The sequence below is a fragment of the Akebia trifoliata genome, chromosome 1 (assembly GCF_017979445.1).
Source record: "Akebia trifoliata isolate Shusen 1 chromosome 1, ASM1797944v1, whole genome shotgun sequence".
Lineage (NCBI taxonomy): Eukaryota > Viridiplantae > Streptophyta > Magnoliopsida > Ranunculales > Lardizabalaceae > Akebia > Akebia trifoliata.
In genome coordinates this window covers 22327782-22386556 of record NC_141375.1, presented here as the reverse complement: position 1 = coordinate 22386556, position 58775 = coordinate 22327782, and the positions used below count along the sequence as shown (strand labels likewise).

At 35.3% G+C, this 58775-nt stretch overlaps 2 protein-coding genes and 2 pseudogenes across 14 annotated transcripts in view; all 4 read right to left on the bottom strand.

Moving 5' to 3' along the window:
• Positions 1-2872: 2872 nt before the first annotated feature.
• LOC147410967 (GTP-binding protein ERG-like) lies at positions 2873-19272 on the bottom strand (annotated as a pseudogene). The gene is made up of 8 exons (XR_015178382.1): positions 19015-19272; positions 16744-16812; positions 13002-13131; positions 12236-12394; positions 6399-6465; positions 4070-4176; positions 3849-3987; positions 2873-3317 (listed from the first exon to the last, which is right to left on the bottom strand). The product of XR_015178382.1 is annotated as a GTP-binding protein ERG-like (transcript).
• A 12027-nt stretch (positions 19273-31299) lies between these two features.
• Positions 31300-34237, bottom strand: LOC147410966 (receptor-like protein EIX2; annotated as a pseudogene).
• Positions 34238-39248: 5011 nt separating this feature from the next.
• On the bottom strand, positions 39249-52827 carry LOC147410965 (GTP-binding family protein). 8 transcript variants are annotated; one of them, XR_015178367.1, is made up of 9 exons: positions 52155-52825; positions 47922-48011; positions 43857-44005; positions 43071-43229; positions 42912-42978; positions 40407-40514; positions 40182-40321; positions 39807-39917; positions 39249-39657 (listed from the first exon to the last, which is right to left on the bottom strand). XR_015178367.1 is itself a non-coding variant. In XM_086442408.1 (8 exons), exons 1-8 carry the CDS (start codon positions 52665-52667, stop codon positions 39573-39575), a joined length of 1311 nt encoding a protein of 436 aa, XP_086298534.1. In that variant the 5' UTR covers positions 52668-52825; the 3' UTR covers positions 39249-39572. The 8 variants fall into 8 exon arrangements, 6 of the variants coding, with proteins under 6 accessions (XP_086298534.1, XP_086298548.1, XP_086298556.1 ...); XR_015178365.1 differs by having other exon boundaries at positions 39816-39917; XM_086442408.1 differs by lacking the exon at positions 39807-39917.
• Positions 52828-58140: 5313 nt separating this feature from the next.
• SUF4 (zinc finger (C2H2 type) family protein) overlaps positions 58141-58775 on the bottom strand; it is a 14750-nt gene continuing 14115 nt past the window's right edge. Inside the window, exons 6-7 of one of the 5 annotated variants that reach the window (XR_015178351.1) lie at positions 58688-58775; positions 58141-58567 (exon numbers count right to left, since the gene is read on the bottom strand). The exon at positions 58688-58775 is cut by the window's right edge and continues 607 nt beyond it. Coding sequence is in view for 1 of the 5 variants with exons in the window: in XM_086442374.1 (XP_086298500.1) it covers positions 58496-58567 (72 nt within the window). In the remaining 4 variants the exon portion in view is untranslated. The other 4 variants (XR_015178354.1, XR_015178349.1, XM_086442357.1 and 1 more) reach the window with 4 other exon arrangements.

The window sequence follows — 58775 nt, the reverse complement described above, 5'->3', positions numbered from 1 at the left end:
CAATATCATTAACACAAAATTGAAGAGGTGAGGGAGTGGGGACAAATGGGGCATGTTATTTATATTTTCAAATAAATGTTTAACCTCACGTTAAGGCTTTCTGTCAAACAAACGGTTGAGATGATATAGGTTTTCAAGAAAAATGTACCCCTAGAAAAAAAAATTGTATTGTTCCTAGGCGATCAATATTGATTTTTGGGAAATATTTATTACTCCTCTTATCTCAATTGTTTGTTTGATGGAGGAGTTGGAATCTAGCGTTTTCAAAAATAATAAAATGAAAAATGAAAGTGATGTTATTGTCCATAGGCAGATTTGTGACTCATAATCCAAGACATTGAATGCATTTTTGAATGTGTGGTTTGATTCGAATTATCCAACTAATTCAAAAAGTATTCTGGTGAAGCTTATAAAACATCAATAGGATAGAGACAGGATTTTCTTATTGTGGGGCACACTATGGTTAATTGTATAGTGAAGATGAATGGGTTTAAAGAGAAATTAAGAGGTTTTTAGTTAGAAGTTGAAGAAAATGATATTTAGGTCATTTCCAATTAATATTTGAGAAGTCCCCATCAAGAGGCAATGTCATCAACAAAAAATTGAAGAGGTGAGGGAGTGGGGACAAATGGGGCATGTTTAATTGAAAATATAGGGGTGTCTCGAAATTCTGTGGTGGCAAAAATTGGAGAGAGCTGAGGGTGTAAGGGCAAATGGGGAGAGAGGAGAGGGAATGGGGACAAATGGGGAATGTAATTAGTTGAAAATATAGGGGTGTCTCAAAGTTTTGTGGGGGCAAAAATTGGAGGTGAGGGTGTGGGGGCAAATGGGGAGAGAGGTGAGGGAGTGGGGACAAATGGGGAATGTAATTAGTTGAAAATATAGGGGTGTCTCAAAATTCTGTGGGGGGAAATTGCCCCCACCAACTCCTTACTAGCTCCGCCACTGTTGTCTTATGTAGCTTAAAAGTTTCGAATTAAATTGCTTTTTGGTGAGGATGATCTTTATGGTAAGGAGATCATCTTTACCAAAACTTAGCCAAATTTGAAACTTGTAAGTCCATCAAAAGTGGTTTAAAATCGTGAATTGTCGATTTTTTATCGAAAGTTTGTCAACCACTTCTGATGGATTTAGAAATTTCATATTCAACTGATTTTTGGTGAGGATGATCTCCTCACCATAAAGATCATCATCACTATAAAAAAAAAACAGTTGAATCCGAAACTTTTAAGCCACATAGGACAAACGTGTGGCTCCCTAACGTTAGCTATTGAACGCCACACTATATATATAGAAAAGTTCTCAAAAAATGAGTGTTTCTGATTTTTCACATTGACTCTTAACTTTTTCTTCTCCTATTACTAATATGAGTTCAATTGATTTAACGTAACCATCGCGTGTTGAAGAAGATGGTAACCGTATTGTTTTATACTCCTTTTTTACATAGGGATGGGCCCATGAACAATTAGATAATTAAAATTGATGTAAGGCATTTGGGATCCAATGGGGTCCATCATTTGGAAGAACAACTAGGGTAATCCTAGGGTGGCAATCTCAACATGACCCACGAACACAACACAAAGTTAGAGGATTTGGATCATAATAGTGTCAAACCGTCTAACACGATGTCATCAATGCCACATGTCATAACGGTGTTGGTCTGTGAGCAAATTTGCTCATAGTGCAGTGAGCTAATAATCACTACTGAGGTAATTCAAAGTCTAAACTCTAGGGTCAAAATACTAATAAAAGACTAAAGCCCTCTTTGACCTCTTCATAGGGTTTAAAATGGGTCGGATATAGTCTAGATATGAGTATGTCCATATCCATATCCCATTTTTTTTTAAACCCCTTCAATGTTGAAAATGGGAGTTTTTGTGTTTTTTTTTTTTTTTTTTTTAAAGAAAGAAAATTAACTAAAATATAGGAATAAGATCTCTTAGATTTTCTTTCTTTTATTTATTATTAAACCCCTTAGGAAATGGGATTTAAGAGTTTTTTTTTTTAATAAGTAAAAAAACTAATTAAAAAGTAGAAATAATATCCGAAGATCTCTAGATTCCCACAAATTTGTTTGTTTTCCAAAAAAAAAAAAAAATCATATTCTTTTATCTTTCCCTCCTTTTTAACCTCTTCCACATTAAAATTAAAATTAAATAATAATAATAATTACTCAAAGCCACCTAATATCAATACAGATTTCAATGGATCCATTCCAAATCTATCCTTAACGTACTTAAAAGTTGGAACTATAAGTATCATATTTCGATTCCAATTTTAAAATAAGTGGAATTGAAACCAAAACTGCCAAGATAATTACTTGGATTAGAGTTTTACAAAAAATTAGGTCATAATAATTTTTTACTGGGAATCTTGTTTATGAAAACTTGAATATAAAAGCTTAGTTAATAATTTTGCATCTCAAAAAATAAGTAAAAAAACATAAATAATTATTTATATCAATGTATTACATATAAAAAAATAACCTCTTTTTAAGATTTCGCATTAGGCCTCAACTTGTATTGAGGCGGCCCTTTTAAAACGGGAAAATTACTTAATAGTCTTTGGCGCTAACTTTTCTTTCAATGTAGTCCTTGACTGCAGCCCTCTTTGGAAAGTAGAAACTAGAAAGCACGTTTGATTTGACCACCAAACAAATCATCTCAATTGATTTTCCCTTAGTTCATCAAACCATTTGAGTTATTCCTACATTTTGACAATTCTATCGATGCATCTTCTTGTAAGTCAGTCTACTTGTCTAAAAAGATATAACTCAATATATTAACTCTTCTATCTTCTTTTAATTTGGTAAAGTAAAGGTATTGATGATCAGTTTATTAGCACCACCATGATAATTTGCACATGACCAAAGTAGGCATTGAAAACATCAAAGATACATTTAACACAGAAAGAACCTGATCTAGATTTTTCAAAAATATGCTACATGGATACATGGAAATATAAAAGAGAAAACTCAACCAAAAGAGAACCCATCTCATATTCTAGGAGTACAAGGGGAAGGAAGGATAGGGCCATGGTGTTGTGGTGGTTCTGGATGAAGTATAGTCATCATCTAAATAAACTATCGATGGTGGTGGCCACTCATTTTTTTGGGATCAGTCACAAAGCCAATGAATCCACTTAATTCAAAATTCCCTTTGAACGGTCAACAGAGCACGATAGGAACAGTGGACTCACCAAGACCGATTTTATTCATTCAAAAGCTTGCGCTTTAAACAACTCTGACTTGGAGGATAAGATGCACATCCCTCTTGAAGATTGACCTCAGCTCTTCATTGGCTTCCACTCTTATTCTCCTGTGGTTACCACAAGAAATGTACCCTTTGTGAGCATGAAAACCCTAGATTGATTTTTATAGGTGTAAGCATGAAACCCTAGATCAAATCACCAAGGCAATATATATTAAAATAAAAGGAAGAACACAAAACATAACAAGATTTAATGTGGTTCACAAATGCCAACGTCCACTGATGAGATGAGAGCAACTCTCTCCCACTACCTCTCAGACCTCCCAACCTTGAAACCCTAGTTTCCCACAGCTTGATTTTACTCTCCAGTAACACTAAACAGAGTATGATAACATACATATAAGCCCTGAAACCGGTTTGCAGTGCAGAAGCATATTATAGATCACTAGGAATCTGACCACAACTCATATACTAAGAATGAAACCGAAGTCCTATATTGTCAAACAAATGTGGGATTTTCATTTTTATGATAATGAATCGATAAAAGAGTCATCTTAAAAATAAATGAAGTACTTTGGATGATAATAAACAGTAGCCACAAGAAGACAATATCAAAAACATGATGGTAAGCTATGTTACCCTATTTTAGAGCCATTCTTCCCCAAAGAATTTTGCGCTGGCTTTGTTTATGAGTGATAAAATGTTGCTCGATCCTGAGAGACCCATCTCTTAATTCTTTCCAATCAATTAAGTGATTCTCCAAAGTGTAAGGCATTTCCTGAAACAGGGAACAATGATGATAAATTTGGCAAACAGAAGACACATTTACAATATAAAGATAGAAAAATAAAACACCAGACCTGATGAATATGGTGTAACATCTTTCTCGGACAACTTCCAACGACATGCTTTTCATAATATCTTCATTCATAACTGTAGGATCCTCATCCCAGGGTCTCTTAACTGCCTAAAGGCGAATAAACATTGAAGTGCGAGAGTAAGTTGTATTATATGGACAGCAAAGACCATCATCATCATCATCTACACCTTATCCCAACTAATGACATCAACAATATTAATCTTATTTCGCCAACTCTTATCATGAATCATGTCTTCAGTCAAGGCATGTTCATATCTTTTCTTACTACCTCAACTAAGACATAGACAACAAAGATGATGGAGAAAAAGATATAGAAAGTCATTTTAATAGGAAATTTTAAGATCTTTCTAAGCAGTTGAAAGTCTAGAAAACATACATATCCACAAATGATTGCAAATATTTCCATTTGTATAGGGGAGATGGAAAGGAAACATTACCTGTATTTTTCATTTCCACAAAATTTTGGAGTTCAAAATATCAACTAGTAATTATGAATGGTGCCTAAAAATTAATAAATTAGTACTCAATTTAAGACATTATGAAGAAACTATGTCAAAAAATTAGTTATTGCATTCCAATTTAATTGGGTAAATAAAAACCATATTTTTATAATAAAAAAATATTATTTTGATCAAAATAAAATTTTAGAACTTGTACAGAATAAGAGGCGGGTCAGAGGGATCTATGTAAGCATGGTTCAAAGTTTATTTCTGTTTCAGTGGAACATTCCAATTTGTTGACATTTCAGAATGAAACATTGTGACATTTCAGAATGTTTCGCAAAGCATATCCATTTGCAAAAATCAAAATAAATAAATAAAAGAAATTGTTTGCTAATATTTAAACAAATTTGTGGCTTCAAAGATTCATTTTGAGGTTCCTAAGTTTGTTTCAAAACATTTTGATGCATTTCTAATGCAATTTGATGTCAAAGAATGTGATTTGCAATTCTAACTTCTATTTAAACACTAAAAGATAGTTACCTATATTTACCTATGACTAAAAAATCAACTTAATGATTTAAAGTGAATGTTTCGGAACATTTGAAATGGTTTCAGTACCATTTCAATTTTTAAAAAATACGAGATTTAAACCTTGGTTATGAGTACCTATGACCTCCACGGGTCTTACGACAAATGCTTTCACTGTTACATACTTTTGAACATGTAACAAAAAAAATTAGAAGCACTTTTTTAATCTAATCGAGGTTTTGAATTTCAGTTTTGATATTTACATGAAAATGAGACTAATAATGTTGCATTAATTATATACACTTAAATGAACAAATTAATAAGTACTAATACATTATTATATTTAACTAATTAGAACATGGATAATTGTATGTACATGGTTAATGAACGTACCAATATGCTTAGAATGCATAAAAATAAGATGATATATAGATACCTAACTAATCATAATATATTTCCACCAATGAATGAGTGTTATAGTAATTTACAAGTACTTGCAACAAGCAATTTTAGTTTTACGATATTTTTATAAGTTCTATTAATATTTGAAATATTTTGATCAAATTACCGTTTATCGAGATATCTCCAACAAAATCTTGCACTTTTATATAGGATGATTATTTCAGTCAAAACTTACACTTCAACGAAATACTTTGAAAATGAATCGTGATTTCCACTGACATATATACAAAAGAAATTGTCAATTAAATTATGTGTCGAGCCTTATGGAAATAGAAATATTTTAGTATATTTCATGGAACCATGTGAAATCTAATTCTATGACTCTAAAACTTCTTTTGATCCCCAAAGTTCAATGTACGTGTTCAAAGTACATTATTCCACAAGAACACTTTCCAACCAAAATAGCTATCAACTTCTAGCACCCCCACCCCATCCCATCCCTATCACCCCGACTACCCCCACTACTACACCTATCCCTACCCCCAAGAATGGTTTCCCCGGATCATATCTCAACATGCTTGTCTTTCATGCATCTGCATGATTTGGATGATGAGACAAGAGCCAACTCCTTCCCAAGCATGGAGCCAACTGGCAAAATTCACACTCTCTCTATAAGCACAGTCTAGAAGAAAAATGGAATTAAGGATTGTCTGTTATTGAGTTAAGAAAAATAAACAAATCTACCAGAGAATGATATCTATCTCCTGTAGGCAAACAATGCAATGTTGAGACAAATAAGATGGAAATTTTCCACGTTCCAAAAATCAAACTGATGTCATTAATCGGATTAACAAAAAGTAGACAAATATACTAAAACAAAACTCTATTGCCCGTGGGAAATGAATGTAGTGCTAAGATTATAAGATGGTTACAGACCTGCTCCATCAAATATTGAGAAAGATCTTTCACTCTTGAACCTTTGAGACCCGATATCATGAAATATCTACAAAATATGAAGAAGGTATTGGAAATAATTTAGTTTGTTTCTATAGTTGCTTTCTAGTCTTAATTACTTAGTAGTGATAGCCGTTTACGTAGTTCTTATTTTATAAGGACTTTTCTGTAATTTGACTTTGGTAATTAATATAAATTCTTGCCAAGCTCTCACAAAGAGACTTGACACGATATATTTTCAAATTCTTCTTGGTATCAGAGCCAAGGAATTTTCTTCTTCCTTTATTTCTTCTCTCTACTCGCTAAACCCTAACCTAGAGTCAATCTCATTTGACCTTCTCCCCTTCGGGGGTCTTTCAATTTTTTTTTATTTTTCGTTTTATCACATGCTGCAGTAATGCGTTGTGTTTCTACCCTATGTTAGGGTTTGTCTTTTCGTAGTAGGAATTTTTTCTTTGGTGTGCAATAGCAACTGAGCTACATTAGTGGCTGTATTTGGTGTTATAGTCATCGTCATCAAATCCTGCGGTAACCTGGAACAAGCCGACATAAGTTTTTTTTTGTTTTTTGGTCATGGTAACTCTGCGACAGCTCAAGGAGCTTCGTGGTTGATCCTATGATAGCCTAGCACCTTCGTTTTTGGTTCTACGACAGCCTAGCACCTTCGTTTTGGTTCTACGACAGCTTTACAGCCCTAATATCTTGGTTTTTGGCTTTGCGATAGTTGTTGCTGCGTCGTTTCTGTTCTACGATGGTTGCTGCTACGTTGTTTTTGTTCTACGAGAGTCATAGCTTCCTCTGATTAAGTCTGCGACAGCCCTAAGAGCTTCGTTTTGGCTCTACGACGTCCCTAACAATCTTCGATTTGACTCTGCGACAGTTACAACTACTTCATCTTGGTCCTTCGACAGCCCTACAACCCTAATCACTCTATTTTGGTTCTGCAATACAGGTCTGTTGGACCTTGTGGAGGAGTACGACAGTGGTGATTGCTTTGGTTTGGTCTTGTGACAGCATAAGAGCATCTAGATCAATAGGAGATAGCAGTGGGTGCTTCATTTTTGGTCCTAGAGTAAATCTATTGGACCTTGTGATCACAGAGCAGGTTGTAATAAAGTTCGACAACAGGTTGTACTAGTATTCAAGAGCAATTTGGACTTTGCCTTGCTATTTGGGCTGCTCCGATTTATTGTGTGAGTTGCCGACAGCAGTAGGACTGTTATCTGTGCTTTGCGATTGCACCTAGGGTATTAATTTCTTCTTCAGATCTCCCTTCAAACCAAATCATGTCTTTAGAACAAGGAATTACACCTTCCACTTCAGTACTTGGGTCGACTTCCTCCGCTCAACGGATTACCAATGCTCTTCTTGATAGTCAGAACTTTCAGTCATGGTCTCGATCTGTGCGACTCTTTCTTGGTAGCAGGGGGAAATCTGGCTGGCTCTTTGGAACTGTTACTAAACCACTTCTTATTAACCCTAAATTTGAATCATGGGAGATCGACAATTGCACTATCCTTGGGTGGTTGTTTAACTACATGGAGCAACAAATTTATACCATGTTCATGTACCATGAGATGGTTCCATCTTTATGGTCAGCGCTTACTTGGACATACGCACATTCTAGGAATGACTCGAGAATTTATAAACTTTATCGCGACATTGCCCAGGCTACCCAAGGGAATCAGAGTGTAATTGATTACTATGATACCTTCAGTCACGTTGGGAAAGACTTTCTCACTGAGTCTATGGCTGAATTGTCTTCAGAGACAGCCGATTATGTTGTCAAGCAGATTGCTCGACATCAAACCTACCAGTTTCTTATGGGTCTACATCCAAAATTTGAAGCACTTCGCACACAGATCCTCAACACTACTCCTTTACATTCTTTATTTGAGATATTCACGACCATTGACAGTGATGAATGTCGTCGTCGTATTCCTCCTCCTCAGACTCAGGTCCTTGACATTTTTTCTGCTCCAGCTAAAGATCAGATGGTCCTAACTGTCAACTCGAGTTTCTCCGACCACCGTACCCTTGGATCAGGGAATCATGGCCGTGGCAGTCGTGGTCGTGGTAAAGGGAGTGGCCTTATTTGCAGTCATTGTGGGAAGCCTGGTCATAAGAAGACTAGCTGCTTTCAGCTCTATCCTCATCTGATACCATGATCTTCCTCCACTTCATCTTTGGGACAGACTGCTCCTCGTACGGCTACAGTAGTCCTCATCTACTAATCCTTCTTCACTTGGCAAGAATGACTTGCAGCAATTACAAACTCAGATGGCCACCATTGTTCGGGATCAGCTTCAAGCTCACACTAAACCCTCTTCAACTGTGGCCTCAGGTATTATGCCTCCAGGTACATCCTCTGCATTCAATGTCACTCAGTCTATCTCTACTCCTCTGACATGGGTTATTGATTTTGATGCCTCTGATCACATGATCGGTGAGTCTAGTCACTTTATTTCTACTTTTTCCACCACCCATAGGGAGGTTTGCCTTGCTGATGGATCTCATACACCTATCCACAGCAAGGGTATCGTCCCTTTATCCTCTGGGATTTCTCTAGATTCTGTGCTTCATGTCCCTCATCTATCTCTTAATCTTTTGTCTGTTAGCAGTATTACTAAATCTCATAATTGCTCAGTTACTTTATTTCCTACTCATTGCATTTTTCAGGACCTAACTTCGAAGAGGATTTTTGGCAAGGGGTATGAGAGGGATGGATTGTACGTGTTTGGATCTCCGCCTACTGCTGCTCTGACTTCTTCCGTGCTTCCATCATCTGGTAGCCACATTTTTACATCACATACTCTAGATTTATGGCATGCTCGCTTAGGACATGCAAATTTTCACATTTGTGTTCTTTATTTCTTGCTTTAAAGACTGCTTGTAGTGGACATAAATTTCAATACTCTGTGTGTGAACTTTCTAAACACATGTACTTCTTATATTCCTCGTATGCATCGATTTAATGCAATATTTGATTTAGTTCATTCTGATGTGTGGGAGCCTTCCCTTGTTACTGCTTTTAATGGTCATCATTATTATGTTACATTTATAGATGACTACTCTCGTTGCACTTGGGTTTATCTGATGCGTTCATGTTCTGAGGTACTCCCAATTTTTGTTAATTTTCTTAAAATGATTCAGACTCAGTACAACATCACTGTTAAATCACTTAGGTCTGATAATGGGGGAGAATATATATCTGATGGTATTCGCTCCCATCTTCATGAGAATAGTATGCTTCACCAGTTAACTTGTCCTTATACTCCTGAACAGAATGGGGTAGCGAAACACAAGAACCGCCACCTCATGAACAATGTCCGCTGCTTTCTTCGCGGAATGAATGTTCCAAAGTTTTTTTGGAATATGACAGTCTTAACTGCGGCCTTTCTTCTTAATCGCGTCCCAAGTCACACTTTAGAAGGGCAGGTACCCCTTCATGTCCTTCAACCTGATAGCATTCTCTTCCCTATTACATCTCGTGTATTTGGGTGCACATGTTTCGTTCAGAACAAGACCCCTAATCGTACGAAATTGGATGACAAAGCCATTCGATGCGTTTTTTTGGATTACTCCTCTATGTCCAAGGGGTATCGGTGTTATGATCCAATTTCTCACCGTGTCATCCACTCTTGATGTGACCTTTGAAAATGTTCCATACTATCATGCTCCATTTACTTTGCAAGATTCTCCCACTTTGCAGGACTCGTCTCCTATTGTGCTACCTTCTTCAGTTTTTCCTCCGTCTCCCCCTCCTCCTCAGGTCTACACTTGTCGCACTCACCCCTCTCCACCCTTGCCAACCTCCTCTTTTGATTCAGGTATACCCTCTTCTACCTCTACACATACATATTCTTATTCTGTCTATTTCTGATTCTCATTTACCTATTGCCCTTCGTAAAGGTAAGCGGGGGTGTGTTACTGATCATCCTATTGCCCAGTTTGTTTCCTATCAGGGTCTTTCTTCATCTTATCAGGCCTAACTTGCGACAACTGGTTCTATTCATGTCCCTCGGTCTGTCTCAGAGGCCTTAAGAGACCCTCAGTGGAAAAAAGCTATGACTGCTGAAATGGATGCTTTGTAAACCAATAATACCTTGGAACTTGTTTCTCTTCCGTCTGGGGCGCAGACTGTTGGTTGTAAATAGGTCTTCACAGTGAAATATCTCGCAGATGGTACTGTTGATCGGTATAAGGCACGACTAGTTGCTAAAGGATTTACTCAGACCTCAGGAAAAGATTTTGGTGCCACGTTCGCTCCCGTAGCCAAACTCTCCACTGTTCGCCTTCTTATCTCCCTTGCTGCATGTAACTCCTGGCCACTTCACCAACTTGATGTGAAGAATGCCTTTCTGAATGATGATTTGACTGAGGTTATTTATATGGACCCTCCTCCAGGGTTTCGTCTTCAGGGGGAGTATTCTGGGAAAGTATGTCGTCTTCTTAAGTCTTTATGACTTAAAACAATCCCCACGAGCCTGGTTTCAACGTTTTTTTGAGGTTATTCTTTCTATGGAGTTTTCTCAATGTCACTTAGATCATACTTGCTTTGTTCGTCGAGGAGTGGATGGTCATTGCACCATTGTTTTGGTGTATGTGGATGATATCATTGTGACTGGAGATGATGCACAGTGAATTGACAGGGTTAAAACACTATTAGGTCGTGTGATTGAAGATAAAGACTTAGGTCCACTCAAGTACTTCTTGGGGATAGAAGTGGCTCGCTCTCGCCGTGGTATATCACTATCTCAGCGTAAATACACATTGGACCTTCTTCAGGACACCGGGATGCTTGGTTGTCGTCCTGCTTCCTCTCCTATGGATCAAAATCATCATCTTCAAGTTGATTCTGGTGATCTTTTATCAAACCCCTCTTCTTATCAGAGACTTGTAGGCCGTCTGATTTATTTAACTAACACTAGATCGGACTTGTCCTTTGCGGTCAGTGTGGTTAGTCAGTTCATGCATACTCCGCGTACATCTCATCTTGATACAGTTTACCGTATTTTTCGCTACTTGAAGTCACGTCCTGGTCTTGGACTTTTCTACTCTTCCACTACTCAGCCTCATTTGTCTTGTATTACAGATGCTGATTATGCTAGCTCTCTTACAGATAGGAGATCTACTTCTGGTTTTTGTACCTTTTATGGTAATAATCTTATCTCGTGGAAAAGTAAGAAACAGAATGTGGTATCTCGTTCTTCTGCTGAAGCTGAGTATCGTGCTATGGCCCTCGGTACATGTGAAATAATTTGGCTCCGATCGTTGTTGACAGAGTTGGGTTTTCCTGTTTCTGGCTCTTCTACTCTGCTCTGTGATAACAAGTCTGCTATTATGCTTGCTTCTGACTCCGTTCTTCACGAAAGATCTAAGCATATTGAGGTTGATATTCACTTTCTCAGGGAGAAAGTTCGATCTAGTGACCTTTAAACAGTCTTCATTCCTTCCTCAGATCAGCTTGTCGATATGCTTACAAAATCTGTGGGTCCGTCAATCACTAATTTTCACCTTATCAAGCTGGGTTTAGTTAATATATTCTCCCCAGTTTGAGGGGGACTATTGGAAATAATTTAGTTTGTTTCTATAGTTGCTTTCTAGTCTTAGTTACTTAGTATTGATAGTCGTTTACGTAGTTCTTATTTTATAAGGACTTTTCTGTAATTTGACTTTGGTAATTAATATAAATTCTTCCCAAGCTCTCACAAAGAGACTTGACACAATATATTCTCAAATTCTTCTGAAGGAATAAAAAACTAACACATGTAGAAGATAACTGGCTAATTATCCAAAGGAAAATAAATAAATTTGACCTTTCATATCCAGGAAGATCTCCAAATTCGTTGGCAACCTTCAACAAGTCTTTCTTCTCTTCAACTAGATCAACCTTATTCATGCACAACACCCTCTTCTGTTTTGGGTTTTCTTGGACTCCCAAATTTTTAATCAATTGTATCACCCTTTTGTCTGGCCTACATAAATGTAAGAAGTAATTGGTCAAGAGATCCTTGATACAAATAATACCATTGCAAACAATAGATACGAAAAGTGACAAACAGGGAAAAGTGCAAATAAAGTCAAATGACACGAATGCATGCCTCAGTTTGCAAATAAAATCAAAGAGTTGAAAAGTGCAATTAAAGCTTTAACAAACAGGGAAGATAAATTAAGAGAGACTATATTGCCACACCAACTTTTGCTAATGCCACCCTAAGAAGTGTACTAATTCTTTGGTGATTTAAATACGAATTGGGGTGGCGTTAGCAAAAGTTGGTGAGACAATAGAATCTCTCAATTTAAGCACACGAACAGGTGATATGATAGGAACCTCTGTATATCAAACCTAAGCTACCATGCAACATGGATAGTTATCAATGAACCCAAGCAAACAATTATCGTGTCATCAAGAATTCTAAAATATTTGGAAAGTAGCCCAAAAAAGAATCAGAAGCTTTTAAAATAACTTAATGAGTCAGCTGCAAAACCATAGAGGAACTGTGTTAAAAAAAGCATAATAAGCAAGCAAATAAACAATCATCCAGAAAATGGAAAGGTTCAATAGAATAAATAATCTCTTACTCGGTAAGATGCCAATGGACATAAAAAATAACTATAAGCACATCGTATAGATCGACTGAGCTCCAAGCGCTTTCCACTTGAACCCTCATATCAGTTTTGCAAGCGTATCCACTACTCTTTAACATGAGTCCTGGGGTGTCAAAGAAACATTGTGCAAGTAATCAGTTCAATGTGCAGAAGGAAACACTAAAGTCGCAAGCACAAAACACTGAAGATGGTTTACTCCTAACTCACATCAGTAGTAATATGGATCTGTAGACACCCCATTTTTGCACTCGCCTGATTAATCAACTCATCAATCCGATTGCAATAATTTCCAATGATGGATGTGTATTCCGTTGCTTTATTTTGTTACCAGATGTGTTTCAGAAATCCAGATGAGGTATCTCGAACTGACAAAAACTTAGAAACCACGATACGCTAGGAAAATACGACCCCAGAAACATAGAAATCATCATCTTGCAAATCAAAAAGAAGCTTCACGATAAAAATCACTAAAATTGACCAAATTACTAAAATACCCCTAATCTTAAAACAACCCTAGAGCCTACGTTACGCTTAGGAAAACTCTCTCGAACACACAAGATAACAAATCGGAACCAAATAAATCATTTCACCAATTTTAACAGAATTTGACAAAATTACGAAAATGCCCCTCACAAAGTTCACGACCATTTCACACAAAAAGTTTTCATAAATAACAAAAACTAATATTTCCATTGAATTCCTTACGAAAAATCGATTCTAAAACATCCTAGAACATTAAAAACCGACTTAAAACGTGAAAAATCCTCTCCGGGGGCAAAACGGTAATTTCACAATTTTCATAATTAAAAAATTCGAAATTAATAAATAAAATATTAAATAATTAAAGTGAAACATTAATGAAATTAATTTAAAATTTTGAACCTAAAAAATCGATTAATCGGACTCTCAGGCAAAATTGTTGAGGGTTCGTGGGATATTTCTTTAAGGACCCCTCCATTTGGGGGTCCAAAGAATTAAAGAAATAATGGAGGGGCCTTCTCCAAAAATTTAAAGTAAATCAAGCAAGACTGAAGTCAAGGTATTAAAGTCAATCAAGTGAAACTGAAGTCAAAATTAAAGTCAATTAAGCAAGACTAAAGTCAAGATATTGAAAGTCGATCAATTAAGACTAAAGTCAAAACATTAAAAGTCAATCAAATAAGACTAAAAGTCATAATAGAGATCTAATTAAATAATAACTCTATCTAATAGAGTTCTAACTTAAAAACAATTCTACCTAAAACAATTTGAATTAAAACACAATTCTACCTAAAACAATTCTAATTAAAACACAATTCTACCTAAAACAAGTCAAACTAAAACACAACTCTAATTAAAAGATCTCTAATTAAACACTAACTCTATCCAAATCAACCCCTAAAAACATCTATAAATAGAGGTGCTCACACCCTATTTTCGTATCAAATCATAAACCCAAAGAGAAGTAGGTCTAGAAGCTCCCCTAGCCCCCCATAAACCTTGGTTTTGGAGCCCCAACTCCTTACCTAACATCCCCCCTTCAATTTTAGTCTAGAAAACACCTAAAATCTCTCCAAAAACACCCCCAAATCCGCAACAAACTTGAAGAGTTCAGATTCAGAAACAAGAAGATACCTTGATCTAGGAGATCCGAAGTCAAATCCGGAGACAGAACGAAGCAAGGGAGTACAGTACAAGGAGCTCTTTTTGTTAGATCTGAGGGAACAAAGTCCTTGCAATCGGAAAGGTAAATTTTTATTTTTATTTATTTTTATCTAGGTTTTAGCAATGTAATTTACTTGGGAAGTTAGTAGAGACCGGCTTTGGCCGGGTGGGGTTGGTGCCTAACACCTTCCAACCCCGTAACTTGATCCCTGAATTCAGATTTTTTATGGTAGATTAGTTCCTTTTATCCATGTTAGAGTCGGTTTGGTACCTCAAGGGTCAAAAGCAGATCCGCGCACCCCGCGGATCGAGGGCGCTTTCAATGGATAGGAAACGTAACAGAATAATATTGTAAAGAGGATGTTCATGTGCAAGAAGAGGAGAATCAACTACGAAAGTGTACTTTTCCCTTTTTGTTATGTAATAATTTCAGTAAAAAGATTGAGGAAAACATTACTAGGAAAAACAAAGCAATAATGGAGCCTCCATAAAAACATAAACAAAGGCATGCCAGCCCCTTCTCACAAATGCCCAATGTATATGCCGTGGATGTGCTTCAACATGGATATGTTACATTTTCAGTAATTTTGCAAGAAAACCAAAATAATGAGGACAACATAGCCTCATAAGGGTACAAATGAGGCCGAGAGAAAGGGTAAAGTTGAGTTTTGAGAAGATGTGTGATGTAAGGATAGAAATTTATGTGGACTGTTTTTTGTACGTTGCTTCCTTTAAAAGTGATAGAAGCTAGTGGGAGGTCTAGTTGTAAAGGACGACTTAAAGCATTTTTTAATAAGTATGAATTTATAAATTTAATGACCAAAAAAGTGTACAAAGAGGCCAAGGAAATTGAGAGGACTTACTGTGAATCAACAAAGAAAATAGAATACAACTGTACTACCCATTTACAATGATATCCCAACTAAAAACAAAATCCTCAAAAAATAAACCCTTGCAATCCATAGAAAGCTTGGACCATTGACACAATAAAGGTTTAACATCAATGATGATGTCATGAAGCTCCTTTTCGTTAACTTAGAAGCCCTTCAACTCGTTTCCTTCCAAAGACCCAAAGAATTGCAAAAGGAAATAATCACCAAACCAACCGCCCTTTGGGAGAAGAAGCACCAAGCATACCAACTACTAAAGAGATTTAAAACCGACCTTTGGGAAATCCATATATACTAGAGAGAAAGAATAAAGCCATGCAATTCTTTAGCAAGATCACAAAGAAGCAGAAGTTTGTTATTAGGTTATCTGTTAACCTTGCACATGGAGCAAAAAAATCTACAATGATTCTCTTTTGATTGATCAAGTAGTTGACTGTCAAAATAATCTGACAAGGCATTTAGGCAAGGAGGGAAACTTTCAAAGAGATCTTGGAATCCCAAACAAAAGTAGCTATGAATTTGAATCTTGGAGAAAAATCCAAGTGGGATAAATTGTGAGCAATTAGAGCTTCCTTAGGTACTTGCTTCATCACATGCGTTTTGGGTACAGATGGATCCATTGGGTGATGTTGTGCGTTTCCTTGGCGTCGTTTTTTATTTTGGTGAATGTTACTTTTGAAGGTTTCTTTAGGAGCTTGAGGGGTCTTAGGCTAGAGGACCCTCTTTTGCCTTTCTTGTTTTTAGTTGTGGCAGATACTTTAGGTAGGATGCTAGGCAAGGTAGGTGAGAATGGTGATCTTGTTAGTTTTTCATCAGGGCAAGGCGGGCCAGTGATTTCTCATCTACAATTTGCATATGATCTTTTGGTGTTTGTGGATGCGTCTAAGAAGTAAATTGGTTGTCTAGAAAACATACATATCCACAAATGGAACCTGCATTTCGGTATATGTTCAAGTCAACTTTACCACAGGCAACCGAAACTTGAACCAGATGGATTTGTGGGCACACTTTCTTGGCCTCGTCTCCTCACATAGCACTAAAAGCATGCACTAGCTTTCAGTGGTCTGTGCAGTCTAGCCATCCAACAAAAATCAAATACATTACATAATTATGAGAACAGTTTACTGACCGCTTCACACCATATTTGCAAGCTTCATAACCGACAGCAATCAAACACCCACCTTTCCAAGAGTTGTATTGGACCACATCAATTGGTAGCTCTCTTAATTCTGGATGTTTTCTTTGCTCCACTATAAAAGATAAAAAAAACATAGAACTTATTAATTTAGGCCAATAACATGGGAAATAATGCGTACAGGTGCAGATAAGGCTAAGCTAACGTGAAAGTTGTCCTCATCTAGATCACCCAAAATGAGGTAGCCCCAACTTCCACTGAGACCAAGTCGATGGCTGTTTCATTGTCATAGCACCAGTAGATCTAGAGTTGATGTGGCACCAGCAAGGCATGTTTCATGGTGGACATGTGGAGTGGGCATCTGCACCGTCTACACCACCAATACCACATGAAATGCAACATGGGTGCTCCTAAAGCTCATTATGATTTACATGCTTATAAGTTTATAAGGTTCTCTAATGATGATAATTGATCTGATGTATCCCGACAAAAGGATCCATCCATCACCTTCATCTCCTATCCATAGTTGAGTCCTAATATTTGAGGTCGTATAACACCTCCTAACCATCAACATTTCACAATGGGTTTCCCCCTTTGTAGCACGCATAAAATTTGCAGATCAAAATTCCAATCATCTATTCTAACTCTAAATGTATAAATTAAAGTACTAATTCTCTAAAATCCATGATCTTAAGCATGACTCCATCCAGTAAATATTATATTTCTAAATTCTCTAAGATCCAAGATATCATATTTCTAATTCTCTAAGACCCAGGACCCCATAACCATGTCCGGCCTCAATAAAAGCCATTTCAACTTGAGAATTGGATATTTAGATGCTCAAGCGTTCCAAGCTCCTCAGTCATCTCGTTGTTCATTGGTATTTGGTAATGTATTTTTTTCTTATTCTTTGATAGATACTATATTGGATTCAGGCAAATTAAGAAGAAGAAGCTAACACAAACTTCTGAAATTATAAGAAAGCACATAATTTGAGAAATAGTTCTTTCCCAAGTCATAAACCGAGTTTTTTTTAATTTACAAAGTCCATGTTGTAAGGAATTTGACCTAAAATATTATTTCAGCTGAGTCAATAAAAATAAAGTGAAAAATCTGAAATCAGATGGTTCCCTTGATGAAATTACTCCTGAGGTACAAAGGACCCAAAGCCACTAGAAGTGAGGGAGCAGAGAACAATGGGTCAGTGAAAATGAGAGTTGAGAGGCTCGAGAATTGAAGGAGTTGATTTTAGTTGTAAAAGATTTCGGTTCTGGTAATGGAGATAGGTTAATGAGTAGATGTTTAATGATGTGCATTCCAAACCAATTGTAAGGATGGGTGAGGGAAGTGTTTGAGCAAGTGCATAGAGAAGACATGGGGACTGCAATACAAACACATCTGAACCAAAGAGAACTCGGATGAAACTATTGCTAATCTGCACAAACACTTTCATTCAACTGCAAAGCAACAATAGAGAGTGGACAATTTCTCTTGGCCTAACTAGCATAGTAGCCTATCCATGGTTTTAAAACTTGTTTTGACATCTCATCTCGACCATGAACAAGACCGAGTTGTCTCGGACGAGATTTAAAAAAAAAATGCCTTATAATTAGAATAAACCATGTCTTTGAGAGACGACTTGTCAACTTGTCTCGTTGGTGGACGATACCGAGACAACTTGGATAAGTCGTCTCTGTCTCGGACGAGATTTAAAACCATGAGCACATCCAATTGTGGTACTTGACAATCAACATTAATCGCTGGTGTTTGGATTTAGAATCGACAGTTTCAGGCTTCCCGAATTATTTCCAATGTTTTTTCCCATATTGTTTTGCAGATCACAATTAAGAATTCAAATTTCACTTGATAATCTCATTGAGCTAAATTGCCCATTTGGAGTTCAGCCTCTTTTTTTTTTTATTATTATTGGTAGTTCAGCCATAAAATTTAAATCAAGTTTGAAAATGGGTACGAGAGAATCCATCTTAATCACAGTTCATATCAACAATAGAAAACAAACTTCCCCATCAGCTTACATTAATAATTTTAATTTATTGATTCTATTAAATAACCATAGCCCACCAAAATTTTAAAAAAAACAAAAAAAAACAAAAACAAAAACTTCCCTGTTCTATTATATTAAATTGTTAATCCTGAAAAACAACAAAAATTTACACAAAAAGGGCATAAATATAAATCTAAACCAGAAGTTCAATTGGGTGTCTGGAAAGCTGTATCAAAATGAGGTCGGAATGAAAAAAAGAAGAAAAAAAATTATAGAAGCAATCCATAAAAGATAATAGAGGATGAAGACCACCTTGGACATAGAAGCAAGCCATGTCGATATGAGCTATGATGCGAGCATCGGATGGTTCAGGTCGAGAGACTGGTTTTCTTCTATTTTTTCCCTCCAAAACAACTGTGTTTTTTATGCCCCTCTTGAGAATTGAGAGAAATAAGAGGAAGGAGGAGGGTGTTTGCTTTTTGGTGAATATTTGAGATACACTCCTGTATGTATTCAAACTCATGACATACCCCTTGATCTTGGTCTTCTCTTATTGGCTACTAATTATTGACTTAAGTAACCTCATCTTCAATCCATTTTTATAGTTGTAATCACCTTAACCTTGTAGAAAATCATGTGTTCTATTTCTCAAAAAACTTATTTTGCTCTTAAGGCTTGAAGCTTGAAGTAGATGACTGATTTTAGGAAGAAAAATAAGGGTATTTAGGACTTTTTAGATAATCCAGTGAGAAGATGAATGTGAAGGGGATATGTCATCAATTTAAAAATAGAAGGAGGTATATCTAATATTCATCAAAATTGGAGGGCTTTGTCATGTCTAAACCACGCCCTTCTTTAAGCAAACAATTGTGATAATCTGACTATCCCACGTGGCACACTCCATCGAATGCCTCGGGATACAGAATTGCACTTCCACATAAAAATGTGTTTCCTAAGGCATACAGATCTACGATTTCCAAACTTATCACTCCAGGAGAGTCGATTGAGTGTGCCACGTGAGGTAGTCAGATTATCATGACTCAAAAAGAAAAAAAGGTAATTATTGATGTTAAAGTGTTAGAAAGGGTGCAAGTGTAACCATGTAAATCATATATACCAGATCCCTCTTTCCTTATCGACTAAGATTTGGATCGGGTCGGATTCAATGCAATCGGATCAAACCCAGAATCAATCTAATGCTTATTGGATCGGGTTTAGGTCCTTATCTATTGGATTCTTATCAAAGCTCGATTTTTTTATCTAAATCTAATCTAATAGAAAATGGATCGTGTCTCAATTGGATTAAATCTAATTCAATAATACATCTCAACCTTTGGATTTTGTGTTTCTTTATGAGTATTTCAAGAATCTATCAATCCCAACTTATCGGGTTGGGAATGATTTATTCAAATTTGATCACAACCCAATTTCTCGTCTTTTATCCAAAGTTATCAGAGCTGAAAGGATCAGGTTTCAGGTCTGATCTTTGATCCAAAGTTGATCACAAACTAATTTCTCATTTTGCATTCAAAGTTCTTAGAGTTGAATGGTTTAGATTTCAGTTTGATCCAACTCATAGACAATTCTAACTTCAATAAGGATGCTATTGTAAAAGGAAAGTATGTCCTACACTAAGGCTTCTTTTTTAGAATAATTCTGAAGTGACCTCAAGACTGGACCTCACATCACATACCCTAATGCCTACTTGTATGGGAATCATAGATGATTTTCATCGAGATATGATTGAAAAGCATCTATGGTTCCTATTCACTTTTATGTTAGGGTGTGTGATATGAGGTCTAATCTTGAGATCACTCAAACACGGCTCTTTTTTCATAAGAGCATCTCCAACCCACACCTCTATAATGCTATTTTGCATATTCCCCATATTTGGAGGGCTCTCTTCCTGGTAAACTTTTTAAAACTCCAACCCACCCCTCCTCTAAAAACACTATTCAGTCCTCTAAAATACTATTCATTTTGATTTATGAATGATTTATCACCGTTAGGTTTTATTTTTTTCATAAGATAATTAGATCTAATAGATACACATCTCCAATTATAATACTCGTTCAAACTATTTCAATGATAGTTTACAATTATGATTAAGCTCATATGAAATACTAGACCCCAAAAATATGAAAATCTAGTAAATTCCTAAACCCAAAATATATGCAATTATGATTGGTACCCCAAATTTTTGTTATTCTCAATCATTTACTTTTTTTTATTTGGGGTTTGATAAGTAAAATTTGAGGTGTCAATATCAACTCACTTAGAAAAATGATAGTAATGGACCTCATTCGAAAAAGGATCTTAAAAAATCATTTTTCTATCAAAAAATTGTCAACAGGCCTAAGGATCAAAATCTTAAAAATTCTATCTTTTTGTTCAAATTAAAGACCCTAAGACTTCTAATGGTCTAATGGACCCATAACAAGGTCAATTCGTCACTTAAATCTCCATTCACCGCCATCCCATTTTCAAACCTAACATCAAGTCTCAAACCTATTTCTAAACTCACCAATCCTCAACCACGCTAAGCACCCATTTTAGCAACTTAAATTAAACCTATACCTAAGCCCAAAAACATATCCATATCCATAATCTTAATCAATCAATACCAAAAATTAATGATGATTAAAAATGACATATGTCACCCCCATAACCAACTTCCCAAAAAAAAATCATTATCATCACCCCATCACTATACCCACATCATACCACATGCCACCACTTAACTCCATCACATTTTCCTCAAAACATTTCATACCCCCACACTCCTTCTCATTAATCAACTCACCTAACACATACCCTCATACATCTTTGTCATGTGTCATCATCTCCTCCACCCTCCCAAAATATCAATAACTACCCCATTATATAATCATTCTTCTAACCAACACCCATACCCCTTAACCTCACTTAATACTCAATCCATATGGTTGAAAGATCCAACCCATTTGCACCACTTTCCACATATACATTTCCCCTAATATTAAATTTCATACACCTCATCCACAAGTCTCAATCCATTCCCTTCTATTTCGGACTTTCACCCCATTCCACCCCTAAAAATCACCTAAAAATCTTATAAAAACCACCCCCTCTCTCACAAACCACTAATGCTTGAACTCCTCCTCTCAAGTCATCTCTTTTAATCTCTCATTTCAATCTCTCTCAAACCCCCCCATAAATCTAAACTCTACTCAACTCATCAATCAATCCTTTATTCCACTTCCTCTCGCACTCTCTTTTCGTAAAAAATGGACTTCCGAATTAGAACCTCAAAAAAAAGAAAGAAAAAGAAAAAAGACTTAAAACTTCAAGGTGGGGGTAGGAAAATAATTTTCTTTCTCTCCCCTCTCCATCTCCATCTTCTATCTACTTCTTTCACATTTCTTGTTTCTTTTGATTTTGGAGGTTCAAATCCCTTAAAATGTAAGTCTTTGTGGTCTAGTCATTATGAGGTCCTTCTCTTAGTGAGGTGACCCTCATGATGTAGGCCGAAATAGAATCCCTTAAAGATTGAAGACACAAGTTTTATTTTCATCAACTTTCTCTTTTAGATTTTTTTCAAAAAATAAAAAATGACCAATGCATAGATTATCACATAAGGTAGAAGAACCCTTACCTAAATCTTAGGTAGATTAGTATCATATTCAAACGAGAGTTACTAAGACAAAATCAAAATTTCTAAAACTATCTTTTGGGTGTTTATTCACACCCTATTCTAAAATAGAATGGTAGTGACTCCAAATCCAAGTAGAGATTGAGTTTTCAACAAAAAATTCATGTCTACAAATAGGATGGGAATTCATTAAATGTTGAATAGATGGAGAAGGCCAAAAGTGAGATTTAATAAAGTGAATAGTGTTTTTAGAGGGCTCCTTTAAAAATCTAAAATCCTCTAAATACGGAGGAAGGAACAGTGTTTTTGGAATGATTCTTTCAAATATGCAATTCGGTTCGAGCACATTTTTTAGCTCCATCTGCATATTTGAGGATAAACCTCAGATATGCAGTCCGGTTGGAGATGTTCTAACTGGGTATTCTTATAGACAATGGACTAAGCTCGTATTTGGGCTTTGCCCAATCCATAAACCATGGTCTTGCCCAATCCATGCCCTTTTAAGGCTTCTTAGAAATTTTTGGAGATCCTTTGATAGAATATAAAATACGATTCTCCTCTAATCATAGACTTCAATTTCTCTTTGTCTTCAATGTGTTCTCTCTACTAATTATGAATCCTAGTGTGCGTTACAATCCACAATATTTTGAGAATGATTTACAAAGTGATACCCTATGTTTTATGTGATATGGACATTGTAAGAGGTGGATAAGGTCTTCTAGACTAACAATCTTTAGTACGTGCATGAGGGGTTAATCCAAGCTGCCCCAACATGGATGCGGAAAAAAACCCCCTTTCTCTTTTAGTATTTATAAGTTATAACCCTTGTTTAAAATCGAGAAAATTTCGAAATACATTCAACTTTTGTTAAAATTCTAGTTCGAGTGCACTTTTCATTTTAATTTTGAAAACATGCATAGCAAGATTGCTAATATTTATTCGAAAAGTATCAATCTCGTTGATTTATAAAAGTGATGATCTTGCTAAAAAGCATGTTTTGAGAATTAAAATGAACGATGTACTAGATTGGGAATTTTCTCATATTTAACACACGAAATGATAATTTACACATTAAAATCCTCCTCTCTTTCCATGCTCAATGCAACTTCCCTAGAATTTGGTCGACCTTTGGCACTTGTGGGCGATGCTTGCATGTAGCCATTGCCTGGCCAAGGTCCCCCTTAGGTCGACAAGCGTGCATTGCATTGAATGGACTTCTAACGAAACACATCTCTACTTCATTAAATTCTAACATGAAATTTTGTTACACAATTACCTTTTTGTGATTATATTGATAGAGCTTGACGTCGTTTGTACTAACAACCAATATTAGATGTGTGTCCTTCATTCACTGGCACATCGTTTGCATATGATTCGAATCGTCACACCAACTGGTGGCCCACCATCCTATTAGGAAGGTGGACCATCGGACCACTCAAAATCATCAATGTTCTAAATGCCAAATCGATTATCCAACCAAATATTTTTTGAAGAATAATGTTGAAGCGACCTCAAGATTGGACGTCACATTGCACACCCTAACGTGAAAGTGTATGGGAACCATAGATGCTTTCCTTGAGATACGAGTGAAAAAGCAGCTATGGTTCCTATCCACTTGCATGTCAAGATGTTCGATGTGAGGTCCAATCTTGAGATCACTCCAGCATGACTCATTTTTTAATGCATATTTATTAAAAAACTTAAAAATGTGTACATATTTTTTTTTCCTAAAATACCATTATTTATATTCACGAAAGGACCATACCAAAAAAAAAATCAACGGTTCATTAGTCAAATAGATTAATTAGAGAATCCAATTGAACCCGATCAAACCACTGATTTAATCGGATTTTTAAAACCCTAAATATAGTTATGTTTTTTCCATGATTCTGTAAAAGATATCAAAATATCATGGTATTTTATTTGAGGTTCACATGAAGATAAAAAAAATGTAAAATAACAATGGGACCAAAACTGATATATGGCTATTTAGTAAGCATACTTTAAAGGAGAGCTTATATTCCCACACACATTTTCTTAGAGCACCTCAATTCATATGATAACCATTAGTACCAATAAAGAATAAACACTATCTTAAGGCCTTAAGTAAAAGTTGGTGTGGAGCTAAGATTAGATTATAGGATGCATAAAGTTGATGATGTGGTGATGGCAGATGAAATAGAGAGAGGAGTGGGATGCTTTATGGACAGTTATAACAAGGTTAGGAAGAAGATCATAGAGATGGGAAAAAATAGCAGGAATGCTGTGATGGATGGTGGATCTTCGTTTGAATCGTTGGGACGCTAATTGAGGTTGTGATAGATGGAATGGGTCCCAATTAGTAGCGTTGCACATGGTTCGGATTGGTTCGGATTTTGGCAAAATTGGAACCGAACCAAACATGATCGGTTCTACAAATTTGGAACCGAACCAATAGAATTACCATATAGAACCGAACCAATCCAATCTAATCTTGGTTCGGATTGGTTCAGATCAGTTCTCGGACCTCATACTTATTATTTTCAATAATAATAAAAATCATGAAAAAATAATGAACCAATCCAATAGTAATAAAAATCATGAACCAATCCAAAAATGGGCCAAATAACCAACAATCAACATGATTTTCTAGATGAGAAATTACAATAGGATTTTTCAATATGTCAATTTGATAGGGTTAAATTTGTCGATTTTTAGTCCGTCTTTATTGTTTATTTAGCTAAATCAGTTAAGAAAGGAAACCGCATTGCAGATTATTTTGTGAACGAAGATGTTAGGGCCAAAAGTATAATTTTAACACGAGTAATTTAAATTCAACAACTCTTTCACATAACCAATACAATAAAATCCATCCTTCTAAGTTCTAACTATGATTTTAAGCTTAAATCAGTTTTTTTTTTTTTTAAATCGTAAAAGAGGGGACCTAATCCTATCGAATATAAATGATGAAAAAAGAAAAAATAAGAATATTCAATATCCATAATTTTCAAAGTCTATAATACAATTTGAGAAGAATTTAAATTTTTTTACCGTTAATTGAAGGCGCCTAAGAGATTGATAGCTCAGAGATTTATCAAAGCTTTTGAATCAGAGGATTCATGACAAATTCGGTTGCATCGTTGAGAGAGAGAGAGTTCCCTCTTCGTTTTCTAATGAGGTGGCAATGCGGTGAGGTGAGTGAGAAACGAATGAGAACGACAGTGGCTAGGGTTCTGTTTTCAAAATTCTTCTAACAGGAAGAAGAAGAGAGAAATAAAATAACGAAAATTTTATTTTTAAATAATTAAATATTATATATATATATATATATAATTGGTTTGGTTTTCGAATTGGTTTGGTTCTACTATATCCTAATCCGGAATCGAACCAAATCAATCGGATTTTTTTTCTTCGATCCGTACCCGAACCGTAAGTGTGTTCAATCCGAACCAATCCAATCCAAAAGCTTCGGATTGATTCGGTACTCGGATTTACCCAATCCAATGTGCACCCCTACCAAATAGCAGCTAGTGAGCTATCTATGGTGGATATTTTTTCCATACTTTTGTTAGATGTCATAATATATTTCTTCTACTTATATTATTATTTATGAAAAGTAGGTTGGAATTTGGACCGGTAGTTATAAAACTTGTCGAGTCAACTCATAACTTTACCAAGTGGAGTTGAGTTGACTCGTCTGATTTTGAAAGTGATTGGCCCCAACTTTCAATGAAACAAACTCGTTGAATAAACGCAAAAAGGTTATTGAGTCCATATTATTTTGAAAGTGATTGGCCCCAACTTTGAATTGTCCAAAAAATTATTTATAAAATTTGATATATTTTTATTCCAATCTACTCATATTATATTAGTAGTTTCAAGATTCAGTTGACTAAGAAATCATAGCTTCGTGGTAGGGGATTTTGAACACTTGACCTACTCTTCGTGAGGAGCTTATCCAGGCTAGACCTACCACTAGGCGAACACCTTTGGGTTAAATAAGTTAATGTTATGATGGTGCTCTTTAATCATTCTAGGATTCCTAATTTATTAATAGATTAGTATTTTCTAAGAAGAACTGATCTAAACAAGTCATTATTAATTCTGTCATGTTGTAATACATTCTATATTATATTATATTATATTAGTATGCTTTTAGCATTGTCATTTCTACATAGAGGTAATCAATTTGATCATATTTAGAGCCTACTCAAGAATTTCACAAAAATCATTGACTTTTACTAAAATGACTAAAAAGCCCCTGACAAGATGTCCTACTCCCACCTCATTTTCGTCCAAAAATGTATGGGTGATTTTGACATACTCCCCACATTTTCAAATTGATGACTTAGATCTCTTGACTGTTGTCCTTAACAAATCACGCTTTGAGAGAATAATTACTTGTCAAAAGACTGAAATACCCTTCCAAGTAAGATATTCTCGTGTTTTGGAGGATAAGGAATTGTCAAAAGATTAAAATACCCTCGCAATTAAAATCCAATAAAACAATCAAGATCTCTAATATCAAAATTAGTATAGGACGTCAGATTTAGGGTGTAAGATTGAAAGTCTTGAGTTTTCTATTTTAGAAAGCCAGTTATCATCTTCAACCTCTCATTTTGATAAATACTAAAATCCTAGAAAAAATTTATCATCATCCATTCATTCTTTGCATGAATCACACAATATAGGAGAGGTGGCAAGGGTAATCTCAAAATCATGATCATGGTTGTAAATCTCAAGTTTTTTGCATCGTTTTTGAAAAATAAAAATTATTTTTCACCTGGGATTTTAATTTACGATTTGAAAGTTCATTACCCATTCATTTTTTAGGATTTTTTACAATTATTTATTAAATCTGATGCAGCCATGAAATTGTACCCTGTAAAGGACGTTAACTAAAAACAAAAAAAGGTTGTAGAAGATGAATGTGATATGAAAAACACTTTCCTTACTAAATTAGTAAGGGAGTTTCCTAACCCCAATATCTTGTGGTATCCAAAAACATAATTTGATGCCACATGGTTGCACATAACAGAATTCTAAAAACTTTGAAAAAAAAAAAAAAAAACTTATTTTTCACCATTTTAAAATTTGGAAGGTCTACAGTAGTCTAATTTTCAACACCATTGATCAGTCCAAAAAGATCAATTTTTTAGTTAGGTTTTTTTTTAATCAAAATTTTTCCATGAAATCTAGAGTGTTGTGGTGTTGGAATGCCAATGTAGTGATTCACATGGGCCCAACAACCTCTGGTAAGATTTGAAATCTTACTAGGTTGTTGTTAGCCTACACAACCATCTTTGTGTTTTAATTGTATTTTCAAACAGAAAGTTTATGTTAAAAAAAATGTTACTGGTTGCCTGGCATAGGATGATTGTATGCCAACTAACTTAGTTGAAAGGGCAATTATAAAAGCACCCCACAAATTAATAAGGGCAACCCACACCATAGCCAAACGTTTTTTGTCTTATATATATATATATATATATATATATATATATATATATATATATATATATATATATATATATGGGAAATGTTCAGCAACAAACATTTTGGCAAAACATTTTCAAAACATGGGTTAGAGGTTTTGGAATGGGCTGATTTTTGGTGAGGATGATCTCTACGGTGAGAAGATCATCATCACCAAAATCAGCCCATTCCAAAACTTCTAACCCCATCAAAAATGGTTTACAAAAAATGGACGGTCCACGATTTTTCAACTTGTAAACTGGGGCTAGAAGTTTTGGAATGGGCTGATTTTTGGTGAGGATGATCTCCTCACCGTAGAGATCAACCTCACAAAAAATCAGCCCATTCCAACACCTCTAACTCATGTTTTGAAAAATGTTTTGCCAAAATGTTTGTCAAAATGTTTGTTGCTGAACGGGACCCTATATATATAGGTTAAAAGTTTTGAAATTAGCTGATTTTTGGTGAGGATGATCTCTATGGTCTGGAGATCATCCTCACCAAAAATCGGCTCATTCCAAAACTTTTAAACCCATATAAGATAAAAAAAAATTTGGCTATGGTGTGGGTTGCCCTTATTGATTTGTGGGATGCTTTTATAAGTATCCTAGTTGAAAAGAATCATTATTTCATTTTATGTTTCAGATTCTTTTGGATGCTCTACGTGATGTTTCAATTATTCAATTTCTTTTAGATGTTCTTATTTACTATAATTGACATTTTTTCAATGAGGGTATTTCAATAAATTTAAAAGGCATTGACTCACGGATGAATTTAGTGTGAGGGTATTTAAGTCTTTTGACAAGTTCTTGTTCACCTAAACGTCATCTTTTGTTGGTCTCTCATTAATGACGACGGTGAAGGGATCTATGTCATTAACTTGAAAATGGGGGTAGGGGGGTATGTCAAATATTTATCAAAATGTAGGGGGGTATGTCAAAATCACCCAAAATGTATTGAATGCACCTGACATCTGCTTGAAAAGTCTTCCAAATCGATAGGAGGATTTTTCGAACAAATCTAGAAGAAAATTAATTTTTCTTAAAGTTTTCCCCTGCAAATCTTTAGGGTTTTATGTAACTAGTTGCACACTCAAGGTCACGATAATCATAATTGGCATAGTACTCTTAAGAATATATATATATATATATACACACACACACACAAAGCCAACAATTTGTTCTATATAGCTTAAAAGTTTCGGATTGAGTGGATGTCTTGTGATGATGATCTCTATGATAAGAAGATCATTCTCACAAGAAATTAGCCGAATCTGAACCTTCTAGCCCCATCAATAGTGATTTAGAATGTGGACCATCGATTTTTTACCGATAATTTGTATATCATTTTTTATTGATTTAGAAGTCTCAGATTGGGCTGATTGTTTGTGAGGATGATTACTATGGTGAGTAGATCATTCTCACAAAAAATCAGCTCAATCCAAAACTTTTAAGTCACATAGGAAAAAAATTGGCTCCCTAAGGTTGGTTGACACACACACACACAGATAGATAGATAGATAGATAGATATATATATATATATATAGAGAGAGAGAGAGAGAGAGAGAGAGAGAGATGAGTTAAAGGGGTAAAAGAGGGAAGATAGAATGTTAGAGGGATATTATTGACAAGAAACTATAATCACTACTTCTCTCAGTAGATTTTTTTTTTTCATATGATTTTTCCAAGTAAAAAACGATGTTTGATGTATAATATCAAATGTACGACTAAGATGGGTGAAAAAAATACAAGTTTTGCAGGGACCATTTTCACGAGGAATCCAAAGGAAACATCTTTCCATTGCATCCATAATTTCAAATGTTACTGTTTAAGACTAATTTTCCTTATTCTTTTTTTTTTTTCCCCCACTAGAGTTTTCCTAGCTAGAATATGGGTGTAAGTAGAGCTCACAATGTGCCAATCCGAGTCATAAATTAATTAGGCCATAATGTTCTAATCCAAGCTCAACTAGTTAAGGTCAGACCCTAGGACATAAAATGAGTTGGATTTTATTTGAAATTCGAATTTAGTGGATTTTGGGTCATTGGAGTAGATCAAAATAAAAAATGGGTAAAATATGGTTTGATGTCCCATGATCCGGGACGGATCCAAGTCATACACGGATCCGTCAAAATATCCACCTAGTTACTCATCATGCAAAGTAAATCAAAATGTGTTTTTTTTTTTATTAAATTGAGAAGCCTCTTAGAACACATGACTAATCCTCGGTCACGTGTAGTAAAACCTTCCCCACATGCATTGGGTAATTTCTAGAATAAATTCGATGTGATACAAACTCAAGAGACCCGCTTCCTAAGATGTGGTCCTAGCCATCTCACCAATCCTTTGTAGTTAAATTAAGTTGAAATGCCAAACATTAAAAACTCAATTCTTAAACAGAACTTAAAAAATCTAAAATTGTGAAATACATAATCTATCAACTTCCAAGTATTTAAGAAACAAAAACTAAAAGAAGAATAAGAAGATATATGGAGAAGAAAGAGTTCGTTTTCGTCCTAGCACCAATTATGGGCCACCTTCTTGTGAAAAAGCAAAATAGCAAAGATAATAGAAATCACATAAACTCATGGATTTACATGGTTCGGCAATGTGCCTACGTCCATGGAATAAAACAAGAATAATCATTAATTTCTCTTAAGTTTTACAACCCTAGAGATCTCTATTTATAAAATCGAAAGTTGCTGAAACACGTTAGTGATCAAAAAAATAGAAAATCCTTAAGAAAATTTTACATGATTGCCCTTTTCATACCCCTAAAATTTTTGGGCCGGGGGCTCCGCTCCCAAAACCCTGGGAAGAGACACTACCCCCTTCACTCCCGCAACTCTAGGTAGCGCAATAGAATACAAGATATTTATATAAGCCTGAAACTTGAAATACCAAAATTGGCACTATGATCTCCTTTTTTGGGTATAGGACGTATACAATACTTTCCTAGTGATCAACCACAATCCAAATTCAAGACATCTATCACAACATCAAATTGCATGTAGAATAGTTTAGTGTATTGGATAACAAGTGCTGGAGAGGGAATGAAAAGTTTTTCAAGCTAACTCTTTCAATTGATGCATTTCACCTACAAGAACTTCAAGCCCCTTAAGTAACCCAATTAGATGATCTTAATATGATTGAAACAGACCCGTTTTATATGTCACTAGGAATCTAACCACAAATCATATACTTAGAATGAAACAGAACCACTACATTGTAAAGATGAAAGAATAATAACTAGTAGATACAAGATGACAATAACAAAAACATGACGATAAGCTATCTTACCCTATTTTAGAGCCATTCTTCCTCACAAGAATTATACATAGTTTTAGAATTTTTTTCGTTACAAAATTGTCCATTATTGGACCAAGAAGTGATGAATAGCTTTAGAATTTATTGTTAAAATGTAAATTGTTTAATTACTAGAGTTTGAAGTGCACTTGGGGATTTTTTTCCCCTTAATTTGATTATAAGACACTCAAAAGATAATTATTTTCAAAGCAATAACATCCTTGCATTATTCAAAAGAAATTACAAAATCGAGACATAAAAGTTACGAATACAAGTAAAGCATAAATTATAGGTTCTCTAGAAATCTACCGAAATAATTTATATGATACTAAAATAGAGTACATACTTTGTCCTTCACATCCTCGATAACTTGAAAATAAGCAACTCTCCAAGTCTTCTTGAATGCCAAAACACCGAACACACCCCAAAAGCCCACCATGACTCCCAGTGCCATGCTTAAATAAAAGCTTTCCATTTTAATCCCAAGGTCATCTTTACCTTCTTGTACACCTTCACCATCATTAGAATCTTGCGATGCTTCACCTCGTTTGTAGTACTCCGTGAGTGGAGGTCCATAAAGTCCTTGGTTCCCGACATAGCTTAACTTACTGAAGCTTTGGAGTTGAGTGCTCGTAGGAATTTTTCCTGACAAGTTGTTGTATGACAAATTCAAGTGCTCCAAAAAATTTAAATTGGCCATGCTTTGGGGAATGACTCCTGACAGTTTGTTTACGGAGAAATCAAGGGATTCCAATGAATTCATGATGCCTATTTTCTCAGGGATTTTCCCTGTAAGGCAATTCTCAGACAAGTTCAAGGATATCAATCCCAACAGATTTGTTAGCTCTTCAGGAATCTCTCCAGACAAACTATTACTTGAAAGGTCCATGCTTGCTACAAGTCTAAGAGTGTTGCTATATTCAAGCTGCATTCCTTTCATCATCAACAATGCTTTCTCAACATATTGAATCCCAAAGTTTGAGTGAATTTTTAGTAGACTTGAGTTTTTCTTGATGGCCATAGCACTTAGATTGTTGAAACATTGAGGAATGGTTCCTGATAGATTGTTATGTGCAAGGTCCAATATTTGAAGAGAAATGAGATAACAGAATTCTAGAGGAATACCACCACTGAACTTATTTGAACGAAAGCCAAGTACCAGAAGATTTGGTAAGCTTTTCCCCATCCATCTTGGTATGACTCCAAAGAATCCATTTTTGTTGAGGTCAATAGTCCTCAAGTCTGTACAATTTTGTAAGGATAAAGGCAGTTCTCCAGAAAGATTATTGTTGCTCAAGTGTAATGATTCGAGATAAAATAAAGTGCCCATGGAGCTTGGAACATTTCCTCTTAAATTGTTGTTCCCTAAATTTACGAATACCAGATATTGCCAATCCATCCAACAATCAGGAATCTCTCCAGATAGATGATTTTCTGAGAGATCAAGAAGTCGCAAATGATTGATGTTGTTCCCCGAATTGCATAGTAAGTCAGAAATAGGTCCGGAAAGTGAATTGTTGGAAAGATCCAGTTCTTTTATATTAGGAGAGAGACGGGGTAGTGGACCCTCAAGGGAGTTGGATTGCAAGTAGACGCGAACTAAATCCCAAAGATCAAACTTCAAAGACTTGGGAAATTCCCCCTTGATGTGGTTGTGGGAGAGATTTAGCAAGGAAAATTGGGAAGACAAATTCCAAAATCATGTGGGAATTATATCTGAAATTCCCGAGTTAAATAAGTCTAGTTGATGAAGATCCTTTTGTGTACGAAGCCATGCTGGAAATTGGTGGGTTGCTAATTTGACAGCTCCCAACCGTAGAGATTTGAGTTGAAAATGAGGAATCCAATCAGAGCTCACATTTAAAACCAATGAGGTTGAATACATTTGTATACTTTCTAATCTAGTGAGATTAGAAAAGTGAATTTCAGACACAATACCCTCAAATGAATTTCTAGAGAGGCTCAAAGAAATTAGTTTTGAAAGGCATCCAATACTCTCCGGAATAGGACCAGAAAATGAATTATTACTAAGAAAGAGGTGTTGTAGATTTTTAAACTGGCCTAATAGTTGAACAGGCAATGGACCTGAAAGGTTGTTTTCGGCTAGATTTAAATAATTCAAATTACTTGGTAAAAATCCAGAGATTGTACCTTGAAGATCATTGCAGCAAAGATCGAGGAATACAAGACTGCTAAAGTTAAAGAACCAATTAGGTATATCCGTGGACTTAAAATTGTTACTAGAAAGGCTAAGAGATTTAAGGTTGGTCAAGTTTTGAAGAGCCTCAGGTAATGGACCCAGAAGCCCATTGTCGCCAATATTGAGAGATGCAAGACCACTGAGATTAAATAACCAGTTTGGCATCGAAGGACCAAAATTGTTTCCAAAAAGATCAAGGAAAGCAAGAGAAGTAGAATTCACATATGGAAGAGAAGGAATGTCATTGATGAGATTACAGGAGCTAAGGTGTAACTCTGATAAAGAAGGGAGCATATTAATTACTTGCGGCCAATGATCAGATGCCTTGGTGAGGTTTACTTCACTCATATCGAGGTATTGCAGAGAAGAAAGATGAGAAAGCCATTCAAGATTCTCAGCATCTAATTCAGGATTACGTCCCAGATCAAGGTAACGCAAACTTGATAGATTTCCAAGTTGATGGGGAACTTTGCCACTGAAACCGGCTTCAGAGAGGTTTAAATATATCAGATTCTGGATCGATCCGAGGAAAGATGGAATGGGAATTCCTCCAAAAAGATTGTAGCTCAAGTCCAAGTAATTCAGATGTTTCAACTCCAAAAGAGAAGGACTTATCTCACCACCCAGTAAGTCGTAATTCGTGAGGTGTAGGCCAAGAACATGATGGGTGGTGTTGTGGCAACGTACACCTTTCCATGTTTTACAACAATCTTGAGCAGAAGACCAAGAGGAGAGCAGATTAAAAGGATCATTGAGAGATTGTTTGAAGGTGAGCAGAGCTTGTCTCTCTGTTTGTCTGCAAAGCACATCTGAATATGAAAATGAATTTGAAGAGAAAGTGAAATTGATGGTGTTGGCAATGGAGAGAAGCCCAAGCAGAAGAAGAAGAAGAACAAGTATGGATTTCTCCATCATCAATTGAATAACTATTACTATTACTATTACTATTAGAGAGAGAGATGAGAATGTCAATACATAGGCCAACTATTTATATACATTTCAGGCTCCGTCTCATCCATTTTTATACTTATGAGAACCGACGGTTCTTAGAATGAACCGGACTGAAAAATATAAAAACTCCTCCGGTTGGATCGTCAGTCTGGTCCGGTTTTTAATTTGGAAAATGTGATTTCCATAAGTAGAAGAAATTAGAGCATTTGCCTTTTGCTGCAGTTGTTGTTAATTTGGAAACTGTGATTTTCATATACATCTTTTTAATTTTATTAGCTTTTTGAAATATATATATATATATATATATATATATTATAAGTTCAATTTTATTATTATTTTAATCTATGGTATATCTTATTTTCCTGTATAAAAAAATTTTAAATTTAGATTAATTATTATATGTATTTTATTTATGCATAGCTTATAATTTTTTAACATTATCTTCTTTTTACATATAGCTTGCTTGTATACTTGAATAATTACATATAAGGAAACCAACTAAAAACTCGAATTAGCAAACTAAGAAACGAATTCTACATTTCGTCGAATTTGATGAAATTTGATGGCCCAAAACTGTCAAATTTGGGCATTTTTTCACATTGTGTCTATCTATCTAAATTATCACAATTCAGAACCAAATTACCAGAGGAAGGAAAATGTGGGTTGTGATTCTCCATCAACATGACCATTGAGATGTTAGGGATTTCTAAGAAAATGTTTGCTTCAAAAAAAGTATATTAATCCCTAAAAGATTGAAATATATCCCTAGCTAGGAAACTTGGGTTTTTCCTCAAATCCAAATAGTTAGGATAAGAAAGAGCCTCAACCGTGGGTTATGGCTACAAAAGTCCCTAGAATATTTCTAGTCTTTCATGTTGACGCCTATATTTTTAATCTTCTATCACTAACATGAGTTCGATTGATTTAAACGTAACCATTACATGTTGAACCACCTTTGTAGAATGGTACCCCCTTTTTTATTTCATAAGTTTGGGACCCATCAACAATTTGATAATTAAAGCTGATGTAATGCATTTGAGGTCCATCTTTGAAGGAATAGTTGGGGCAATCCAAAATCCAAAGCAATATCTTAAGGTTCAATTTTAGATTTCTCGATTTTAGGGGTATTCAAGTAAATTCTCAAGAGTATCGATGGTAGATATATATTTTGATTGATTGCATGGCACACTAACAAATACAAAAAAAAGCGGGAAAAATGATTCCCCCCCCCCCCCCCCCTCTCAACCCCCCAAAAAATAAAGTTAAAGTGACCTTAAGATTGACCTCATTTTACACTTTGCTTATGTGGAGGTGTGTACATATCATAGACGCTTTCCACTAATATCTCAATGAAAAGTATCTATGATTCGAAACATCTCCACATCAACAAAGTGCATAATGAGGTCAATCTTTGAAGTCACTTCAGCATAACTGTCAATCCATCATTTTTATCTTTAAACTTGATCTAGGGAAGGTCATTTTGGTAAAAACCAATAAAATTACAATCACCAACCCTATAATCATGGTTTTTAGTTTGCAAAACTAGAAAATATCCTTTCTTTTATTTTATTATTTTTAAAAATCCTTTAATCATGATTTTAAATTACAAATATACCCTTTGGATAAATGTACGTTTTCTCATATTATCTTTTAAATTATTATTTTTAAATAAAGGGAGAAACACTTTCCTCACTAACTTAGTAAGATTTCAAATGTTACTAAAAGTCATTGAGCTCAAATGGATTATCAAATTGGCAATCCAACACCATAGCCCTAGAGATTTCAAATGTTAATTCTTATATGTATTTTATTTATGCATAGCTTATAAGAAACCAACTAAAAACTCGAATTAGCAAACTAAGAAACGAATTCTCTCTACATTGCCCTATGAACTGAGATCTTTCTAGATTGACTATTATTGTATACACCTTTGTGGTATCTCACGAAGACTTATCTCACTACGTGAAAACTAGAAAATTCGACAGAAAAAATTGATGGGCCAAAACCCACAAATTTTAGAAATTGAATTTTGACGATTTAAGACCGTTGAAATTCTTGATGTTCCCAGATTTGACGACTTAAAGCTGTAGAATTTCCCCCATCCTTTATTAATTTGACAATTTCGACTCGTCAAAAAAAAAAATTTAATGAAAAATTCGACGCCAATTCGACCTCTTGGTCTGTCGAATTTTATGAAATTTGATGGCCCAAAGCTATCAAATTTGTGCTTTTTTCATATTGTGTCTATCTATCTAAATTATCACAATTCGGAAGCAAATTACCAGAAGAAGGAAAATGTGAGTTGTGATTCTCCATCAACATGACCATTGAGATATTAGGGATTTCTGAGGAAATGTATGCTTCGAAAAAAGTATATTAATCCCTAGAAGATTGAAATATATCCCTAACAAGGAAACTTGGGTTTTTCCTCAAATTCGAATAGTCGTGATGAGAAAGATTCGAATAGTCCGTAGAATCTTTCTAGTATTTCATATTGACTCCTATATTTTTAATATATATATATTATTTTTTTAAAAAGGTAAGTTCAAAGAACTTTATAGAAAAGTCTTTAAAAATATGAGTCTTTCAAATTTTCCACATTGACTCCTAACTTTTTCTTCTCCTATTACTAATATGAGTTCAATTGATTTAACGTAACCATCGCGTGTTGAAGAAGAAGGTAACCGTATTATTTTATACCCTTTTTTTTCTATAAGGATGGGCCCATGAACCATTAGATAATTAAAATTGATGTAATGCATTTGGGATCCATTGGGGTCCATCATTTGGAGGAACGACCAGCGAACACAACACGAAATTAGTAGATTTTGATCATAATAATGTCAGCCAATCTAAATTATTAATATTTTTGTATAATGTTCAATGATTGATACTTTCAAAAGAATGGTGAAAAGGTGCTTTGGATTGAAATTTAATAAGACTTGGAGAAATTTTTTAAAAATTGAATCACCAAAATACCCTTTTAACTTATTTGATTAGGTGAAATGGGAACAAAATTCCATCTTTTTCTCTAATTGATATGTACATTTTGGTAAGCAAGTTGCAAGTCTTTCTAGTCTTTATGTTGAATCTATCTTCCTTTTTTGTTTTTCGTTTTTCTATTTCGTAGTCATCACGACTTGCGTGTTGAAGATGGTAACCTAAGTGGAAATTGTACCCATTTTTTTTCCATACAATATGGGACCCATCATTTGAAGTAACAGCTGGGAGTGATTGTTTTTTCTCACAGACCAACACCGTTTTGACATGTGGTGCATATGACATAAGCAATAATAAGAGAAATTTTCTCTCTTGCCCATAGTTAAAAATTGAAATTTCCTAATAATATCATGTTGTTACATTCAAAAATATGATCTACTACAAAAGTGTTGTAGACAATGAAATTCAAAGAATTTTAAAACAAAAAAAAATATATATTAAAAAATTAAAAAAGTTATTTTTCATCATTGTATTTTAATTTTAAATTTGGGTGCTAGGTAGCCATCCATTTTCAACACCATTGATCAAACTCGAAAAAAAAAAATTACCATGAAATATTTCATGAAATCTATAAGATTGTGGTGTTTGATTGCCAATATGATAATCCATGTGAATCCCACAATATTTTTTAAGATTTGAAATCTAAAAATAAAGATTTCTAGGCAGTGGATGTGTAAGCAGGAGAGAGAAATCTCCTTCTTATTACTTATGTCATCAACGCCACATGTCTAAATGGTGTTGGTTTGTAAGCAAATTTGCTCACGGTGATGTGAGCTAATAATCACTACTGAGGTAACTCAAAAGTCCAGACTCTAGGGCCGAAATACTAATAAAAGACTAAAGCCCTCTTTGAAATACTTTAAGACTAAAGCCCTCTTCGTAAGGTTTAAAACGGGTCGAATACAGTCCAGACATGAGTATGTCCATTTCTATATTCAAATTGTTTTTAAACCCCTTCAATGTTGAAATTGGGAATTTTTGTTTTTTTTTTTTTTTAAATAAGAAAGAAAATTAACTAAAAAATAGGAATAATATCTCTTAGATTTTCTTTTTTTTATTTATTTTTAAACCCCTTAGGAAATGGGATTTAAGAGTTTTTTTTTTTATAAATAATTTAAAAAACTTATTAAAAAGTAGAGATAATATCCCAAGATCTCTTAGATTCCCACAAATTTGTTTGTTTTCCAAAAAAAAATCATACTCTTTTATCTTTATCTCTCCTTTGTAACCTCTTCCACATTAAAATTAAAATTAAATAATAATAATAATTACTCAAATCCACCTAATATCAATACGGATTTCAATGAATCGATTCCAATTCTATCCTTGACGTACTTAAAAGTTAGAACTATAAGTATCATATTTCGATTCCAATTTTAAAATAAGTGGACTTGAAATTGGAACTGCCAAGATAATTACTTTGATTAGAATTTTACAAGACATTAGGTCATAATAATTTTTTATTGGAATCTCTTGCTTATGAAAATTTAAATATAAAAGCTTAATTAATAATTTTGCATCTCAAAAAATAAGATAAGTTAAAAAATAAATTAAATAGATAATAATTATTATTATTTATATAAATGTATTACATATAAAAAAATCCTTGTTTTAAGATTTCGCCTTAGTCCTCAACTTGTATTGAGACAGCCCTGGGTTTGGCCATTTTAAGAAGGGAAAATTACTTAACAGTCTTTGGTGCTAACTTTTCTTTCAATTTAGTCCTTGACTGTAGAAAGCACGTTTGATTTGGCCATCAAACAAACCATCTCAATTGACTTTCCGTTAGTTCATCAAACAATTCGAGTTGATCCTACATTTTTACAATTCGACCAATGCATCTTCCTGTAAGTCAGTCTACTTATCTTAAAAGATATAACTCAATATTAACTCTTCTATCTTTTTTTAATTTGGTAAAGTAAATGTATTGATGATCAGTTTATTAGCACCACCATGATACTTTGCACATGACCAAAGTAGAGCATTGAAAACATCAAACATAAATTTAACACAGAAAGAACCTGATTTAGGTTTTTCCAGAATATGCTACATGAATACATGGAAATATAAAAGAGAAAACTACGAGAGAACCCATCTTATATTCTTGGAGTACAAGGGGAAGGATAGGGCCATGGTTTTGTGGGGGTTCGGGATGAAGTATGGCCATCATCTTAGTAAACTATCGATGGCAGCGGCCGCTCAGTTTTTGCCGTCAGTCACAAAGCCAATGAATCCACTTAATTAAAAATTCCCTTTGAACGGTCAACAGAGCACGATAGGAACACTGGACTCACCAAGACCAATTTTATTCATCCAAAGGCTTGTGCTTTAAGCAACTCTGACTTGGAGGATGAGATGCACATCCCTCTTGAAGATTGACCTCAGCTCTTCATTGGCTTCCACTCCTATTCTCCTGTGGTTACCACAAGAAATATACCCTTCGTGAGCATGAAACCCTAGATTGATTTTTATAGGTGTAAGCATGAAACCCTAGATCAAATTACGGAAAGGCAATATATTATAAAAATAAAAGGAAGAACACAAAACATAACAAGATTTAACATGGCTCACGAATGCCAACGTCCGCTGATGAGATGAGAGCAACTCTCTCCCACTACCTCTCAGACCTCCAAACCTTGAAACCCTAGTTTCCCCCAGCTTGATTTTACTCTCCTGTAACACTAAAACGAGTACCATAACATGTACATATAAGCCCTGAAACCAGTTTGCAGTGCAGACGCATATTATAGATCACTAGGAATCTGACCACAACTCATACTAAGAATGAAACCAAAGCACTGTATTGTTAAACAAATGTGGGATTATGATAATGAATCGATAAAAGAGTCATCTTAAAAATCAATGAAGTACTTTGGATGGTATTAAGCAGTAGCCACAAGAAGACAATATTGAAAACATGATGGTAAGCTAGGTTACCCTATTTTAGAGCCATTCTTCCCCACAAGAATTTTGCGCTGGCTTTGTTTGTGAGTGATAAAATGTTGCTCGATCCTGAGAGACCCATCTCTTAATTCTTTCCAATCAATTAAGCGATGGTCCAAAGTGTAAGGAATTTCCTGAAACAGGGAACAATGATGATAAATTTGGCGAAGAGAAGAAGACACATTTACAATGTAAAGATAGAAAAATAAAACACCAGACCTGATGAATATGGTGTAACATCTTTTCTCGGACAACTTCCAACGATATGCTTTTCATGATATCTTCATTCATAACTGTAGGATCCTCATCCCAGGGTCTCTTAACTGCCTAAGGGCGAATAAACATTGAATTGCGAGAGTAAGTTGTATTATATGGACAGCAAAGACCATCATCATCATCATCTACACCTTATCCCAACTAATGACGTCAACAATATTAATCTTATTTCGCCATTTAACTCTTATCATAAATCATATCTTCAGTCAAGGCATGCTCATATCTTTTCTTACTACCTCTACTAAGACATAGACAACAAAGATGATGGAGAAAAAGATATAGAAAGTCATTTTAATAGGAAATCTTAAAATCTTTCTAAGCAGTTGAAAGTCTAGAAAACATACATATCCACAAATGATTGCAAATATTTCCATTTGGAAAATGCTGGAATGACACAAACAGAAACACATGGGTGACACAAATGATGTGGTGGCGCGCACATAACCATAGATGCTTTTTACTTGTATCTCGTGGAAACGCATCTACGGTAATGTGCACAACACCACGTCATTGTGTCACCCGTGTCTCCCTTTGTGTCACCCCAGCAAAACTCTTTCCATTTATATAGGGGAGATGGAAAGGAAACATTACCTGAATATTTTTCATTTCCACAAAATTTTGGAGTTAGTAATTATGAATGGTGCCTAAAAATTAATAAATTAGTACTCAATTTAAGACATTATGAAGAAACTATATCAAAAATTAGTTATTGCATTCCAATTTAATTGTGTAAATAAAAACCATATTTTTATAATAAAAAAATATTATTTTGATCAAAATAAAATTTTAGAACTTATACAGAATAAGAGGCGGGTCAGAGGGATCTATGTAAGCATGGTTCAAAGTTTCTTTCTGTTTCAGTGGAACATTCCAATTTGTTAACATTTCAGAATGAAACATTGTGACATTTTAGAATGTTTCGCAAAGCATATCCATTTGCAAAAATAAAAGAAATTGTTTGCTAATATTTAAACAAATTTGTGGCTTCAAAGACTCGTTTTGAGGTTCCTAAGTTTGTTTCAAAACATTTTGATGCATTTCTACTGCAATTTGAGGTCAAAGAATGTGATTTGCAATTCTAACTTATATTTAAACACTAAAAAATAGTTATCTATATTTACCTATGACTAAAAACTCAAGTTAATGATTTAAAGTGAATGTTTCAGAACATTCGAAATGGTTTCAGTACCATTTCAATTTTTGAAAAATACGTGATTTAAACCTTGGTTACAAGTACCTATGACCTCCAGTGGTCTAAAGACAAATGCTTTCACTGTTACATACTTTTGAACATGTAACAAAAAAATTAGAAGCACTCTTTTAATCTAATCAAGGTTTTGAATTTCAGTTTTGATATTTACATGAAAATGAGAATGATAATGTCGCATTAATTATATACACTTAAATGAACAAATTAATAAGTTCTACTACACTCATACATTATTATATTTAACTAATTAGAACATGGATAATTGTATGTACATGCTTAATGAATGTATCAATATGCTTAGAATGCATAACAATAAGATGACATATAGATACCTAACTAATGATAATATATTTCCACCAATGAAGGAGTGATATAGTAATGTACAAGTCCTTGCAATAAGCAATTTTAGTTTTACAATATTTTTATAAGTTCTATTAATATTTGAAATATTTTGAACAAATTACTGTTTATCGACAAATCTCCAAAAAAATCTTGCACTTTTATATAGGATGATTATTTCGGTCAAAATTTACTATTCAACGAAATACTTAGAAAATGAATCGTGATTTCCACTGAAATATGAACGAAAGAAATTGTCGATTAAATTACGTGTCGAGCCTTATGGAAATGGAAATGGAAATATTTTAGTATATTTCATGGAACCATGTGAAATCTAATTCTATCATTCTAAAACTTCTTTCGATCCCCAAAGTTCAATATACGTGTTCAAAGTACATTATTCCACAAGAACGCTTTCCAACCAAAATAGCTATCAACTTCTAGCACCCCCACCCCCCATCATCCCGAATACCCCCACCACTACCCCTATCCCTACCCCCAAGAATGGTTTCCCCAGAACATATCTCAACATGCTTGTCTTTCATCGGAACGAGTGCATCTGTGCAATTTGGATGATGAGACCAGAGCCAACTCCTTCCCAAGCATGGAGCCAACTGGCAAGATTTGCACTCTCTCTATAAGCACAGTCCAGAAGAAAAATGGAACTAAGGATTGTCTGTTATTGGGTTAAGAATAAACAAATCTACCAGAGAATGATATCTATCTCCTGAAGGCAAACAATGCAATGATGAGAAAGATAAGATGGAAATTTTCCACCTTCCAAAAATCAAACTGATGTCATTAATCAGATTAACAAAAAGTAGACAAATATATTAAACCAAAACTCTATTGCCCATGGGTAATGAATGTAGTGCTAAGATTAAAAGATGGTTACAGACCTGCTCCATCAAATATTGAGAAAGATCTTTCACTCCTGAACCTTTGAGACCCGATATCATGAAATATCTACAAAATATGAAGAAGGGATCAAAAGCTAACACATATAGAAGAAAACTAGCTAATTATCCAAAGGAAAATAAATAAATAAAGAATTTGACCTTTCATATCCAGGAAGATCTCCAAATTCGTTGGCAACCTTCAACAAGTCTTTCTTCTCTTCAACTAGATCAACCTTATTCATGCACAACACCCTCTTTTGTTTTGGGTGTTCTTGGACTCCCAAATTTTTAATCAATTGTATCACCCTTTTGTCTGGCCTAAATAAATGTAAGAAGTAATTGGTCAAGAGATCCTTGATATAAATAATACTATTGCAAACAAAAGATATGAAAACAAATGGGTACCCCATTGACTCAAATGACATGAATGCATGCATCAATTTGCAGCTAAAGTCAGAGAGTTGAAAAGTGCAATTAAAGCTCTCACAAACAGGGAAGATATATTTAGAGAGACTATATTGGCACACCAACTTTTGCTAATGCCACCCCAAGACGTGTACTAATTCTTTGGTGATTTAACTACGAATTGGGGTGGCGTTAGCAAAAGTTGGTGAGGCAATAGAATCTCTCAATTTAAGCACATGAACAGGTGATATGATAGGAACCTCTGTATATCAAATAAGCTACCATGCAACATGGAAAGTTATCAATGGACGCAAAATATTATATATATATAAAATATATAACGAAGATCAGTTGTCATCAAGAATTCTGAAATATTTGGAAAGTGGCCCAAAAAAGAATCAGAAGCTTTTGAAATAACTTAATGACTCAGCTGCAAAACCGTGGAGGAAATGTGTTTAAAAATAAAAATAAAAAGCATAATAAACAAGCAAATAAACAGTCGTCCAGAAAATAGAAAGGTTCAATAGAATAATCTCTTACCTGGTAAGATGCCGATTGACATCAAAAATAACTATAAGCACATCGTATAGATCGACTGAGCTCCAAGCGCTTTCCACTCGAACCCTCACATCAGTTTTGCAAGGGTATCCACTACTCTTTAACATGAGTCCTGGGGTGTCAAAGAAACACTGTGCAAGTAATCAATTCAATGTGCTAAAGGAAACACTGAAGTCGCAAGCACAAAACACCGAAGATGGTTTACTCCTAACTCACACCAGTAGTAATATGGATAGGAAACGTAACAGAATAATATTGTAAAAAGGATGTTGTTCATATGCCAAAAGAGGAAAATCAGTTAGGAAAATGTACTTTTCCCTTTTTGTTATGTAATAATTTCAACAAAAAGATTGAGGAAAACATTAATAGGAAAAACAAAACAATAATGGAGCCTCCATAAAAACATAAACAAAGGCATGCTAGCCCCTACTCACAAATGCCCAATGTATATGCTGTGAATGTGCTTCAACATGGATATGGTACATTTTCAGTTATTTTGCAAGAAAACCAAAATAATGAGGATAACATAGCCTCATATGGGTACAAATAAGGCCGAGAGAAAGGGTTAAGTTGAGTTTTGAGAAGATGTGTGATGTAAGGATAAAAATTATGTGGACTGCTTTTTGTAGGTTGCTTCCTTTAAAAGTGGTAGAAGCTAGTGGGAGGTCTCGTTGTAAAGGACTACTTAAAGCACTTTTTAAATAAGTATGAATTTATAAATTTAATGACCAAAAAAGTGTACAAAGAAGCCAAGGAAGTTGAGGGGACTTACTGTGGATCAACAAAGAAAATAGAATACAATTGTACTACCCATTTACAATGATATCCCAACTAAAAACAAAATCCTCAAAAAAGAAACCCTTGCAATCCATAGAAAGCTAGAACCATTGACATAATATAAGTTTAACATCAATGATGATGTCATGAAGCTCCTTTTCATTAACTTAGAAGCCCTTCAACTCGTTTCCTTCCAAAGACCCAAAGAATTGCAATGGGAAATAATCTCCAAACCAACCACCCTCTAGGAGAAGCAGTACCAAGCATACCAACTACTAAAGAGATTTAAAACCAACCTTTGGGAAGTCCATATATACTAGAGAGAAAGAATAAAGGCATGCAATTCTTTAGCAAGATCACAAAGAAGCAGAAGTTTGTTATTAGGTTATCTGTTAACCTTTGCATATGGAGCAAAAAAATCTACAATGATTATCTTTTAATTGATCAGTAGTTGACTGTCAAAATAATCTGACAAAGCATTTAGGCAAGGAGGGAAACTTTCAAAGAGATCTTGGAATCCCAAACAAAAGTAGCTATGAATTTGAATCTTGGAGACGAATCCAACTGGGGTAAATTGTGAACAATTGGAGCTTCCTCAGGTACTTGCTTCATCACATGGGTTTTGGGGACAGATGGATCCTTTGGGTGATGTTGTGTGTTTCCTCAGTCGTTTTCGATTTTAGTGAATGGTACGTCTGAAGGTTTCTTTAGGAGGTTGAGAGGTCATAAGCAAGGGGACCCTCTTTCGCCTTTCTTGTTTTTAGTTGTAGCATATACTTTAGGTAGGATGCTAGGCAAGGTAGGTGAGAATGGTGATCTTGTTAGTTTCTCTTCAAGGCAAGGTGGGCCAGTGATTTCTCATCTACAATTTGCATATGATATTTTGGTGTTTGTGGATGCATCTAAGAAGCAGATTGGTTTTCTAGGGGGTTTTGTTGTGTTGTTTTAAAGCAGTTTCAGGTTTGGGTGTAAATTTTTACAAGAGTAAGGTATTAGAGGTTGGAGAAGTTCTGAGAAGCCATTTTTTGGTGGCCTGTTTGGGCTGTCAAATGGGAGCGTTTACAACAACTTACTAGGGTTTACCTTTGGGAGCGGCTTACAGAAGTAAAGCACTGTGGGATCCGATGGTGGAAAAGTTAGTAGAAGGTTGAGGTCTTGGCAAGCAAGGTATTTGTTGAAAGGGGGGAAGTTGACACTCATCAAGAATGTATTGGCAAGTATACCAATCTATTTCCTTTCACTCTTCACCATGCCCCGGAGTGTGGAAGAAAGGTTGGAGAAGTTATTTCATGATTTTTGGTGGCATGACAGGTTTGGCAAAATTAAGTACTACTTGGTGAGTTGGAAAAATGTTTGTAAGCCGAAGGAAAGGGGGACTTGGAATTAGTAGACTCAGGGTAATGAGTCAAGCTTTACTTGAGAAGTAGTTGTGGAGATTTGGGGTGAAGGTCAATAGTTTGTGGAGGAAGGAGGTTGAAGCAAAGTTTGGGGTGGAGCCATTCGGTTGGGATAGTAAAGGTACACAACTATCCTTTGGTTGATTCTTAAGGTTCTTCCGGGGTTTCGCCGAAGGATTAGATTCGTCGTAGGTTCGGGGGAAAGAGTACGGTTTTGGGAAGATATTTGGAGTGGGGAGACTTCACTCTACTAGGGATTTCCACGAATCTAGTAAAGGTACACAATTATCCTTTGGTTGTGAGGTCTGGAAAGGAATTCTTAAGATTCTTCCGGAGTTTCGCCAGAGAATTAGATTCATGGTAGGTTCAGGGGAAAGAGTATGATTTTGGAAAGATATTTGGAGTGGGGATACTTCATTCAACTTGAGATTTCCACAGTCAGTATTTCTTTCCACAAAGAGAGGATTATTGATGCACTCTTTTCTTACCCAAGCTGAGGGAGGTGGAGGTGGAGGTTGAGATCTTGGCTTTAGAAGGAATCTAAATGATTGGGAGATGGAAGGGGTGTATGCACTACTTCAGTGTCTAGAATGTGTGTCATTATCATCGAGATGGGTGATACTCGTCGTTGGGGGGGGTAGACCTTCAAGGTAATTCTTAGTTAGCTCTTTTTATGAATCGATGATGATTATAGTCTCTAATTTCCTATCAAAGGAAGTGTGGGGGTAAGAATGTGCCTTCAAAGATATCCCTTTTCATTTGATGTCCGGTGCAGAGGAAGACTTTGACTATGGATCAGTTGATGTTAAGAGGTGTTCGAGGGCCTAATGTTTGCTTACTTTGCTTAGGATTCGAAAAGGCCATTGATCATCTTCTTCTCCATTGTACTTTCTCGAGACAAGTTTGGAGTTTCTTTCTTAATAGGTTTGGTATGGAAGGGTGTCTCCCTGCCTCTGTTAATGCCTTGTTAGCAAGAGTGGGGTGGTTCTTTTAGTGATGCTAAAAGAGTGTTGTGAAGGCTTACCCTGTTTGGGTTATTTGGAAGGAGTGTAACAACAGGCGTTTTGAAGGGAAAGAATTGGCGGCTTAAGAGGTGTCCTTTTTAGTGCTTTCGTGTCTCTTTTTATGGTCCAAAGTTCTCTTTGAGTTCAGGAGTGTGTTTTTTTATTCTTTTGTGGCTAGATGGGATTGGGTTTGTAGTATTTCGTGTTAGTAGTTGTCGCTTTTTATGATCGTTGTCGTTGTACTTTTAGTTGGTCTTTCTCAACCACTTATTCAATAAATTTCGTTATCCATAAAAATAAAAAATAAAAAATAAAAAAATTGTGAACAAAACATCTCAATTCCATAGCCAAACCCGCCTAGCAAGCTCCAAAGGAAAGACATATAATTTAACATATTAGCAGCAAAGCCAATTGCCTAATCATTCATTTTCCTTTTATGGCTGCTCGAAAGCGGGACCACATAAGATCCGTTCCTAACTGCATCATTCTATCATGTTCAACAGTTTTGACTTTATAGTACTTTTGGAGTAGAAGGTTGATGCTTCATGGTTCATTCAAAAGTAGAATTCTTCTAATGATGACGTCAAATAATAATATTCACACTCTAGGTCAATTATTACAATATGGTTTGTGTTAGGAGACCTACAGATTTCTTCTTTTATTCCTAAGTGAGAAGATAATAAAAGAAGAAATCTGTATATAGTGATGCATGCATCGATTTTCAGTATCCAGAATACATGGCTACATGCAATCCATGTACATGGCCATCATCACCAGCCAAGATCATATAAAATATGCAACAATTTGGTTTCTGAAATTCCTTGACCAAGACATGCAAAGCGACAAAGGAATCAAGAAAATGAACTTACAATTTGAGTATTTCCCTTGATCATTACACCTAAGACTTCATGGGTTGTCGTATTTGTCTTCCGTGAAACAGCAGCAACTTTGGTTCCCACCTATTTCACAAATGCAGTAGATGCTTATAATAGATACAACTAAATGACCAGCATATCAAGCATGATAATATTAGAATTTATAATAACAAATTTTCCTTCTTCATTTTTCTTTGGTCTTGATAACAAAGGACAATTTCCCAGATAAGTGAATGCAAGACAGGTCATTAGAGATAATCTGATAACATAATTATCTTTTTGAAATCATATGAACACATTAAGATAGGTTCTATAAGACAAACTACCACTTTAGGTGCTAGTGAATGCTACTGTCATAACAATGTCTTGATAAACTATATGGATGCCAATTCATCTTTCAAAAAGAATTTTAACATGGATCAGATTAACTCTTCTCCTTCACAGCATAAAATTATCAAGGAAAAAAAAAAACACAAATGAAAACCAATTTATTCGTTCAAGGGGGAAACAGAAAAAAGGTCCTCATCTTGATTGACTTAAACTCAGCCACAAGAGCAAAGAGAATGGAATACATTTCTTTCTCTTAGTAATTTTCCTGCGGAGTGACTTCTTGACGTCTCCCTTATCCTGTCCTACAAACGACAGTCTACTTCTCTACTACTTCAACCCCTTTCCTTGTGTGGAGAAGGATGAATCAATTAGCAAGTAATGGTCAGGGAGGGCCTAAATCCAGTGCTCAACTGATTGATAGATTGCAATGTACCTTTGAGATCGGGGTTCAAGTCCAACGCACCCACCAAAAGAGTAGTGACCATTGGCAACTCAACGAGGGTTCCCATTATCAGGAAAAATAAGAAAGAGAGAAAAAAAAAAAAGGGAGGACAAGTAATAATAGAGAACAAAAAAAGCAACTATGTGACTCACCTCCTCGTGGAACTTGGAACAAGGGAACCATCAGAAACTTTTTAGACTACCCAACAACTTCTAGTTCATAGTTTTTACTTTCGTATTCTTTATGATACAAGCAAAGGTATAAAATCTACACTTATCAAAACAAAAATATAATAATAATAATAATAATAATAAAATAAAATGAATAAAAAAATAAAATAAAATAAAATCTTTTCATGGTATGTTGGTCCAAAAAGTGCCATCCTAAATCTGTGGGAATGTCCTTTATTTTATATATAAAGTAATTTTAGTAAGAAGAGAAATAAAGGAGGTCGAGAAGACCAGCCTACAAGAGAAACAAAGGCTATAAAAACACGGGGCGGGCCTTCCTTTCCATGCAAGAATGAAAATTCATTAAATAGCCTAATTCCTTATAGCCCAAGTCTTGGATAATAAATATTTTCGTTTGTCCCATGCCTTCAGCTCCCACATAAAAGTAACACTTCATGCAAATGAGTAAGTACCCAAAAAAGCACAAAGAGAGTGAAAGAACACCCTTTATGCAAAGTAGTAAATGAAACATATAATAATTTTTGGGAGGAATCATGGTCACAAACTTTGTGGTCGATTAAGTTAGCACCAACAAAGCAGGTGGTTTCCAAATTAACCGTGTTTGGGATACTATGACACATCTAATGGAATTTGAAGAAAGAAATTTACTAGGATTTTTACCCCTGGAAAATCATGGAGAAAATCAATAAGACCCACTGACCCGCATCCACACCTCTATGACACATCTAATGGAATTTGAAGAAAGAAATTTACTAGGATTCTTAACTCTGGAAAATCATAGAGAAAATCAATAACATCCACTGACCCACATCCACACCTCTCTGACTTGGAATTCCCTTAAATTGAACCAACATAAGAGTAACAACAAAATCCACTGTACATTTAGGCAATCTCAATCGCCACACCCCTCATTGGAACCGAATCTAGAGACTCAAGGTCCCCCAAAAGTCTAACTCTTCACATGGAAATGTATTTCTGAGAGCCTCCCAACTCAAGTGACCCTCTTCAGATGAAAGAATCCAAGATCCTATCAACCCCATTTGTGATAAAGAACTGGAAATTATTGTGCACACCCCAATCCATTATCGAATAGTTCAAAAAATCTAATTTGGATTACCCTAACCATTTTCATGTGCATTCAACCGAACCATTCCCTTCTCAATCAACTTCAATCTTAGTTAAGCCCTCCAGTGTATGGAGTTGATAAGCCAATATAACCATAATTTGAACAGCTCTCGCCCTGTGCATCAGGAAAGCGAAGTGTGTTTGGGTTTTCAAAAGAAAGCATGTGAATCCAAAGCATGTATCAGTAGACAATAGTGATTGTTCAGGTGTGCTTTGGTTTTCAAAAAAATAACTTGTGGATCTCAAGCATGCATCAATATGGCAATGATCTTGGACAAGCACGGCAGGCATTCAACTCCAGAAATCTGATTCCCTAATAATAATAAAATCTCATAAATGTGCTCTCTGTAGGGAAGATCTATGACTGGGTGACTAAAGTTATTGCTCGAGGTGCAAGTAACAAACAAAAGCAACAAGCTGGTTTCAATTTTATCATTCGTAATGATTGAAATGCACCTAATTGTAGAGCTAGAAGAATCTATCGCCATTGGTCGAGGACACAAAACGGTAAAATAACTAGGCGTACTCTACTGATTGTTGAAGGGGAACGATGAGTTTCTGGACTTTCTCAAAAAGGAGATGATACATGATTGACAAGAAACTTAAATCTCGTATTAAAGAAAATACAGTTTTGTTACACTCCTTGAAAACTATAAAAGAGATTATAGTCCAAAATATTGTAATCAGACAGTTCATGTTTTGGTTCAATGGGAGTTCCTTCATATCAGTAATGGGGAGTCGTCAATACCCTTTTTCCTCCTGCGGAACTACCTATTTATGCTTCTCCGTGTTTTATGCTTATCCAAATATATATATATATATATATATATATATATATATATTGAATTGCATTACACAATAGTAAATGTAAATAAGTCAATCCCCAATTAGACTGTATAAAGAGGCACAGTGGCCAATCCCCTCGTTGGCCACCACAGGGATTTACCCCGGCTTACTTGGTATTGCATGTGCCCGGGGGATTTGGGAGAGATATGGTGCTTTAAGAGGCCAGTTGCCTCACCCTTGCAAGTCGGGCCTACAGGTCTAGAACCTACATATATATATATATATATATATATCCCCCGGGAGAGATATGGTGCTTTAAGAGGCCAGTTGCCTCACCCTTACAAGTCGGGCCTACAGGTCTGGAACCTACATATATATATATATATATATATATATATAGGATGGCATTCTTTTGACAAAATCCTAGACAACATTCTGGACAAAGCATTTTGTCTTATATGGGCTAAAAATTTCAGAATGGGCTGATTTTTTGTAAGGATGATCTCTATGGTGAGAAAATCATCCTCACAAAAAATCAGTCAATTCTGAAATTTCTAACCCTAGTTTATAAGATGAAGAATCGTGAACCGTCAATTTTTACCGTTAGTTTATAGCCACTTTTCATGGGGTTAGAAGTTTCAGAATTGGCTGATTTTTTGTGAGGATGATCTACTGACTATAGAGATCATCCTCACAAAAAAGCAGTCCATTCTAAAACTTATATATATATATATATATATAGAGAGAGAGAGAGAGAGAGAGAGATTGTATAAAGGGGTTATTAACATCTGAAATTTAATGACTGAAAATATGTCTAGGGATGGAGACCACATAAAGATCATGTTAGACAAACCAACCACACAATTATTATTTTTTGCTTGGTGGGATTAGTGGTTAATAGTTAGCATTTAGTATAAGAAGGGGTTCAAGGGGTTTGAACCTAAGACCTTGGGAACAACCTCCACAAGGTCTTACCACTTAGCTAAGTGGTCCTTCTTCAACGACACAATTATTTGCATTCACCCCGATTAACATCATCACCAAAATTCAGCCCATTCCAACATTACTAAACATGAGCCCAATGAGGAATCCTAGAATTCCATATGTTTCCTGGTATTAGCAGTTGAAATAAATTTGGGAAAAAAATCTAATTAATTATATGGTTGTATCTTTCGTAATTCAAATTGATGTTTCATAAGATTGAAATGTCAGAACAAATTTATCCATGTTACCCAAATTGCACTATAATCAACAATCGATGGAAAGTGTGTTCACAAGTGTACATGCACATGTGTGGATGTCATTCAACAGAAGACTCAATGGTAAAAAAAAAATTACGAGAAAGAAGCAAACCATGAAGTTGGTCAAAGCAGATTTTCCAGCATTGGGAGCTCCAATAATTCCAACTGACAATGACTTCTGGTCTTCCTCCTTCACAACCATATCCTCTTCTTCGACGTCATCAGGCTTCTGTAAGGCAGCTTGAAGTAGAGCTTTCGCAAGAAATGTCGCTCGCCGTCTCTCTTCTTCTTCTTCTTCTTCTTCTTCTTCTTGGGTAATTCGAGAAATTGACTTCTGGCTATTGTTTCCAGAGATTATCCGATCAGCTTTGGCTCGATAAGCCTTGTTCCATGTGGGTTTCTGTTGAGATTTGGTAGCAGAGTCAGAATCAATGGTATGTAAAGTATAATGGCTGCTATCAAAGACAGGTGTGTCTTCGTCTTCAATGGGATTGTTGGGATTGTCTTCTTGAGGTTGGGCTGCGTAGAATCGACAAAGAGAGGTGGACTTCAGATGGGTTTTGTGGGTTGTTGAAGAGAGAGATTTGAGGCCTCTCAGAGTTCTCAAAGCTCTTAAAGCTTTCATCTCAGGTTGTTGAAGTTCTTTTCAATTTGAGATTTCTGCATCAAAACATACAGAGAGAGAGATGGGATTTTCTAGGGTTTGGAAACAAAATTGTAGAGAAAAGAGAGGAACACACTGATGAATCTGCTGTGGTGGGATGTGTTTGTCATTTTGATATTTTGAACCTCTTGGGGTTTCAAGGGTTTTAGCTATGGATCATGATAATTCGGATCGGATTCTTTTTTATGGGTTGGATTTAAACCAACCCAAACCAACTTTAAAACTTATCACCCAAGGCAAAAAGCCCAAAACTAAAACCAACACATTAAACCTCGAGAATTCGAGATCACTCTTTAATTGATTTTTAGAACTTCTATTGGCACACCAAATGTTACTTACAGCATGCCAATTTACTTAGGGCTGCAAACCGAGCGAGTTGGGCGGGTAAGCCCAGGTTCAACTCAAGTGACAGAACCCTCAACCCTAACTCAACTCAGTCCGGGCTTGATCTTCTAAACTCAGGTTGAGTTCAGGTTAAATTGAATTAGGTAGTTTTGGATAAGATTGGATGGGTTAGATTTGTTGAACAAGCTAATTTTATCTTATATGTTTATTTTATAAAAGAAATTTATACATTAAACAAGAAATATAATTAAAAATAAAATGTATAATTTATATAAAAATATTATCATATAATCTCGAATTTGAGTTGATTTAAGTTGCCCGCAGCTCAACCAAAATAAAGGTCGGGTTGCGTTATTTTAACCCATGTTCTACATAACTCAGCCCAGACTCGTTCATCAATCGATTTGAGTCAGAGTTGAGCTCGGGCCATCCCACCCAAGTTGCAGCTCTACCATTTACGCAGTCCTCTCTCACCAAAATTCTAACAATATTCCTTTCATGTACTTCACTAAAATCTCAAATAAGTTAAACCATAAACCTAATCTACCTTTCTCTTTCATCCGCTCAAAATCCATCAAACCCAGGGCTGTAACTTGGGCAGGCAAAACCTGAACCTGCAAGGTTGAACCCAACCTTGGGTCATGTTTGGGCATAATTAACTTGAGTTCGACTGCAGGAACGGGTAATATAAAAAAATGCCCGACTCAAATAAGGTTGGGCACTGGCATAGGTTTCAATCAACTCGATTTACATGAACCTGAACTTATTGTGTTTATAATTTAAAAATATTTCTTATCTTGATTTCTTTCACACTTATAATTCATATTTCAATATATACGTTTTTGTTTATCTATATATCAAAACTAATGTATGATTATTTTCATTAGATAAATAATTATTTTGCTATTAATGCTTTGTTTTAAGTGTAATTCTATATTGTCATACAAATATTATACCTTTAAATATTTTTTCCTTTTCTTGAAAATTACGATCACTAATAAAAATAATTATTTTAGTTAATCTTATTATTTCTCTTCTTTCTTTAAATTTGCTTATAATTTTATGTATATAACATTTTGACACACATTTTTAGGAAAAATAATTGTAAATTTTAAGTTCTTTTACATGTCACTTATCTTTATATAAACTATTACCAATACTAAATTGTCTAGCATTAATGAGGAATGATTTAACCCGACCAACACTACTTGGCTAGGGTTCAGGTTGAGCATTTCATGCCCGAGGTTGGGTTGATCCCCAACCCGCCCTAGTTGCAGTCCTATTCAAACCCCCTTTCCCCTTTCTTTAAACTTTTCAAATTCCCACTATGATCCTTACTTTCCCTAAACAAACCAATCACAAACGCTAATCAACTTTATGTACTTAGTACGAGTCGATGATTAAGAATTAGATGAAGTCGAAAAAGATGCGAGCTAATGTGGGTCAATTGCTTTGATTTATTTTTATAGTTTACACACTTTTGTTTTATCTCTTCTAACTGTCGTACATATGTTAATAGATTTTCTAGTGATAGGTGTAGAGGGAAGTAATTGAGTATTAATCTAAGCCATACACATGTCCAAATCGGTTAAGTGATATCAGGCGCAAATCAACATATGGGCACTACCCTACAAGCAGGACAAGTCAGAGCAAAGACCCCCCTAGTCTGGTTGGCAAGGCAGCACAGCATTAAGCAAATCCAGATTAGCCAAGCTGGGCAGACTGGGTCGTAGAATAATCATAAGTCTGATACACACACGTCAATCCCAGATACCTCAGAGAAGATCTTTGCAACATGATATGATCAATCCAGTAGATCCTCGTTAAGTAAACAACTTCGCAGAATTAGTGGATATCTCAAGATTGCTGTTTGAAAAGCGAGAAATCCTAATTCGTAGTTAGGCATTATAAATAGCACAATAAGCACAATAGATATGAATCTTTTGAGCGAGGGATCATAGTCGAACCAATTTCTTAGACGATTCCTCTATTTCTCTAATTTGAGCATCGGAGTGATTTTGACAGATATCATGCCGCTGTGAGGAGGGAGGTGTTAGGAATGACTTCTGATCTGTGTGGTCGAATTCATCATAGCCATCCATCGGATTCCAACTGCACAATAGGTATTCAAGATATCATTGCTCCTTTCTAAAGATGAAAATGGCAAATTATATATATTTGGATTCAATCATATACTATTTTATACTTTAGAGAAGTATTGGGAAAAAAATATTACCCCCTCTTTCTTGACTTTATATTAAAATTTAAGTTTAGCTTAATTCTAATTAAAGAGAGAAAATGGGATGTTATGATGAAAATTTTAAAAATAAGCATTTATTTAATTTTTAGCATTGTGATGCTATAAAAATGAAAGTTGGTATGACAATAGCTCTTTTCTTTGTTCTAGCGATGACTCGTAAATTTGGAGTGCTGATTTTGTAACTGAATCTGACAGAGTACACGTAGTCACCCTGTCAGGTTGATTGTCGCACTACTGCAACTTTTCCTTGTCTTTCTCTCTCACAAATAAGTCTGAATGTAGTTAATTGGTCTTGGACATGCAACTTTTATTTGGTTCGGTCTGGCCCAACTTGATTGTTAAAGAAGCCCGAACTTTGACTAAGATTTGGTTTTGATTACCAAGTCGACTTGTTTATGTCACATCTAGCCCATTAAAATTCCTACCCATGAAAGGAAAGGAGGTTCAATTATACATTGGTTGGTTCGAAAGGCTATAAATTGATTGAAAACTTGAATTTTAATATTATATATATATATATATATATATATATATATATATATATAGGGAAATGTTCAGCAACAAACATTTTGACAAACATTTTGGCAAAACATTTTTCAAAATATGGGTTAGAGGTTTTGGAATGGGCTGATTTTTGGTGAGGATGATCTCTACAGTGAGGAGATCATCATCACCAAAAATCAGCCCATTCCAAAACCTCTTACCCATCAAAAATGGCTTACAAAAAATGGACGGTCCACGATTTCCCAACGTGTAAACATGGGGTTAGAAGTTTTGGAATGGGCTGATTTTTGATGAGGATGATCTCCTCACCTTAGAGATCATGCTCATCAAAAATCAGCCCATTCCAAAACCTCTAACCCATGTTTTGAAAAATGTTTTGCCAAAATGTTTGTTGCTGAAAGGGACCCACACTTTATATATATATATATATAGGGTCCCGTTTCGCCACCCTTAGTTTTACCACACACTTTAACAAACGCGTTTTGTCTTACATGGGTTAGAAGTTTCGGAATGAGCTGATTTTTGGTGAGGATGATCTCTATGGTGAGGAGATCATCCTCACCAAAAATCAGCTCATTCCAAAACTTCTAACCCCATCAAAATTGATTTACAAAAAATGGACGGTCCACGATTTTTCAACGTGTAAACATGGGGCTAAACATTTCGGAATGGGCTGATTTTTGGGGAGGATGATCTTCTAATCATAGAGATCATCCTCACCAAAAATCAGCTCATTCCAAAACTTCTAACCCATGTAGGACAAAAAACGTTTGTTAAAGTGTGTGGTAAAACTTGGGGTGCTGAACATTTCCCATATATATATATATATATATATATATATATGTGTGTGTGTAGCGGGCGCTCTCTCCATTCTACCTATTTCAAAACCAAGTCTAATATTATTAAAAGTATGTTCACATCTGCTTTTACCATCTCCATCCACATTCTATAAAGTCTTCCTCTCTTTTACCATCTCCATCCACATTCTATAGTCTTCCTCTCGATCTTCTTGGAATTTGAATATAAATATTTTTTCTATCTAGGATTGTAATCATCCTTCCTTGAACATTCCAAAACATTCTCACTTGATTTTCTTAGTGTACCATTTATTATATAAAAAGCAAATTTCAACTTCTTCAATCTCTTGTTCTTTACTGTTGAGCATTGAAAGAGAGAGATTCTTAAAAGTTGAAGAAAAGGGGAAGAAATTATCGAACAGATCAAAGATGACTGATTTTGGGTAGAAATATCAAAAATAGTTGGCTAGAGGTTAAATATTAGAGCATTTAGGTCAATTGAATTAGTCTTCCATTGTAGAACATAGTCAAGACGAACTTCACCAGTTTGAAAGCACGGGGCACTCAAAAACATTCAGCAAAAGTTTCTTTTTTTTTTTGGCTGGACATGCAATTGGTAAGGCGTGTGGGATCAATACGAACTTGACTTCTCCGACATCAAACATATACCCTTCTGGAACTTCAACTTAAGAGTAACTACAAATTAGTTAACATTTCGTCCATCTTGTCTCTCTCCAGATAGGAAAATTAAGTATGAACTGTTTATATGCAAAGCAGAATCCAGAATCCATCAAATTAAGTACCATTTTGAGGTCTGTGCAAAGAGGATCTTTACAGAACCCCAGCTGTTGAACTGTACCAAGCACCCCCACAACCAAACCACGGTTACTAGCTCGGCTAATAGCTGATTTATTTACAGCTCGGCTAATAGCTGATTTATTTACTGAGCATCATCACCGAAAAACAAGGGGGGTATTACATTGCAAGCCAAAAAACAAAACATTAATCAACTTAAGAGGATGAATAACATCTACACGACAACAAAACCTAAGTTCAAATAATGGGTCAACTAAACCAATTATGTTTATCCATTCAACTCTATCTGGAGTGAAGTCTATTGTTATTTAAAGTGAATTCACATCTTTTTTTTTTTTTTTTTTATCTTTTTTAAAACTGGAGGTATCCGGGCCTCTTAAAGCACCCAACTAATCCTCAGGCACGTGCAATCCCCTCACCCCTACATGAGGCAATTTCTAGGATAAATCCCTGAAGGTGGCCATCTCCCCAATCCTCTGCCTTCACCATCTCCATCCCCGTTATTTTGGGTCTTCTCACACTTTTAGGACCTAACTTGAATATTTCTCCTAAATGAGACTAATAATAGGTCTTTGTTGAACCATGCCCAAACCAAGAGATGAATGTCAATTAGCATCTAAGGATGTCTAAATCAGTAGAGATGTTGAAGCAAGGAACACTGCATGAGCTACTACTACACAGCTTGTATGAACATAATGTTAAGAAACAAAAATACAGACAGAAACACTTGTGCTAATCACGGAAAAAATATATATTTTAATAACATTATCTGAAGAATTAAACCCAAAACAAACTAACATACTAAATACTGTCAACTTCTAATATAAACTCGCAAATGTCGAAAGAATGGCACTCACTCCGTCATTCCCTCCCTCTCTCTAAGGAATAGAACATAGATAACTCCAGTGACCAATGGTATGACCCCCACAAGCAGCAAAGAATAAGATCATAAACTTACTCTTCGGATACAGGCCTGTTATTGTCTGGGAAATTTGCCTCCCAATAAAATGATTGCAATGACATGAAATTGCTGCAGATGTCCCCATTCAGCATTCAGCACGAAAAAGCTAGAAAGCCATACGACCAGCAAGCCTGCTTTCTGATATCCTTCTGTCTATGGCTGCATCAATGGAGTTCATCTGAAATGTGGAACCAAATTACTGAAAATCAGACATGACTTGTGACCACCGATAACTTAGAGATATACTAAGGGGTTGTTTCTATGCAAGATATCGAACTTTTGCTGGATGGGAGCTGACCTGGGCCAAGTCCGATTGCACTGTGTGATAAAAGATAACAAGAAATGCTACGAATTGGCAAAAACCTGTTGGCCATGATTATTGTTCC

Coding starts and splice junctions, on each gene's coding strand:
- LOC147410965 (XM_086442408.1), bottom strand. CDS start 52,667: ATGAAAGCTTTAAGAGCTTTGAGAACTCTGAGAGGCCTCAAATCTCTC. Junction 43,230..43,856: donor GTCAATCGGCATCTTACCAG/GTAAGAGATTAT, acceptor ACATTTATTTAG/GCCAGACAAAAGGGTGATAC. Junction 42,979..43,070: donor GATCTTCCTGGATATGAAAG/GTCAAATTCTTT, acceptor CATATTTTGTAG/ATATTTCATGATATCGGGTC.